Source organism: Humulus lupulus, chromosome 1 (assembly GCF_963169125.1).
Source record: "Humulus lupulus chromosome 1, drHumLupu1.1, whole genome shotgun sequence".
Lineage (NCBI taxonomy): Eukaryota > Viridiplantae > Streptophyta > Magnoliopsida > Rosales > Cannabaceae > Humulus > Humulus lupulus.
In genome coordinates this window covers 139,853,572-139,925,660 of record NC_084793.1, presented here as the reverse complement: position 1 = coordinate 139,925,660, position 72,089 = coordinate 139,853,572, and the positions used below count along the sequence as shown (strand labels likewise).

The 72,089-nt window shown below is 40.0% G+C and overlaps 1 protein-coding gene and 1 long non-coding RNA gene across 11 annotated transcripts; one reads left to right on the top strand and one right to left on the bottom strand.

Moving 5' to 3' along the window:
• Positions 1 to 15,833: 15,833 nt before the first annotated feature.
• Positions 15,834 to 17,691, top strand: LOC133822662 (anthranilate phosphoribosyltransferase, chloroplastic-like). The gene is made up of 6 exons (XM_062255073.1): positions 15,834 to 16,008; positions 16,313 to 16,392; positions 16,480 to 16,563; positions 16,726 to 16,914; positions 17,392 to 17,482; positions 17,591 to 17,691. The coding sequence occupies exons 1-6, from the start codon at positions 15,834 to 15,836 to the stop codon at positions 17,674 to 17,676; spliced, it is 705 nt and encodes a 234-aa protein (XP_062111057.1). The 3' UTR covers positions 17,677 to 17,691.
• A 1,324-nt stretch (positions 17,692 to 19,015) lies between these two features.
• Positions 19,016 to 49,531, bottom strand: LOC133798368 (uncharacterized). 10 transcript variants are annotated; one of them, XR_009875841.1, is made up of 5 exons: positions 48,542 to 49,531; positions 46,381 to 48,452; positions 46,123 to 46,197; positions 21,768 to 22,474; positions 21,136 to 21,607 (listed from the first exon to the last, which is right to left on the bottom strand). It is a non-coding gene; the product is annotated as an uncharacterized LOC133798368 (long non-coding RNA). The 10 variants fall into 10 exon arrangements; XR_009875838.1 differs by lacking the exons at positions 21,136 to 21,607; positions 21,768 to 22,474 and adding exons at positions 29,489 to 41,735; positions 41,810 to 42,269 and having other exon boundaries at positions 48,542 to 49,529; XR_009875840.1 differs by lacking the exons at positions 21,136 to 21,607; positions 21,768 to 22,474 and adding exons at positions 29,489 to 41,735; positions 41,810 to 42,220 and having other exon boundaries at positions 48,542 to 49,529.
• Between the last annotated feature and the right edge of the window lie 22,558 nt (positions 49,532 to 72,089).

The following is a 72,089-nucleotide window of genomic DNA, read 5'->3' as shown; positions in this document are numbered from 1 at the left end:
GATCTCGAAAGGTCCAACAAACCGAGGGATCAGCTTGCCCTTTACTCCAAATCTCCTTACCCCTCTCAATGGTGAGACTTGTAGAAACACATGGTCCCCAACCTGGAACTCCACATTCCTACGCTTAGGATCAGCGTAGCTTTTCTGTCTACTCTGCGAAGCAAGCATTCTTGCTCGAATCTTCTCAATAGCCTCATTAGTCTTCTGAACCATATATGGCCCTAAGTACCTCCTCTCACCCATCTCATCCCAATGAATGGGTGATCTACACTTTCTCCCATATAACATTTCATAAGGAGCCACTCCAATCGTGGATTGATAACTGTTGTTATACGAGAACTCAATCAATGGTAGATACTTACTCCAAGATCCCTCGAAATTGATCACACACGCCCTAAGCATGTCCTCCAACACTTGGATCGTCCTCTCAGACTGTCGATCAGTCTGAGGATGGAAAGCTGTGCTAAACTTCAACTAGGTCCCCATAGTTCCCTGTAGTGCTCTCCAAAACTTAGAGGTAAAGATAGGATCTCGATCAGATACAATAGACTTTAGAACCCCATGGAGACGAACTATCTCCCTCATATACAACTCTGCATACTGCTCCACTGAGTACGTCGACCTCACTGTCAGAAAGTGTGCTGACTTGGTGTATTTGTCTACTATCACCCACACCGAGTCACAAAGTCCCATTTTCCTGGGTAGTCCTCCCACAAAGTCCATCGTAATGTCCTCCCACTTCCACTCTGGGATACCCAAAGGCTGAAGTAGTCCCGCTGGTCGCTGATGCTCAGCCTTTACTTGCTGACATGTCAAACATCTAGACACATACTCCACCACATCCTTCTTCATCCCGGGCCACCAGTATAGTGTCCGTAGATCCTGATACATCTTCGTGGTACCCGGATGAAGCAAGTATGGCGTAGTGTGAGACTTATCCAGTATCTCTCATCTGATCCCCTCATCTACTGGAACACAAATCTGCCCCTGATATCGAAACATACCAGTCTCAGAGACGGAATAATCCTTACCTGTCCCCGCTAAAACATGCTGCCTAACTTCCTACAACTGCGCATCCACCACTTGCCCCTCCTTAATCCTCTCTAGCAGGGTCGACTGCAAGGTAATATTCGCTAACTGGCCCACCACTAATTCTATCCTTGCTCTGGTCATTTCATCGGCTAACTCCCTTGAGATCTGGGTGGAACTATACAACTATCCTGGGCCCCTCCGGCTCAATGCATCCGCCACCACATTGGCTTTCCCCGGGTGGTAAAGGTTATCGCAGTCATAATCCTTAACCAGCTCTAACCAACGCCTCTGTCTCATGCTTAGATCCTTCTGAGTGAAGAAGTATTTCAAACTCTTATGGTCTGTGTATATCTCACACTTCTCTCCATACAAGTAATGCTGCCAAACCTTCAGTGCGAATACCACTGCCGCCAATTCCAAATCATGAGTGGGATACCGCTGCTCATACTCCTTCAGCTGTCGCGATTCATAGGCTATAACTTTCTTATTCTGCAACAACACACAACCTAAACCCATCCTCGATGCATCACAGTTGACCACAAACTTTCCTTCCTCCGAAGGAAGACTCAGCACAGGTGCAGAAATAAGTTGTCGCTTCAACTCTTGGAAACTGTTCTCACACTTCTCTGACCAAACAAACTTCTTATTCTTTCTTGTCAACTCTGTCATTGGTGAAGCAATCTTTGAGAATTCCTCCACAAACCGCCTGTAATAACCTGCCAACCCAAGGAAACTCCGCACCTCCGAGGCGTTCCTTGGCCTCAGCCAATCTCTCACTGCTTCCACCTTGGACGGATCCACCTTAATCCCTTCTGCATCAACTATATGTCCAAGGAAAGTCACCTATGGTAACCAAAACTCACACTTCTTAAACTTGGCGTACAACTGATGCTCCCTTAACCTCTGTAAAACCTGTCGAAGATGTTGCTCATGCTCTGCCTCTGAACTGGAGTATACTAGAATGTCGTCGATGAAGACAATAACAAACTGATCTAAGAAGTCCTTAAACACCCTGTTCATCAAATCCATAAAAGCTGTCGGGGCATTGGTCAAACTGAAAGACATGACCAAGAACTCATAGTGCCCATATCGCTTCCAGAAGGCCGTCTTCGGTATATCCTCATCTTTGATCCTCAGCTGGTGAGAACCAGATCATAGATCAATCTTTGACAACACCGTCTTTCCCCGCAGCTGGTCAAACAAGTCAGCAATCCTTGGTAGAGGGTACTTATTCTTGATAGTCAACTTATTCAATCCCCTGTAATCTATACACATTCTCAATGTCCCGTCCTTCTTCTTAACAAACAACACTGGAGCGCCCCATGGTGAGTAACTAGGCCTGATGAACCCCAAATCCAGAAGCTCCTGTAACTGTATCTTTAGTTCCTTCAACTCAGCGGGTGCCATTCTGAATGGTGTCCTTGATACTGGTCCTGTCCCTGGTGCTAACTCATTCTCAAACTGAACCTCCCTGCGCGGCGGCAACCCTGGTAGATCCTCAGGAAATACGTCCAAAAACTCACACACCAATTTGGTCTCTTCTAGCCCTGCCGGCATAACCCTAGTGGTATCCACTACACTGGCTAGAAAACCTATGCATCCTCCCTGCAACAAGTCCCTGGCTCTCAACGCTGAAATCATGGGTACGCGGGGTCCACATACTGCACCCACAAAAACAAAAGGATCCTCGCCCTCAGGCTCAAAAGTCACCATCTTCTTCCTACAGTCAATAGTAGTCCCATATCTGACCAACCAGTCCATCCCCAGAATCATGTCAAAATCCTCCATGTCTAACTCAATCAAATCCACCGAAAGTTCCCTACTATCAACCATTACTGGGAGTGCCCTAATCCATCTCCTAGAAATTACCAGTTCCCCTGTAGGCAATAAAGTCCCAAACCCCGCAGACCGGTATTCACTAGGTCTACACAATCTAGCAATCACTTTACTAGAAACAAAGGAATGTGTAGCACCAGAATCAATCAATACAGTAAAAGGAGAGCCAGCGCTAGAAAGCTGACCTGTCACTACCGAGGGACTAGCCTCGGCCTCTGCCTGTGTCAAAGTGAATACTCGAGCTGGAGTCAAGCTATCCACTTTCCCTGCTTCACCTTTCTTCACTGTTGGGTAGTCTTTCCTGAGATGCCCCACTGTTCCGCACACAAAACAAGCTTTGGCCCAGCATTTGCCCAAGTGACGCCTTCTACACCTCGAGCACTCTGGATAGGTTCTCCATGCCTCGGCGCCACCCTGATGGCCACCCTGACCACCCCGACCCCACCTTTCAGGACCAGCAGCGGTCGAAGTGTCAGGAGCCTTTCTCTTGAAGTCACTGGGTCCTCCTCCCCTACCTGACCCTGAGTAAGGAGGCACCACCCTGCGACCCTCGCGCCTCACCGCACTTTCCCTCCAAATCTTGTTCTCCGCTTCCTCCGCGGTAAGAGCCTTCTCAACGGCTTGGGCATAAGTTGTTCCTCCAGGTACCGTTGTAATCCTGACATCCTGGGCTATCATAGCATTAAGCCCCCTAATAAATCTATCTTGCCTAGCAGCATCAGTAGGCACAAGATATGGTGCAAACTTCGCAAGCCTGTCAAATTTTAGGGCATATTCAATAACAGTCATATTGGCCTGCATCAAACCCACGAACTCATTAACTTTTGCTGCCCTGATGGCAACATTATAGTATTTCTGACTGAACAAGTCTCTGAAGCCTTCCCAACTCAAAGCGGTAACATTCCTAGTCTGTGATGCTACTTCCCACCAGATGCGGGCATCCTCTCTCAACATATAAGTGGCACAGGCCACTCTATCATGTCCCTCTATTCTCATGAAATCCAAAATAGTAGTAATCATGGTCAACCATTGCTCAACTTTCAATGGATCAGGTCCCCCTTCAAAGATTGGAGGTTGCTGCTTCCTGAACCGCTCATATAACGGCTCCCACCTGTTCCCAACCTCCCCAGATTGTACAAACCGGTACCACTGGAGGTGGTACAATAGGGACAGCACTCCCTGATGGAGCTTGCTGTCGCAGAAGACGGATCTGTTCATCCTGGCTCTGTAACCTATCCTGCATATTTGCCATGAGTTGCTGCCAGTTCTCAGAGACTGGTGAAGGAATCTGGCCTTGATCATCACCCCCGGTCCCGGACCTTGTACCGGTTAGTCGCGTAGATTTTCTTGGACGCATAGCTATCCAAGTCAATCTGCAATCAACGACTCGACAGTCAGACCGTGATGACAGGGTAAAAGCTTTCTAAAATCCATCAAAGGAACATAGCCAATCACCATTACACTATATATAGTTAATCATTCAAATATTCATTTACATACACTGCGATGCTGATAAGCATGGCTTAATATTTCATATAGTAGTCAAGGGCCAGGCCCTATCAGCGTCTCATGCTTCCTATTAATCCAATAAATAACAACGTTCATAACTCATTCCAAGCATATAAGCACACATACACATTACCAAACCCTGAATCGAGCTTGTCTCTAGCAGCGAATGTACATGTCCAGCCGGTCTTCAGGAACCCTTAAACCTAGGACGCTCTGTGTTGGATTAGCTTATACATGATCTTTATTTATTTTCATGTATATCGAATATTAAACAAATTAATACGAGATAGCCTAAAACATGTTTCTAAAATTGAATTCAAAGAGAAACAAAGAATAGAATACTTACAGTATATGCAGCGGAATTAAAGAGTCCTTCCTGTAGTTTCTCTAACTCTTGTATCCTCTCTGTTGCAGAGTATTATTAAGAAACTGAATCGATCTTCTATTTTCTTCACAATCTTCCAATGTATCCTTAGAACTAGGGCTGGCAATTTTCGATACGACACGATGACACGACTCACAAACGACACGAAATAAATGGGTTTGGGTGACACATTTAATTTTCGTGTCATAATCGTGTTGACACGTTTAACACATTTATTAAACGTGTCATTTTCGGGTCAACACGCTTAACCCGAAAATGACATGCTTAAGACACGTTTAAGATGATATAAACATTTTAATTTATTTATATTATGTTAATCATGTCAATTTCGTGTCGTGTCATTACACGTTTAATTGTGTATTAATCGTGTCAGTTTTAGATTTGTGTCAAATGACAAATTTATTAAACGTATTATCGTGTCGTGTCGTGTGACCTGCTAAGATAATCGTGTCGTGTACGGGTTTACTCTAATTGTGTCGTGTCATAATCGCGTCGACACGATAACACGGATTGACAGGCCTACTTAGAACCACCTAGACTAGTGTGGGTAATTCTCAACACATGAGATAGATATAGAGAGAAGAAGAGAAAATAACAAAGTGGCTTAGAAAATGACTTGTGTTTAGAGAGAATCTAAAACTATCAGAAAATTTGACTTGTGACTTAACAAACTTATGTTTTGACTTCTATCTAAGCACTCCTTTTATAGACTCAATTAGGTCATTTAATTTAATTAAAAATTCAATAAAATAATAGCCATTTTGAAGCCCTAGGTCGAAATTATCATGGGCTATAGGCCCGTGAAATTTCTCATTTGATTATAAGCCCATTGGACTTAAAATCAAGGCCTGCATTATTTTCTATTGATTTAATTAATTGAATAATTATTTAAATCCTTTATCAAATTAATTATTTATAATTTGAACATTGATTTAAACTTATTTATTAATTTAGATACAAATTTATCTTAATTAATAAATCTGCCATAATTTCTCTTTTCTTCTCAAAATTACACAACTCTGTGAAACAATTCAAAATTGACCTGGTCAACTTTGATAATTCTAATTGATAATTAAATCAATTAATTGAGACTATCTAGATGAATTTATCCAAGGTACAATGGGGACCATGGGCCTATGAAATCAAGCTCCAATAAGTTATCATAAATCTAACAAATAAATTTACTAACTTATTAATTCCTCGTGACTCCATTATAGACTCGGAATTGTACTCTTGAATTCATAGAACGCTCTATAAAAAATATAGATATGCTATTAATTATCCATTGTTACAACCATAATTGTCACTCAATCCTCTATAGGCGATCTACAATGAGATAGGACTAAAATACAGTTTTACCCCTCATTGTATTTTATTCTTAAAACACTTAGTTCCTTGTAAATGATATTTCAGTAAACTAATTTAATTACTGAAATGAGATCTCTATCATTTAACACCTTGAACCAAACTAAAAGGAAACCATCGTTTCACTTCTTCATCAGAAGTTATAGATGTTCATATCTATGATTAACACTCCCACTCAATTATACTACTGAGTTCCCAAGATGTAAGTACGGGCTAGTCCGTAGGATAAGCTGGTAACGAACAAGTCAAAGAACTCAAATAATACAATCAGTTAGAATACTAACCACTCAGAATTGAGATTGAATTGACCTATGGTCAACTATATGATATGACTAGAATAGATAATAACGGCATGCTTACTTCTCTTATCAACTGTCAATACCGGTCCTGTCTGATGTAACAAATACATCCGATCTTATCTACTTTGCTAATGTTCTGGAAAGAACATAACACTGTAATGTGTAAGTAGATCATATCGTAGATTAGCAAGTCAGTGTAAATCATGTGCACTGACTAATCTTAGGACTAACTTATTTTGAACGTATAATCATATTTATATTCCACTGTGATGACGTCACTATAAATAAGATTAGCTATATGCTCGGGATTTAATAGAAGTTTATATTAAACAAATAATCATGAAAATAAAACATGTGAGCAAAGTGATTAACCAAGTCAAAAAATGATTTCTATTATTTTATAGATAATAAAATGAGATTACAAAGAATTTGGGTTTTAATTAGGGCATAAAACCCCAACACTCTGATACCAAGTTGTAACGCCCTGGATAGCAAAGACCGTTACACTGTGTACTTATAAAGAAGCAGGACTTGCTAATCAAGTCATATAGTTAAAAACGTGTCACTAATCAAGATTGTGCTAAGGTTAAAAAGGTTTTGGTCTTAAAAGTTACACTTTATATAATTAAACAGTTTTATACATGGGATCCCAAAAAGAAACAGTGTTTAAGAGTTAGTTTACATAATCTTCAAAATACAGACAACCATCAGCCATTCTAAGACAAAATATACATTTCTGGTTCTCATGTTCCTGCCTTTCCCCCAACCGTGGTGGCTGAGCTATAGGTCATGTACATTCAGCTCGCAGAGCTCTCCTAGTCAGGGTTGATCAAGCTTGCCCTTGCCTTTACCTGCACCACGAAGCACCCCTGAGCCAAGGCCCATCAAGGAAACATAATATGCATCACAAACTCAATAACAAATGAACAATTCTTTGAACAAGACCAAACACTCAATACTCATGTTAACCACATAACACGTACTCAGAATCAAAGATACACCTAGGCATTAATAACAATCAAGTTACATAATAAACAGGGCCAGCAACTTAGGCTGCACCCTCTATTTATGCCACTGACTCTGACCCGCTTAAACCGAGCTCAGTGAATATTCAGCTGTCCTCGGCTACCAGTGGCCAAGCCGCACCCTGTGTGCTAGTGTAACCCTTGGCACTCTTAGGCTGTTGGTTTACTGTTTACATGGCATAATACCATCCTTACAAGCATACATATTACGAAATCCTTAGTCCCATTACAAATACACAATCGGATGCAATTTTCTTACCTTTAATTTATGCGTTCACTGATTATGAGCGACGTTCCTCGAGTACGATCAGTTCCCGAGCCCTAGCTTTAACACCTATTCACAACCAAGGTTTTGGATTCCATTAATATTCAAATAAAGGTTTCTGGGTACAATACTAGCTTCCAGGACATCGAATTCCACCAAGCACGGTGATGAAATCGATCGCGAGCACCCTAGGCTAGATTCCCGCGCATAAAATCCCCAAGTGATCAAGAATGTACCTAAGGGCTGCGGCCCTCGAAACCTAGCCGTGGCCTGCCCCTAAAACAGTGCCCAAGGCCCTCAGTAAGCAGACACGCACCGCGGCCCTGCCCAAAGGCACCGCGGCGCTCTCCTTTGGCCGAGCCTCCCTGGCTCTCTTGCTTCGTAGGGCTGCAGCGCTCTAGAACAGAGTCGCGGCCTTACCCTTCGTGCCCAAAAACTCCACCATTTCTAACATCCTAACCCCAATCACTACCATCCCAAAGTATCCTAATTCTAAATCCATTAATCACAAAGCTTTTAACATGACTCTAACAACATAATCCAACAGAAATCCAGCCTACAAACCTACTAAAGTTCCATTTTTGATTTCTGAAACCCAGCAACTCAAACACCAAAACCATTCATGCAATACTCAAATTTAAAACTCTAAATTATGAATCAAAGCTTACCTATTTTTCTGAACCACTTCCTTGACAACCACTGAGCTAAAACCCAAGCACTTATCTTCAATTCATCCCTTAAACATCAAAATCATAAACACCTTAATATTCAGTCAAAAACTTAGAGTTCTAGCACCCAAAAACACAATTCAACTCTTACCTTAATCTTGATTGAGTGACCCTTAGTCTGAACTAAGCTAAGCCTTCATGAATTCAGCTCGAACACAGAGTTTTCCTAGCTGATTCCCTTAGGTATTCTGTAGTTTCTTGGGAGAGAAAAGAGAAGAGAAGAGGAGAGAGAGAATGGGTCAGTTTGTGTTTTATGTTCTACTGTTTTCCATTATCTTAGTCTAACCTTAGCTAGTTAAGTCAATTCCCGAGGCTCGGGGTACCAGAAACATCCCCGAGGGAAAACGGTAAATTTCCCCAATATTCCCGCCTAAGCTTTCTATCCTCAAATATACCTCCATATTTTTATTTCCATAACCCGATAGTCTAAATAACTACCCGTTACCTAAAATATCCCTTGACTTATCCAAAGTCAAATATTAAGCCCCGTTGTGACTTTTCCCGCTATCTAGCTCCCTAGGATCGCCTCAACTCGCACTGTGCTAATCTACCCACATAATAATGTGGTTCTCACAGATATAACATTTAATCACATTTACATTCATATAATCATGGATTAAATCATTAAATTCACACATAAGCCAATTATGCCCTCCTGGCACACTAATCAAGGCCCTTAAGCCTTATTAGTGATTTTGGGTCGTTACACCCCGAGCCGGGTATTTAACCCCGTTGTGACTTTTCTGCCAAATTTTCTCACTAGGATCACCTCGTGCCAGACATCTCAAATATACCCACATAATAATGTGGTCCCACTGACAAAACATACATAATTACAGAGTTACCCTCAGCGGGTCAAAATTACGAAAATGCCCTTTTTGAAGAAAAGTGGATATATTTAATACGCTTAAACATTCATAAGTAGTCATATCATAATATAACTCATAAATTCACATATATAACCACGATTACATCATACTAACACATAAACATCCAATGATGCCCTCCTGTCACAGTAATCAAGGCACTAAGCCTTGCTAGCAAATTTGGGATATTACAGGACCTCTATGTCACTGAGGCATTTTGAACGCCTTGGCATGTTACTTGGATGAAATGAGATAAGGAAGAACTAAATGATGTTTAATCTTGCCACAGACAACGACAAGCTGTTGACGGTGAGAACTCGTCAATGGTGTTTGGTCAGAAAACTCAAAGTTTAGTAAGAAAATAACTTAGAAAGAACTTAAGATGGACTTAAGGAAAAAGAAGTGCAAAAGAACAATGGAGTAAAAAATCTTATATTCCTTAATATCATGAGTATACAATGAATTTTCTAGCCTTTTTTCTGGAGGGGAGAAGAACAATTTATAGTGGAGCTCTAATGGCTCCTGATACATTGTGGTCCCAGGGGACAAGAATGTACATAGGTACATTGTCAGAGTAGTGGCAAGGGACGTAGTTATGCAGAAGGCTGTGGTGTCGACCCTAGTACATGGTCAAGGGTGCTAAGGTAGTTCCTCCACTCTTCGTACTAATTCGTACCACCACTACTTGTCAAAGTCACGCCTTTGTCTTCCTCAGGATCGTACATCCCATACCCATACGTGTGCCTCATAATTGATGCTCCTTCTCACATTTCGAAGATACATATTTTCTCCAAGTTTCCTTATATTTTGCTAAGTGTAGGAAAGCTTGCGAGTTATCATAAGTAACATACTCAGTCGTCTTTACCAGTTCTAGTTTGACTCCAAATGACGATTGGGTCCTTCTTAGCTCTCCCTCTACGTATATTTAGGAAGCTTTGGTCTCTTCATCTTCTGAGAAGTTTCAGTGACGATGCACCTCGCTGGTGGCACCTAATTCAGGAGGGGAAGTAGGGCCTCTTCAATGAGGCATGAGCTGTATGTGATGAGGCAAGCACCTCTCGTGGGTCCTCGTTCTAGTGAGAAACAGGGTCTCACGTGGACCCTTGGGCATCAGACAAGAAGTCTCACGTGCTAGGCCTCGCATAGCGAGACCCCTCATTATTTGGTGCATCGTACCTTCGGCAAAGCACTTTTAGCACACGGCTCTGCGCACAAGTGCCGAGATATTGGGTCTCGCGCAAACCCCCAGGCAGAAGACATGGCACCTCATGGGCTTGGCCTCGCATAGCAAGGCCATCGTCATTGGGTGCTTCACGTCTATGGCACAAAGGACTCTCGACATATGTCTTAATGCACTAGTCTTACGGGCAGACGGGACCTTGCTATGTGAGGCCCTCTTCTTCAAGCGCCTTGCACCTCTAGCAATTTCGGCATACAGCAAGTCGAGCCTCGCATAGTAAGGCTGTCTTCCTCAGGCACCTTGCGCCTTTAACATTCTCGGAATAAGGCTTACGGAGCCTCGCATAGAGAAGCCCTTTTTCACATAGGCATTCTTACGAGGTGATTTCATGTGGGTGTGACTCTTGTAACTTTCAACTACCACATGTGACCCTAGCCTTATATGAAGGGATCCTTGTCTGCAAGGGGGTGCTTTTATCAAGCTTTGTAGTGACGGCTCACGGGGAATGTCTTGAGTATGTACTCGTACGATCCTTGGGGAGGGCTCTTACTTTAAATATCGGGAAGCATTGCCTGTTTACACTACTTATCCAATTACTTTGTAAAAAGTTAAGTGAGAATGTATAAATGAATTCACATATGGAATAATACATTAGACGACAACAAAACATATAATATTGGACGTATACTATTTCATGTAAACATTTAAAAAAATTGTTATTGTATATTTCCAATCAAGAATTAACAACTACACATGATAAATAAAAATGGTGGAAAAATACTAAACAACAACGAATTATTTATAGGACATATAATATACTTATATATATGTTTGGGTTGAAATCTTCCCAAAGCTATAACTTTCAAAATAAAAAATAAAAAAAAGTTCTTCTTTTTAGTCAAGTATGCTGATATAGCCTTAGAACATTCATTTAGTTTACTCGATCTACTTTGTGGATGTATTCTTCAACGGAATTAGAAGCTTGAACCGAAAGGGGAGTACCTGCAAAAATATTTTCCAATACTTAAGTCAATCAATGGTTCGTTCACCAATTCCTCAATCAAGAAATGAGAAAAATGAATCCAAGGTCCTTAAAATAAGACCCTCATCTACTATTTATAGAGAAAATAATAAGGAATGAGATAGAAGGGCTTATCCTGCTTAGTCCACGTGTCAATCCTTCTAACCTCATTTCTTGCTTCTTTTCTCTTCTTCAAGGTGAGCTAAAAGTTCAACGACAGAGCATCTTATCATCCTCTACTTTCATTGCTCTTTTGCTCATCACTCATTCGTTATTTTTTGTTGGTATTAATTGATCTAAAATCTCACACCCTGATCTTCCTGACCAATCCTCAAATACACAAGGACATGTGTGGGCACGTAGGATTCAAAAGGTTGATTTATGTGACTCTCTAGAGGTACTCAACCCATGAGTTCTAGAGAGTTTTTGACAGAGAGAAGGTTTAGAATAGTTTTCAGGTTTAGAAAAAACTATTTCTATGGAGAGAGAGTATGATTATTCATTGTTATCCCCGTTTCCTCCCCGCACACGTGGCACGGTACACTAGGTCCATGGGCCATCCTGAAGGGATTCGAGGCCCAAATTGAGCCCAAGGGACGAGGAAGGAATGACTCCTGGTGGCCCAAATATCAGCAAGCCCAACATTATCTACTGGACATCCCCGCGCCGAGGAAGCCGGGACCATGACTTGAGCACCGTTCGTCTTGCCGGACTCAGTATAAGGCGTCGTCTGGGGTGCGAATAAGGAGGGTGTTTCCAAGTCTAAGAATGGACCGGGATGATAGCAGATGAACCCAAGCTCTGGTAAACAAACCAGGGTCATGGTAAATGGACCAGGACGTTGGTTAATGAACCCAGATTAGGCGTCGAGGTTGTGTATGATAGACTGTCCCCGACTCTGACACACAGAGTTTTGTATCCTCAACTAACATGCAGAAGAGGTTACATGCGGAATGTCTGCCATTATTCAGAATAGTACTGCCACTACTCTGATGGATCCTGTCCCCAAGATCTCCTTAGAAGCCCACGTGGACCAGACTGAAGCTGCGTACTATTGTCAGACGTACACCCGAGCAACTTCCTTGGCCAGGGCCTCCGCCCGAGCAGTTTCCTTGACCAGGGCCTCCCTAGCGGCTTCCCGCTGGTTTACGACCCCCTCCAACCACTACACCAAAAACTACTTTCCACAACACATAATTATAAGTCTTTTGAAAATGTATTATTATATATACCATGTAAAAAGTGGTAAAGTAATAGAAATAAAATATAAAAAAAACCAGCCTACCCCGCGATACCTTTTTTCCCATTCTCCTTCTCATCTCTTTCTCTTCTCTTCACCCTAGCCGCCACTCCCGTAACCACCATCATCCTCAGCTCCGACCACCTAACCACCATCCTCACAACCCTTTTTCTTCGAGCCAAGCTCAAAATCTCAAGCACCCGTGAACCCAACCCCTCAACCAAGTGACCCCAGGTGAAAGCCTACCTCTGCATGCCTTCGACCCAGTGCGACTTCCATTTGCAGGCCACCACCAGGCGCGATTCTGCACCCGTTCTGCTGTAGAGCCCCGAGTGTGCACCAAGCGAGGGCCTAGATTCCACAAGCCCAGGCGTGAAGAGTGAGAGAGCCACAAGAATGGAGAAATTAGAGGGCTTTCAAGGACTTCCAATTCCATCTCTACCAGGGATTCCAAATGGACAACATAAACGCAACAATTTATGGGGTTTCATTTTCTTCCCTGATTTCCTTTTCGATCAAAATTGACTGAGGAAATTAATGGGTTTTAATCCATAGAGATCATTTGTTTGATTTTGGCTTCCTTGAGTCTCGAAATGGTACTCTACTCTCACAATTAACTTCATTCTACATTTTTATAATTTAGCAAAATGTGTTATTGAAATTTGTTGAATTTAGCATCTCATGTGGTAACAGTCCAAGCTTCTATATCTTCATACATTATAATTAGCTATATTATTATTATTCATGTTGATCGACGTTGAGAACTTTGTCAAATGGTTCTTTTTTCGAATATGAAAATCTTTATTGAGACTTTCATTTGTTTTATTGAGACTATTTTCATGAATATACATTTTCATTTAGTTGATACAATTTATTTTCTCTCATGGGCATATGGTGCATGCATGTATTAAAACGACTCAAATATCATAAATTCCTGTAGTGGAAATTTGTAAAATAAAATAAAATAAAAATTCAAGTTTTATGTTCTTAATTACCAGAACATCAGTACTAATAATTCAATAAGGATATTTAATTATATTCTTCAATTCATTGTAAAATTATATTTGAACTTTTACCTGCTGCAGGGTTTGCCGATTAATATTATCGTTGGTTCTCATGTTTGGGTTGGAGATCTAGAATTAGTCTGGGTTGATAAACATTGATGGAGAGAAAGCTAAGATTCAAACTATCAATGGAAAGATGGTCCTATATTTTTTTCATACTTACAGTATAATAAAAGGCCATGTGACCTTTGTCAAAAAAAAAAGTATGATAAAAGGTAAATAATAATATTAAATTTTGATTATGTAGCCTTCAAAATATGATTTATGCACTTACAATTAGGCTCATATTTCAAAACACATTTACTTGTCTTGTGATATGAAATTTTAAATCTATGGTCACTAGTGTGTGAGCCTCTCAAAGGTAGGAATGCGATGTGAATTTTGCGTAGTGTATTAAGCTCATTCATTATTGAGAGGGTGTTTTTCTTTTAATAAATAAAAAAGGGTACGATGAGACCATTTGTTTTTGTTTCTTTTTTTTTTTTTTGCGTCTTGAAGATTGAGTACTTTGTAATGGTGTCTGTGTTGATAAAGTTTAAGCATCAAGTTTTCTAATATTCTTTTTTTTGTTCACTTTATAACTTGTAGATTGGCAATGATCTTTCTCAATTTGTGGGGCCTCTTATCTTGAATTAACTTCTACAGGTTGGTTGGTTCTCCTTTCTTTAAATCAATACTTTGCAAGAGATGTGTCCTAAATGCTTCAGGTTTTTCATTTTATTTTTAGTTCTGAGATGCTTCTTGTTATTGTTACATCTGCTTGTTCATGGTGGGAAGAATAGGGTAATCATAAGTTTTTAATTCTGATTTATAAGTCCAAAATTCCGTAAATAAATCATTGCTGCGTTGTTGTTGTTGTGATTATTTATTTTTCTGAGGGGAAGAGGTTTTGTATCACTACACCAAACACCTATTTCCATAATACATCATTATAAGACTATATAAAAAGTATTATAATAAATATTAGAAAAAGCGCTAAAGTGAACTAAGTGAAAACAAATGGCGGTCTTGAAATTTTTAAGCGGCAAATTTATAATTTTCCATTATCTAGTTTTCCTTTGGGCAGAAAAAAAAAATAAGTTAGCTCATGCTTGTTCTCTACATATTCTTCTTTCGCTATTTTTTATTCTTCTCTTCCCATGGAAGGTTTAGCAGCTTTGACTTTGGCTTAATTGAGGCTGTAAAGCTTTGTCTTTAACTAATCCTCTGATATAAATTTGACTTTATGATATTGCCATCACAATTAGAAGATGTTGTTGTGGATGAGTTAATGACAAAGTTCTTCAAAAATTATACAAACTTGTGCAAATTCTTGCCAAGAAAAAGCAACATTCGGTAAAATACATTTCCATAGGTCTTGTGATTTTGTTATCCTTTATGGTGTACTCTTATTTATGCTACATTAGAAAGAAAAAATATTAAGAAGAGAAGTCTCCCTGATAGAATTGGCTACCATTTATGGGTTAGAAGCACTTATTAGTGAGGATAATTTTGAAGTGATATCAAATAAAGGTTTGTGATGCAATGACAAATAGGCCCCATATATTTGGAGGTGAAAGATTTGTACTTGGTGTAAACTGTTGCTTTCAATTTTTCTGGACATTATTTGTTGCTGGATGATAGAATTGATTTGCTTTTTAGGTACAAATAGGTCAATGTTTATCAGAATTAATTTGATCAACCATTCAGCCTAGCCACAAGTGAAGTGGGTAAAAAATGTAGATCAGTTCAGTTCTCTGCAAAGTCAATTCCTTTCTAGTCTTACTATCTAGAGTCAAGAATTTTAAGCCCTGACAATGGTAGTTCTTATTTTAACTTGCCAACAATGAGATCAGGCTCATTTAGATGCTATGTATTGCATGTTTACTTTATAAATAAACCTTTTTTTTTTTGTAGGTGCATATTTATGATAGTTTTTTATTTAGATGCTATGTATTGCATGTTTACTTTTAAAAATAAATTCTCTTCCTCTCATATATATATAATATAATTATTTATTATAAAAGTGATAGAATATAATGGGAAGCCATCTCCATGTTTTTTGCATTATATTCAGCTTGAATTCAGAGGCTGAAGCGTCACTGGATTTTTTGCTAAATGGTGCTGATGAGGCTTTGATTAGTGCTTTTCTGGTGTTACTGAGAGCCAAAGGAGAGACTTTCGAGGAAGTAAGGTTCCTTTATTCATATCAATGTGAATTTATTTATACTAGATAACTTATTTTGTCCAGCCGGGATTTTAGACTGTTGAAAGTCTTATTACCATGCTCTTTAGATAGAAAGAACTGTTATCAATGCAATTGTTTATTTTCAAAGAATTTTTGATAGGCTGTAGGTTATCTAGTAAAGAATTTTTGGGGGTATGTTTCAAGGAAATAAGTAAAGAAATGACTTATGGATTTTAGTGGTTAAACAGATTGTGGGGCTTGCGAGGTCGATAATCAAGCATAGTTTAGAAGTATAGGGCTTACTTGATGCAGTGCACATTGTTGGAACAGGTGGTGATGGAGCAAACACAGTTAACATTTTGACTGGAGCATCAATACTTGCTACAGCTTGTGGTGCTAAAATTGCAAAGGTGGCATCAATTTTATTGATTACTTGACATGAATGTGATCCCATATTGTAAATTATTAGAGCTAAACTTGATTTTCTCCCCTTTAAGCAAGGAAATCATTCAAGTTCTTCGGCATGTGGAAGTGTCAATGTATTAGAAGAGTTAGGGATAGTTATCAACCTAGAACCTAAGGTTGGTGCTGTAAAATTTTTGTTTTAGATGAATAAGCTGGTAGATTAATAAGATGCTAAACCAATTTAAAATTTGTCAATGTCTTTGTCAGCAGTAGCTTCTCATCTTGTAAGAGTGCAACTGCACTAATTATCATAAGGTCAATTTATCTCCTGATAACAGGGAGCTTCAAGCCATGTGAAAGAAGCATGCATTGGATTTATGATGGCTCCAACATATCATCCATCAATGAAGCTTGTCTGCTCAGTCAAGAAAAAGCTGAAAGTAAAAACTGTATTTAATATATTGGGCCCTATGTTAAACCCAACAAGAGTACTGTATGCTGTTGTGGGTGTCTATGCAGAAGATTTGGTAGGTTTTTTGTCAGATTTTTATAATTTTAAACTTTACTTCTACCTGTTGTTTTGAATTGTGGTCTACATATGATGTTCATGGTGACTAGCAAATATGACTAGCATATCTAAGGCTTTTACATAAATGATGATGGAACTATTTGTAAAACAAAAAAGATAAAGTCCACATAGGAACAAACATTAATAATCAGAATGCCTTTTTCATTTGTGACTTGTGATACTCTCTATCATGTAGCTCAGTCTTCTGTAATTTTAGTGGTAAATAGTAAGGACCCATCTTGCGGCGGGGAACCTGTTTTACTAATGAAAACAAGGTGTTTATTTTATTTTATAATGTCTATCCTTTAATGCAAATAGATTGAATGGCTTATAAATTCTATATCACTATGCTTTGCATGTAATTCACATTAAACAACTCTTTGGCAAGCATAATCTTTTAATTCCTTGTTTCATGTTTCTGTGGTTCATTGAATAGGTCTTGAAGATGGCTAAAGCATTGCAGCGATTTGGCATGAAACGGGCATTAGTTGTTCACTCAGAGGGCTTGGATGAGATGAGCCCCCTTGGTAATGCGTCTAGTAGTTGGAAAGTTTTAACTTCCATAAGCTAATTTTTTTATATACAAGTTTCAGCGTACATAATCTTCAAAACCACTCATAAGTTATTTGACACAGGACCTGGGCTAATCCTTGATGTTACACCAGAAAAGATTGAGAAGTTCTCATTTTATCCATGTGAGAAACTTGTCGCTAGTTTTTAATTTTGTTTTCTTTTCCGTTCAAGGAAATATGCCATTTAGGCTACCAAGATGGAATTTCAGATGTTATATTGCCACTTCAATCTGCTAACAAATCGCTGATTATGCAGTGGACTTTAGGATTCCTCGGTGTACCCTGGATGACTTGCGAGGTGGAGGCCCAGAGTATAATGCCGAGGCACTAAAGCGTGTATTGTTAGAGGAGAAAAGTTCAATTGTAGGTGCATTTGTAAGTATCTCCTTAATTCTTTTGACAAAGCACTAGTGCCTTAAGTTTTTTTGAGAACATAATTCATGCCAAAAACATTGGATTAGATCTTAAATGCAGCAGCAGCGCTCTTGGTTAGTGGCAATGTGAACTCTTTAGCTGAAGGGATCACTCTGGCTTGCGAGAATCAACTATCAGGGAAAGCTATCAAGATGCTCGATTAGTGGATAGATGTGTCCAATGGGGTTTGAATCTTATTGTTGCCATCTCACATGTTGAACAGAGAGAAGTAGATACCTGACACTTCACGCAAACTACCCCTTGGCTGGGTTTACTTCCCAGTGCAGATGGGCAAGTATTACATTCTCAAGAAGGTGGAGATAGTCCAATTGTCAGTCTCTTTAAATCAGTCACTACTTCAATATTACCTAAGTCAGGGTGCCCAAATCCAACCTCTTTTAGCACCCTATCAAAACAAGCAAAAGCTGCATGTACAGAGCTGAACATTCAATATTTCGAAAGCTCATTGTATGTATATATCATCGATTCTCGGGTAGTTCAAATTGTCAGACATGTGGTTTGCTCTCATAAAGTTTAAGATTCGAGTTTTCTTGAACATCTACATAGCTATTCCTCAAATATTGTAGGGTTAGGCGGAGAGTAGTTTAATTATGCATCAATTATCAATACCATCTTTTGATTTTTTTTTGGGGGAAAAATCTTTTGAATTTGATGCAATGTCGAGGTGGTCTTGTAAATTATTTTTTGGATTGTAACTACTTTGAGCTTTGAAATTGCGACAAAGTGGTTCCCTGTAAGTTTGGGTTAAATTTTAACCAAATATTGTGATTATGGTTTTCTTCACTAGTGAGTTTCTTCTCATACATTTAGTTCAGTGCTCTTTTGGGGCAAGATTGTTTTAACACTCATTGCTTGCTTTCTTTGCAACATTGTTGTCATGAGACATCATCAAGTTGTGCAAATATTAGTTTAATTTGAATGTTGTCTGTGAGAAATCAAAACATTTCCTCGGAACATTTTCAACCTTCAATAATGACGATCACTTAAATTCTCTGCTTCCTAAATTGATATGCGAATCTTTCTTTTATCTTTATAGTTCATTTAAAATATTGAAGTGTCTTCCAATTGCAAATCTTTTATACAAGGTAAATATGAATACTGAAAGCGTGCTTGAATATGCCCTCTCCTTTACAAGTGCAGCATTGGATAAGTATTGTAGTAAATGGAGTGCTATTCCCAAAACAAGATTTGTTGACATTACAACTTCAAAGGATTTCTACCGAATATATAGTGGGCTTCAAATTGTAAGGAAAATTTCTAAGTGCTTATTTTTGTTTATTTATTTATTTTTATAATGGCATATTTCTTAAATTCTGAGTGTATGTGTTGCCTCATTTTAGTGCGATTTCTTTTGAGATCGCGAAGAAATTATCTTGAAAGCCAAACTACAGATGTGAAAACATATTGCTTTTTAGTATATGGCTAGTCTCAAAGTTGTTACTTTAAATTTTCTTGATCTTTTTGCAATCCTCTACATTTCAAACTTGTGGAAGGTTATATTTAGGTCTAGCTCCACAATTTGGCCAAATGCAAAGTTGAAGACACTAACAGCTTTGATACAGATCTATGAGATAATGTCAATCAATAGCCACCACATTCATTTTAGTGCTAGAAAGTATATTACAATAATGTAAATGCAAGGATACATACATATGCGTAAGCAAGTTTTGACTTAGAATATTCTTTGGGAGTCCATATTAGAATGGTGGTGATTGGGCTTCGGTAGGCCAATATTATGGTAAACTTGAATACTGTATATCTCGTATTCCTGCTAATATGTCATAATCCTTGAATTTTAGGGATATCTGGAAGAATCTGGGCAAGTCTCTTCAAACAATCATGAACTGCTGGGTGATTCAATAGCATAGGGTGGTTGCACCATGATATATTTGCTTGGGCAGCAGATACATTTTGAGCTTTTCGATTTTTCACATCAAGTCCTCAATGTCGCAGAAGTAGAGACTCTGTCATCTAAACAATCACCCAAGAATCCTCACTTTTCCCAGGTATGCAAGATTGCCTTCTATTTCTTTTAAAAAAGCCATCCATCTATTTTAAGCTTATAGTATTAAGATTTCAAAATCAATAATGAGGCTCATTCATGTATGTTAGTATTGTCTGCATCATCTGTATTTAAATTGTTGTTCTGATTTTTCTATTGAATGAGCTTTCTAAATAATTGATTTCTTACTATTAATTAATCAAGCTTTGTGTGCATACAATAGAGAAAAATAGTACTTATGAAACAATTATATCATCAATGTTGCTTAGTTTATTCTTTATAAAAGGGATTTGATTTCTGTGTTCAATTAAATTGGGTCCTTGACTTTTTTGAGTTTGGAAATACATTATAAAGTTTGATAGAAATTTTTCTTTTTCTGGAAAAGAGAAATCAGAGGAAATTTCCATTGCTTTTGTATTCGCATTTGTGATTGTCTTTGGCTTTCCATTTGTGATTGTCTTTTGTTTATTTTTTTTTTGTTACATATTGTTTTTAAGTTGCTGAAATATTGTTTATTTTAGTTTTTTAGTAGCTGAATTTAAGATAGAATGAGAGGAAATGATGATGATTATGAAAATGATGATTTTTTTTTGGACATTTGAGTTGGAATATGTTTCTTTATGTTATGTTTGAACCATTAATGAATATAGTTTATGATTTTAAGACTCGTAACAAGTAATTTCATGAATTTTATGGTTTTATTTTATCATTAAATTTTAATTTTGTATTAATCTTTTAGTTATTGATTATATTCTTTAGGTTGTGGATCGAATTGGCGAGGAGCATTGCATAATCTCTTATGTTTTATTTACCAAATTCAACAAGTCAAGTGCAAAAGAAAATCTTATTTGGAAGGCTTTGGTGTGCTAACATTTGGAAGATCATGAATTCCTACCTTTACTTTTAAATATGCAACTGTTTAAGACAATTTTGTTGACTATTGTGAGAATGTTTTATTTATGTTAATTAGGCAGTGTTGAATATCTTTAAGACTTTTGGATTATTTTTTAGATAATCTTTAATGTATTTTGACACAATTATTTGGTTATATGTGTTATGAACCATATAATTGGTACTCAAAAATATATTTGTACAATGTTAAGGGTGTCTAAAGTATATTAAATGAAGTGGGTTTGAATTAAAGAAATAAAAAATAATTATAATGTACAAGTTTATATAATAATAATTCAAGCTTATCCAAATATTAGAATAATACAAAAAAATGTGTTATTGTATCTTTTACAATAACACTAGTTTATAAGCATAAAATTATGTTATACAAACTATTTTCTATAATGCAGAAGTGTGTTATTATAGTGTATCATAACACTACTTTATAAGTACAAAAAAGTGTTATATAATCTACTTATATATAGCATAATGAAATACTTATCTAACTATTAAAATAACACAACAAAAGTGTTATCGTAGGCTATCCCATAACACATGTCTATAACTATGGAAAAGTGTTATGCAAAGTGCTCCGACCTACTATAACACTGTTTTCCTTAACACATCAAAAAGTGTTACGGTATATATTTGATAATACTTTTTCGGTCTTATTGAAAGTATTTTTTCTTGTAGTGAACTCCAGTTGGGCCGTCTCCGGCTTCATCGCCATCTCCGCCACAAAGTCAGCATTCCTGTGGGCCAGCAAGGCATCGTCGAACAAATCAAAGTTAGAAAACATACGGGTAAAAAATATGGAAAGCAAAAGTCATATGGACATATAACTTCAGCAGTGGCCTGATGACGAATGGCCTGAGAGATGAACAAGGCATCCCGATTGGCTAGGTGGCATACCATTCAGTTGGAGAGTAGACATGTTCGTCCCAACCTGAGCCAACAGATCCGCGGCAATAAGAGTCGTGTCCTGCCCTAATTTGGGACGAAACCCAGTCTCAGCCGGTCCACGATCGACAGCGGAGCACTAAAAGTAGCTGGGTGTGCGGCCAACTCCACTTTTTGTTGGACAGTTAGGCCCCAGTAGACCTCCTCCCCTCTATCCTGGCCATCTTCCCAGGCCCGGGATACCATCCTTGTCCTCTTCTCCTCGGGGACCATGTTCCCCTCCTCGCGAAGGGTCGAGTGGACAGGATGCATGGGAGCCTCCGGGATCTCCTGGGAGACGATCAAGCTCTCCCCAGAAGAGTTCTCCTCGGCCAAGGGAAGATCTTTGGTCTTAGCCTGATTCACAAACTCATCAGCAGCCAAGTCCGCAGCTCTTTTCTCAGACCCTCGACTTGCCAGGGGCTTCTGCTCCAAATCAATGACCAGGGGATTAGCAGGCGGAGATGGGATAGCTTCAATGCGTACCATCGGAAAGGTAATCACTTCTAGAGTTTTCTCGACAACCTCCGGCTTCGGCCTCGAGTCCCCAAGGACCAACTCCAGCACTTTGCTCTTGGGCAAGCCCTTGGCGGTCTTTTCCGTCGATGCTTTGGCCGCGGCCACCCAGGCCTCCATCGCTTGTTTCTTCTTCGCCACAGGGTTGGACATATTAGAATCTTCTGAAATAGACAAATAGAAAATGATCAGCAAGATATACGAGCGGGGACACAAAAAAAATCATAAATAAAAAGCTAGTCTAAGGTCCTCTAGGATGAACCCTTATCTAGAATTCAGGCTCGACTCAACTCCCCTAAGGCGAAGGAATGGATGTGGTCCCCCATGTTTTCCAGGTCCAAGAAATTATCGTATTGAAAGAACCCAGACGAGTACATGAGAGTCAATGGGTCTAAGATAATGGGGGGTGGAAGCCCCATTTCTTTGACGGCCTCGTACAAGTATCCTCGATATATTTGCTTATCCCTAACTAAGTCCTCAAAATGAGGAGCATAAGTTAAAAGCAAAGACAAATTACCTTGCCCTGATATACTAGCCCCGGGAGCTCCTATGTTCGGTTGGGCCTCGTTGTAAAAGGCATCCAGCTCCTCATATGCGGCCCTCTCTGTCTAGCGGTCTTGCTCCTTTTTCTTCTTCGCTACATCCACCTGGGTCGTAGCCTCAACGACCTCGATGTGTATGAGGGCCAGCTCTTCCCTCAAGGCGGGGTCCCTCTCACATTGCAACCCCCAGAGGCTAGGGTCCTCAATCGTCTAGTTGGCCGCTAACATCCCGACTAATCAAAGATTCTCGGTGTTTACATAACCCCCCACGTCTAGTTCCTCCGCGCTCAAAGTGGCATAGAAATTCTTCCTGTCCATGATTGACTTGGAGAGGGGAGTCTAGGCATATGGTCTTGTTATCTAGGAACGTGAGTGGAAAGCAGACAACAAAAAGAACGAAAAGGATTAAGGGGGAAGATAACTTACCCACGCTCTGGAAGTCCAGCACCAACATGGGATTCCTCTCCAAAAGGAACGCAAAGGTCATGAACTAGTAGTGTCTGACATCCGGGGGGTGCTTCCAGGAGTTGTAAAGGACAGGATAATTGCCACGAGGCTTTAGTCTATAGAAGTCGTCCCGGGTCTTATCCTTGGCGTTGAGCTGCAGCTCCAACTTGTAGAAGTATAGCACCTCTGCCAGGGTAGGCTCCGAAATGTCCTTCGCCACACAAAAGATGTGCCATCCCGCAAGAAGCTTGTTGGCCTGGGGAAGGAGCTGGAAAGGTGCGATCCCCACGAATTTCAGGAAACACACAAAATAGTCATGGAGCGGGAGAGTGGGTCCCACACTAATGTGGCCCATGCTCCAGGCCCCGAACTCACCCACACTGGTATGGGCCCTCTCCTTTCTGGCCAGACCATTATAGAAGAGCCCGGGAGTCGTTTCCACTCCTAAGTTCTTCTCCAAAGCATCCAACATTCAGTATTTCCAAAATTCGTTTTTCTCCCCATCCATCTCCCATATGTTTCCACTGGGAGGTTTGCATCCTTCCAGGACGATGGGGGCCGACTGAACATATTCCTCTAGGTGGAGAGTAATGCCAAGGCTCATGGTCAGTGATCTAGGAACAACAAAGGAAGCAAACAACCTAATAGTTAGCACCAGAATTCAAAAATATTGGTTAAGATATGGGGGCTCTCCTAAGAACTGCTTGGAGGAGTCCCCTCTGGACCAGATTTGGGATCACTAGAGATCCCTAGAATCTTGATCGGGAACTAGGAAGAAGAATTTTTTTCTCAGTTTTCCCAAGTCAGTCTATAATGCCTTGAGAAGATCTGAGACGACCTAGACCGCTTGTTCTACATACATATTACTCACAGAACCACCCTAAATAGTGACACTGACTATAATAACCCTATAACTACAAATGTAATACTACAAAATGAAAAATACAAAGAAACAGAAATAAAGTTTCAAGGAACTTATTGTAAAGTACTGGTTGTGGAGGTTGTAATGTTTCCGGTGATAAGGTCGGCAAGATCTCGGTTCAGGATGAGACAGAAATAACAAGGTTATGAGGAACAAAGTTGTACCTTGGGTTAAGGTATTATAAGAAAACAGTAGGGTCGAGAGAGTGACCTTGGAACTGGAATCAGTTATGCAAAATCTATATTCCTGGCGGTTCAGATAAATTTCGAGGACGAAATTTCTGTAAGGAGGGGATAGTTGTAATGACCCAAATTTCCTAATAAGGCTTAGGGCCTTGATTAGGAGTCCTGGATGGCCATAATTGATTTATTATTCAATTAAATGATTATATGCATGATTATGTGAATTATATTATTATATGATGATAAATGCATGCATGTGGGTCCACTTTTCATTTTAAGGGCATTTTGGTAATTTGGCCCGTTGAGGGCATATTTGTATATTTTCATGCATGTTGGTGAAATATGGATGAGGCAACATTATAATGTAGATTTGTTTGAGCTATTAGACATGAGACGATCTTTGAATGCAAGTTAAAGGTTTGGTCATAACGGGGTTATTTACCAGGCTCGGGGTGAGTCTCGGGGCAATTTGATGCTTAGTGCATTACTGGGAATTAAAGGGTAATGGGATATGGATTATTATTATTTGATAATATTGGAAATAACAGGCTTTAGAGGATGTTAATTGTGATTAGCGGGATCAGTGGGAAATGACATTTTTGTCCTTGGGTGCTGTTAAGAAAAGAAGATAGGATTGGGGGCATTTTGGTCTTTTGACCAAGGGATATATTTAACTAAGGAAGGTTGTAGAAAATTAAACCAAAAATAGAGCCTCTTCTCCTTCTTCCTCCTGATCATCCTTTTTCTCCTTTTCCTTTGAAATTTTTGAAGCTCCAATTAAGGATTCAAGCTAGGGAATCAAGCCTTGAGGGTCTAAGATTGTGTTCAGCCATTCAAGAAGGCTCAACCTTGAGCTTGAGGTAAGATTTTAGCCATGGAAACTCTGGTTTTACTCTATTTTTCAATTGTTTTTCAGTTGGAATTTGTTGATTGGATAGTTAAGAATTCAATGAAGTTTTTGGGAAAGATTGATTGGGTTTTCATGCCTAAGACTTGCAGAATGGGTTTTTGGGTTCATTTTTCAGTTTGGTTGAGGTTTGGAATCAGGTTTTGAAGGGTGGAATGTGGAGAACTTGAAGGGAACAAAAACAGGGCTAAAAACACCCTGGTTCAGGCGCTACATCGCTAAAGGATGGGCGTTACAGCGCTGTCCAGGGCATGGCAACTCTGGTTGTAGTGCCATAGCGCCTCTAGGGCATTCTTTTTGGCACTTTTGAGGTTTTCAGGCTTGGGGTTTCAATTCTTAAGGCTTGGGATCAAATTTATTAACCGTGTTAGTAGGATTTGAGGTCCTAGGAGCGAGGTTTAGATCATGAAACTTTTATTATTGATTTTATTGATGGAATTCCATATTTGGTTATGACTAGGTGACCACTAAGGAATCAAAGGATTGATCATTCTCAAGGGTCATTTTTAACTTACTTCTCGCTCGAACCAGAGGTAAGAATACTGTACCCAGTATGTGATGCATGAGATACATGTGATTAGGGCATGACATGAATATTGAATATGGAATTGATCAGAGCTTGAGTCGTTGTAAATATGCATGATCATCATTACGCTAGTGATTGTTAAGTAAGCATGCTAAATGCCCTATGTTTGGATATTTGACATATGATATATGCCTAGCTGCATTGCTTTCTTGTGTATGGCACTGACCTATGAGTCAAAAATCAGCATGAGTCGTATGGTATTGGCTTAAGAGTCAAGAACGACATTGATGTGTTCAACAAAAGCCGAAATGATTAGATCTAATCGACATAAGCATTGAATGAATCATCATGAACATTAATGCTTGACCCACCTCAATTTCGATGAAAATTAAAAGCGCTTGTCTAGTCTAAAGGCTAGTTACTTAGAGCCAAGGACAAAAGGCTCAGGTGACTGCAACGTCACATGGCTATGAGTGTTGAGCCCAAGTTCGTGACTCACTCATCAGTCACTTATCTGATTAGGGTGCGGAGCCCAAAGTGTGACTATTTAGTCACCTATCTGATTAGGGTGCGGAGCCCAAAGTGTGACTCACTAATCTGATTAGGGCTACAAGCCCCAGTATGATTACCAAAATCATAAAGTGTTATTCACTCATCTAATTAGGGTGCTGAGCCCAAGTGCGTGGCTTAATTGTCACTTATTTTAGATGGACACATTAGCCATATATTCTCATTATGACTTGAAGGTCATTTATACAAAGGGCAGGGCCCATAAGTCATCTATACTAAGGGAAGGGCCCACAATCATTATTTGGACTTATTTGCATACACGAATAGGGCTATTATTGTTAGGCATGCCTATTATAATTTAGTAACATGTTATTATTGTTCATGAGCATATTGAGTTTTCTTGCTGAGCTTCCTTGAGTTGGAGAGCTTAGGTGACGATGTGTACATATGCGGCTACCTGACCGTCATGGCCGATGGTTTAAAGAGGAACTAGAGTTAAACCCTATTTTGCTGCTTAGGCCGGCTAGTTGTAAATATCTTATTGTAGTTAACCTTTAAATTATATTTTGGGATCCCAATGTATACGGTAAACATTTTAGTGAAATGTTGTATCTTAACCAAATTTTTTAACCCTAAACCGTTAATCATACCTAGTTACACGATTATATCCAAATGACTCGAATAGCGAATTTAGCACTGTTTAAAAATGCACATAGTAACGGTCCCTTGGTAGTAGCTCGTTACATAAAGGGTGACTACATTGTTGAGGACAGTGGCAACCAAGCCCAAGGAGGCCATGTTGAAGTTGATCGCTGAAAAAACCAAGTTGAGGCTGAAGAACCTCAACTTGTTACAAAGGAGATTCACAAGAGAAATGTTGGGGTTGTGATTATTGAACCAACCACTACAGAGTCAATTTCTTAACCAACTAATTATCTTTCATGGTATGGAAAGGGAAAACAGGTCATGGTAGAGGAGCGCGAAACTCTTGAGCTATCTTTTTCGAGGGATGAAAATAGTATAGTTATATCTCAAACGTTAGTTTACTAGTGCAGATTGACCAGTACCACTCTTTTTCCCTTCTCATCTTTTTAAGCGATAATTTGATCCCGCTCCTCCCCCCCCCCCCCCCCAGTAACTTATGCGATGAAAAAGGGAAATTTAACTTATTGACTAGTAATTGTGAAGAAGAATTTTGTTGGGCATTTAACTTTTGATCAAATTCTAAGTGTAGGGAAAATAGAGAGAATACCATATACGATATAATTAGCGTGGGTAATTTAGCTAAATAACTTTATTATGTCGCTCAATGATGTTTTGTACTTTACTAACTCCTATCTTTTGCAGATATGGCAGAAAACCTTAATTTCAATGCTTCAAACATTGCCACCTTGTTTGCTCAGGAAGAAAATCTCCTAAAAGGAAAGGGCTTGTAGAGAGTAGTCAGGAAGCTGCAATAAGTAGGCTAAACTTTCCAAATAGTAGATGATCATCCAAACCATTCCTTCACCGCAAGGGCTGTCTGAGATTCCCCAAAATATCATAGGCAATCGTTCTGATTCTCCAACAATAGCAATGAACGAGCAGTTCCAGGATGTGGTAAAATTTACTACTACTTGGCTCCCCATGGTCGCTCAATGTCACGGGCTTACCTTTTTAGGCAGCAAAACGCCCGTGCGACACCTTTTCTCCTCTGAGCTAAGGCTAGCCTTCCAAATATTTGGGTAATAAAGGGCGCATTTTTTACGCGACCGTGTGCCTCTACACACTTCCATCTCTAGAACAACTCTCATGCGGGTCATGCTCTCAAACATTTATGAGTGCATCCGTGCAACAAGGCTGTCTAGCCAAGATACTCACACTGTCCATAGATTCTCACTATGGTAAGGCAAATCCCAACACTAATGCTCACCTAGACATTCACAAGCCAAGGTAGCATGTGTTGGGGCTTTATGCCCTGTGTAAAACTTATTTTCTACGTAACCTCATTTCATTATCAATAAAGAATTTAAACCAATTTTGACTTGTTAATCACATTGCTCACTTGTTTATTTACACGATTATTTATTTAATATAAACATCTATTAAATCCAGAACATATGAATAATCATAGCTGTAGTGACTTGGTCACAATGGATTATAATTGTTGTAATATGTTCTAAAGCATTAGTCCTAAGATTAAGTTAATGCACAAGATTTACACTGCCTTATTAATCTACGATATGATCTACTTACACAATCTAGTGGGATGTCCTATCCATGACATTGACGAAGTAGATAAGATCAGATGTATTTTGTTACATCAGGCTAGACCGATATTGATTATAGATAGATAAATAAAGTATCGTTATAATCCAATCTAGTCATATCATAAAGTTGATCATATGTCAATTCAATCCCAATTATAAGTGATTAATATTCCACTAATTATATTATTCGAGCCCTTATATTTGTTCATTACCAACCTACCTTACGAACTAGCCCATACTTACATATTGAGGACTTGGTAGTATGATTGAGTGGGAGTATTTATCATAGATATGAAATCTATAACTTCTATCTAAGAAGTGACATGATGATTTCCTAATAGCTTAGTTCAAGCGTTAAATGATAGAGATCACATTTCTGTATTTAAGTTTATAGAAATATCATTTATAGATCATTTATAGAGGGTTGAATGACTGTAACGTTTATAACAATAGGCAACGAATTTACATTTTTTGTAAAGTGTTCTATGAATTCAAGAGTGTAATTCCGAGTCTATAGCGGAGTCACAAGGAATTAATAAGGTAGTGAAATTATTCGTAAATAAATCACGGTAACTTATTGGAGCTTTGATTTCATGGTCCATGTTCCGACATCACCTTTGAATAAATCATCTAGAATTTCTCAATTAATTGATTTAATTATAAATTTAGAATATCAAATTGACTAGGTCAATTTTATGATATTTACATGAATTATGAATTAAACAAAAGAATAGAGTTATTGTAAAATATTAGACATATTTATTAATAATTATAATTTGTGTTAATATTAATAAATAATACTAAATCAATTTTAAATTTATAAATAGTTAATTTGAATAAGAATTTAATTATTTAATTATAAAATGTATAAATAAAAAGGTCTTGAATTTGAGTCCATTTAGCCTAAAATTTAAGGCACTTATCGTGAGCCCAACCCATATGGTGTGGGCCAGCCATGATATGGCTATATTTACATTTTATTTTTTAATTAATTTAATTAAGAATATGGATATGTCTATAAATAGAGTGTTATAGCTAGGGGTTTCATAAGGGACAGTTGACAAAGAACAAGTTTGGGTTAGTGCTCAATCATAGAAAAATTTAGAACTACACTCTCCTAGCCACTCTATTTTCTTCTCTTCTAGATCTCTATCTCATGTATTGAGAACCAGCCCACACTAGTTCTAGGTTGATCAAAGACTTGGTGAGGAAGATTGTGTTTGTAACGTCCCAAATTACCTAATAAGGCTTAGGGACTTGATTAGGGGCAAGGATGGAAATTTATGGAAATTATATATTTATACGATATATATGCATGTAATTATGTGATTATGTGAGTTATATGATAATATGACTAGATATGCATGTTTAGATGTGTTAAATATGCATGTGGGCCCATTTCTTATTAGAAGGGTAATTTTTGTAATTTAGCCTGTTATGGGTATATTTGGCATATATGTGATATATGTGTGAGACCACATTATTATGTGGATATATTTGAGTTACACGGCACGAGACGATCCTAGGGAGCAAGTTAGCGGGAAAGTCACTACGGGACCTAATACCCGACTCGGGATGAGTCAAATGGTATTTCGGGTATCTAGTACATTACCAGATTATCGGGTAACAGGAATGAATATTTGAGGATATATTCGGTATTAGTGAGATTAGGAGGAAATTCAAGGAGTTTTTACCATTTTGCCCTCGGGGACATTTTTGGTACCCCGAGCCTCACAATTTGCTTAAGGTTACTTAGAGTCTAAGTAGCCCACACAAAACACAAAAATAGAGGAAACAATTTGAACACTTGTCTCTCTCTCTCTCTCTCTATGTATATATATATATATATGTGTGTGCTCTGTCTCTCCCTCTCTCTCGTTTACACATAATTTCTTAAAATTCCTTGGGAATTCTTACTGTTTAAGGAGAATCAAGGCTAGTTTACGCTTGGGATTGCTTGGCGAAAGACTCACCATCGATTGGGGCAACAAAGGTAATGATTTCTAACCCTAAATCTCTGTGTTTACTGGTTTTTAGTTGAATTTTTGGAGTTTAGAAAACTCAGCTCTGATTTTGGGATTTGAAGGGATTTTGGCCAAAATTTTACTTGGGTTTTGATGGGAGCTATTGAATTGAATGAGGGCTTTACTTTTGAGTTTTAGCTATGTTAGGATAGGTTTTTTTAGGGATTGGGCTTGAGGTAAATGGAGAAAACATAGGGTTATCATGTCGAGCCGCGACCCTGTTCTTGGGGCGCCAGGACTCTCTTGAGTGTTGGGAGAAGGAGGTGTCTTCGGGCCATTTGAGCAGCCATGTCTACTAGGGAGTGCCGCAGTGCATGTTGAAGCAGGGGAGAGATTGGGCTCTCTAACTTGGGGCGAGCAGTGGCTCCTTTGTTTTGAGTTACGGTGCTTAAGGGTATTGAGCCCCGGGAGAGTTTTTGAGTGTGCGAACTCAAATCTAAGGGCTCAGGATCGATCCTACTACCCGGTTTAGTAGAATTCGATGTCCCAGAGGCTAGGACTCAATACAGAATCATTTATTCGCTCGTTTTGATGAGATTCCCTATTTGTTGTATCTAGGTTATCGCTAGGGTTTCAAAACCAGGATCGTACTTAAGGGTCGTTCTTAATACACTTTGCACTCGGACCTAAGGTAAGAAAACTGCATCCAATATGTGATTTATATTATTAGGGCTTGGCCCCATTGTTGATTGTAATGATGAATAGGGCTCAGCCCTTGAGAATGAATGTGAATTAGGATATGCTTGAATGCTTTGTACGTGGTTAACTATTTAATGAATGATTGTCTGGTATGCATAGGTAGGGCTCGACCCCGTTAAGGAACATTGTTATTACTGTGTTTGTGTTTAATTAGTTAAGATACCATGATTTATATGTATGTATACTTGTATTGTTTGAAGTATGCTTATCTGTATCTATATCTGATTGTCTATTTATCTGAATGTTTGATTAAAGCCTTGACTTATTATTAGTCAAGGGCAGCAATAGCGCGTTGTGCGCTGGTCGAGAGGCTTAGGCCCATTCAGGAACGTACTATTATGTTGGCCGACCCTATGGTCATTGGAAAACAAAGTGCTTGGGCAGTTCTATGGCTAGTTACTCAGAGCTAAGGGAAAGGGCCCCAGGTGACTCTATGGTCACATAGCTAGGGCACAAGGCCCCTGGTTAACTCTATGGTCAACAATTCAGGGTAGCAGGCCCCAGAATGATCAAAACATCATTTATTTGTAATCGTATGCATGCATTAGTTGGTTATTAATGCTGGACATGCTAGATATGTATTTGGAATATGTATTTACTTTCAATGCACATGTTTAAGTTTCTTGCTGAGCCTTGGCTCACAGGTGCTATGTGGTGCAGGTAAGGGAAAAGGAAAGCTAGACCAGCCATGGGTTGGAGAGCTTCGATGGCGGCGTGTACATATACGGTTGCTTGTCCACCACGGCCGAGGATATCTCATAGGAACTAGGATTGTATCTCTTATTTTGCCGCTTAGGCCAGCTGGTTGTAACTTTTGATTTGTATATACCCTTTTAAACATCTATTTGTAATGTTTTGGAATCCAATGTATGCATAAAACTTTCAAATGAAAAGTTAACGTTTCTTTTGACCAAAATTGTTAACCCTAACCCTTGACGTTAACCTTAGTTACACATTTATAACCAAAATGACTTGATTAGCAAGTCCGACACTATTTAAAGTACACATGTTAACAATCATGGATTAGGAGGACGTTACAATCTCGTATCAAGGATGCCAAGGTTTAAGGGTTCCTGAAGACTGGTCGGGCATGTACACTCGCCACTATAGACAAACTCGACTCAGGGTTCGGTAACTATTTATGTGATTATGTGTTTAACTACTTAAATAGGATATAAATGCCTTATCTGCATGTCTGTTTAGGGAGCATGAGATATTCTTATATGACCTGGCCCTTGACTGTCACATGAATGATAAAGAACATGTTGATTAGCATTGTTATACATGTATAAATGCTTGAATATGGTTGTTTGCATCATTAATTGCTTATGAATGCCAGAAATGATTATTAGCATTGGTATTTGCTGATGAATATCAGGAAGTGCTTATTAGCACAATGATTGAGTATATTATGTGTTGGAATGCTTATTAGCATTACATCTATTTGTTTGTTCGGGCTTGTACTGTCAGGCGGCAAGAGGTATAGTTATTACTTACCTAACGGTCGATTTGATCACTACAGAGTTGAATAGTTATCAGTATGCTTCCTCGAAGGTCAGAGAGGTTGGATGGCTAGGAGACACAGGCCAGAGAAGAGAATGACCAAGGCCAGGCCACGCCGCTAGCTCACAAAAACTGGCAACAAGTGTTTGCTGATATGCAATCCAAGTAACAGAGGCAAGAATATGAGATTCGCCTCTTGAGACAGCAACAGGTTCCAACAGGGAACCTATAGCCCGCAGTAATAACAGTGTCACAGCCGGAGGTGCGAAACGGTAGTATATCCCTAGGTAGGGGAGATAGATGGGAACCCATGTATGAAAGGTTTAGGAAACAACACCCTCCAGTTTTTTAGGGTAGATCAGACCCATTGAAGGCTAAGCAATGGATGACTAAGATAACCACCATCATGGATTTCATGAGGGTAGGTGGTAATGAGAGAATGTCATGCGCCACTTACATGTTTCGGGAGGATGCCCGAATATGGTGGGAGATGGTATCCTAGACTAGAGCAGCGAATACTATGGAATGGGAAGAATTCGGAACTCTATTCAACGAGAAATACTACAATGACGCAGTTAAAGTAGCGAAGGTTGAAGAGTTCACTGAGTTACTTCAGTGAAACATGACAGTGACAGATTATGCCTTGATGTTCACGATGTTCATAGTACTACTATGCCAGGGGTGACTACCTACGCATAGGATGTGGAGAAGGCACTTACAGCTGAGAGATCTAAGAATAAGATCTGGCGTGAGAATACAACTAGAAGGGATTTTAAGAGGCATGCACCTCCATTTGCAGGCTTTGGTATGGGCGGAGGCCCTAGGGAGCAAAACAGAAAGACTCCAGATACAGTTTTAGCTCCAGAGCCAGCATAGGAGGCAACGGGGCATACAGATAGGCCGCCAGGGTGGCAATGAGACCTTAAAGGCATTCCAAGAGTGTACTTGATGGAGGAGGCGCCATATTGGGGAACGTCGAGTGAAGGCCTACTTTGTCTTCGAGAGTGTGGGACACTTGAAGAAGGATTGTCCGAAATCCAGAAAGGAAGAGCCCAAGAAGGTGGACAGCCTGACGTCAGCTTGGGTGTTCACCTTGACCCAGGCAAAGGTTGAGGCTAGTCCCTTGGTTGTTATAGAACAACTTTCTAGTAGTGGGACCCTCTATACTGTTTCGATTGATTCGGGTGCTACACACTCATTTGTTGCTAGTAGGATTATAGATTAACTATGCAGACCATGTGACTTTTATCCTGTGGGGTTTGGTACTATGCTACCTACTGGGGAGTTAGTAATTTCTAGGAGATGGGTTAGATCACTACTAGTGACAATGGATGGCAGGGAGTTGTCAGTTGACTTGGTAGAGTTGGTTATGACTGATTTTTATATAATTATGGGTATGGACTTGCTAGAGAAGTATGGGGCAACGATAGATTGTAAGAAGAAGATGGTAACCTTTGAACTTGAGGGTGAGGACCCCTTTGTATTCGTTGGAACTATGCATGGACCTCATATACCTATGATATATGTACTTAGAGCTAGAGACCTATTGTAGGGGGGATGCATGGGGTTCTTAGCTAGTGTGGTGGACGCCACTCAGGTCGTGCTAGTGGGACAACCTGGGCAGCAGACGATGGCCGTGCAGGATCGAGGAGAGGAATCCCAGGAAGTCAGAGATAATCCTAGGATGGAAGAACCTCAGCCAGTCACTTGCAGGGGAGCCACCCCGAGTGATGATATTGATTCCCGAATGGGTGAAGACAGATCCGAGCTCCAGGATATTGAAGACCTCGAAGAAGTAAACATTGATCCCAAAGATGCTTCGAGGGTCGCTAAGCTCGGGAAAAATCTTGACCCTGAAAGAAAGGCAGAGCTGGTAACTTTTTTAAAAGAAAATCTAGATGTTTTCGCTTGGTCCCATGAAGACATGATAGGAATCAGCCCAAGTGTCATCATGCATACGCTAAATTTGGACAAAAGCATGCCTGCGAAATCCCAGAAACAGAGGCGACTAGGTACGACCCAAGCTGAGGCACTGGAGGAAGAAGTAGCTACGCTTTTGAAGTGCGGCTATATTCACGAGGCTAAATATCCTACCTAGGTCGCCAATCCTGTCCTGGTCCCAAAGCCAAATGGAAAATGTCAGACCTGCATCGATTTCTCCGATCTAAAAAAAGCTTGTCCCAAGGATTACTTCCCTTTGCCGAGGATTGACCAGTTGGTGGATGCCACTGCAAGGCATGAGCTCATGTCCTTCATGGATGCGTACTCTAGATATAACCAGATCACCATGAACCCCACGAACCAAGAACATACTAGCTTCATGAATCCAACCGTGTACTGCTATAAAGTCATGCCCTTCGGGCTGAAAAATGCTGGGGCGACCTACCAGAGGTTGGTCAACAGAATGTTCGCTGGTTAGATCAGAAAAAACATTAAAGTATATGTTGATGATATGCTAGTCAAGTCAAAGACTGCCGATAACCATGTCTCCGATCTGACGAAATGTTTTGGAATTCTAAGGAAGTATAATATGAGGCTAAACCCCCAGAAATGTACTTTCGGAGTGGCGTCATGAAAATTCCTAGGATTCATAGTCAACACCAGTGGGATCGCTGCTAGAGATGCCTTCGCCCAGGTCGCATAAAGATGTCCAGAGTCTTACAGGAAGGGTGGCGGCCCTCAATCGGTTTATTTCTAAATCCACCGATAAGTGTTTGCCATTCTACAACCTGCTTCGGGGGAACAAAAAGTTCGAGTGGACTAAGGAGTGCGAGCAGGCTTTCATCAACCTGAAGACACATTTGGCCGAGCAACCAGTGTTATCTAAACCAACGACAGTTGAGCACCTTTTCCTCTATTTAGCCGTGACTGAAAATGCGGCCAGTGCCGTGTTGGTCCGGGAGGTGAACCGAGTTCAAAAGGTAGTATATTATATAAGCAAGAGACTTCTTGGAGTAGAATCTCGATATCCTCTAATGGAAAAGATGGCGTTCTGCCTTATTATGGCTTCCCGGAAGCTTAGGCCATATTTCCAATCCCATTCAATCCACGTCATGACCGATCAGCCTTTAAGGCAGGTGCTACAGAAACCTGAGACATCGGGACGTTTGTTGAAATGGGCGGTCGAGCTTAGCCAGTTCAAGATACTGTATATACCCTGAACTATGATAAAAAGCCAAGCCTTGGATAATTTCATGGCTGAATGCAATAGATTCCAGAAAGAGCCCTTGAGAGAACCAGTGCGGGAATTATGGAGAATCTTCATAGATGGGTCATCTAATGAGAACGTGTCTGGAGCTAGGATAATCCTAATATCCCCAGAAGACATCGTTTCCACTCCGCGCTGCGGTTCTAGTTCGTGGCATCCAACAATGAAGCTGAATACGAAGCCCTATTGGCCGGGCTTAGAGTGGCGAAGGAGCTGAAGGCCAGGGCCGTCCACTTCTACAGCGATTCCCAGCTCACGGTAAACCAAGTGTCTGGGGAATATCAAGCCCGAGGTACCCAAATGGCAACTTACCTGACCAAGGTCAAGAAGGAGCTATCAGAGTTTGAGTATAGCCTAGTCAAGCAGATCCATCGCGAGCAGAACGCCAATGTCGACGCTCTGGCTAGACTCACTACCTCCAAAGAAGCCGAGACTCTGAGCATAGTATCAGTGGAATACTTAGAAAGTCCAAGCATGGCAGAAAGCACGATGGAGATTGAGATGATCAATATCAGACCGACCTGGATGACTCCCATAATAGAGTATCTTACGACAGGAAAATTGCCTGGCGAGCGGAAAGACGCGAGGAGAGTACTCTATCAAGCTCCAAGGTACACAATCATAGACGGGACGCTGTACCGACGTGGCCACTCCTTATCTCTACTACGGTGTGTTTTGCTAGAGGAAGCCAAAACTATTTTGCATGAGGTACATGAACGCTTTTGTGGGGATCATGCAGGGGGCAAAACCTGGCCTTGAAAACATTACGGCAGTGGTATCTTTGGCCCACGTTACCAAAAGACTCCATCTTCTATGTCCAAAAGTGTGATAAGTGCCAGCAGTTTGCCACCATCGCCCGAGCTCCTCCAGTCGAGCTAAAATTGATATCATCCCCCTAGCCATTCGCGGTATGGGGAATCGATTTAATTGGAGCCCTGCCCATGGGGAAGGGAGGAGTTCGCTATGCAGTAGTGGCCATCGATTATTTTACAAAATGGGCAGAGGTGGAGCCCCTGGCTATAATCACTGCAAAAAGAGTCATCGACTTCATGGTCAAGAACATTGTTTACCGATTTAAATTGCCAAGAAAGATTGTGTCAGACAATGGGACACAGTTCGATAGCAATCTCTTCACTGAGTTTTGTGAAAGGCACGCGTAATCAAAAGATTCTCCTCGGTGGCCTACCCGCAGGCCAATGGGCAGGTCGAGGCTGTAAATAAAACCCTCAAAGCAAACCTTAAGAGGAGATTGGACGAGGCCAAGGGAGGATGGCCCGACAAGCTCCCGCAGATGCAGTGGGCTTACCGGACCTCCCACTGAACTTCCACAGGGCATACCCCTTTCTCCTTAACTTTCGGAAGTGAGGCCGTCCTCCCTGTCGAAACAAAGGTAGCCACACATAGGCTCCAGACCTTTAGCCCAAAGTGGAACGAAGAACTACTCAGTGCATCCCTTGACCTAATTGATGAAAAATGAGAAGATTCATAGCTACAGCTCCCACATTATCAGCAAAAATCACACGTTATTTTAATTCAAATGTCAAAAAGCATGTCTTTTGTTGGTAGTCCAAAGGGTATTTTTGTAACGACCCAAAATCACTAATAAGGTTTAAGGGCCTTGATTAGTGTGCCAGGAGGGCATTAATGGAATAATTGTGATTAAATGAGTAATTATATGTTTATTAAAGTTTATATGATAATTGATGGTATTATGTGGTAATGTGATATGAAATAAATATGTGATATATGTGAGAACCACATTATTATGTGGACAGGTTCGCTGAGCACAACTCAAGACGATTCTAGGGTCAGATAGCGGGAAAAGTCACAACGGGGCTTAAGATATGACTTTGGATAAGTCGGGGGTACTTTTTAGATAGCGGGTAGCGATTTGCATTATCGAGTCATGGAAATAAATATATAGAGATATTTTTGAGGTTAGGATGTCTAGGCGGGAATATTGGGGGATTTTACCATTTTGGCCTCGGGGATGTTTTCGGCACCCCGAGCCTCGGGATTAACTTAACAGGTAAGTTAGACATAAGGAAGCTTTTAGAAGAAAAACACAAACCGACTAAACACCCTTGTCTCAGCTCTCTCTCACGCTCAAGGGAAAACAAAGGAAAGAAAACACAGAAAACAGGGGAACAAGCTGGAATTTCTAAGATTGGTGGTGGGGACTAGGAGATTTAGCTCAAGAGTAAATCAAGAACTAAAATAGGGATTAAGGTAAGCATCTGATCTTCTTTTATGTGGCTGAATTCTGAGTTGTAGCTGGGTTTAGGTGAAGTGTTGAAACAAATATGGTTTTGATGTTCTAAGGCAGAATTAAGAAGGAAATTTGGGAACTTAGCTTGGCTATGGCTTGGTGAAGTGATTCAACAGCAAAGGTAAACTTCAACTCATGGTTTAGAGGTCTTAAATTGGGTTTGAATGGCTGGTTTAAGTAGTTTTAACTCTTGAAGTTTCAGAAATTGAAAAGAGAAGATTAGTGTGTGGTAGGCTGTGTTTTCTGTGGAATTATGTTGTTTAGATCATGCTAAACGAGTTGGGATTAATTGGTTAGGAGTTGGGGAACTTTGGGGTGGTTTTAGGTGAGGTTTCAGACTTAGAAATGGTGTAAATTCTGGGTTCGAAGGGGAGGGTCGCGGCTCTGTTCTAGAGCACTGCGGCCCTAGCATGCAAAAGAGCCAAGAAGGCTCGGCCAAGGGAGAGCGCTGCGGCGCCCAAGGCAAGGGTCGCGGTGCGTGTGTGGTTCAGCGTGGGTGTTGGCTCTATTTTGGGGAAGGGCCACGGCTAGGCTTCAGGGGCCGCAGCCCTCGGTTGCACACATAAGTTTTTGAGGGTTTTAGGCACGGGAAGGTGGTCTAGTGTGCTCGGGTTTGGTTTCACCACCGTGCTTGGTGGAATTTGGAATCTCGGGAGTAAACCTATATTGGAGTATTAATGGAACCCTATACTTTGGTTGTGACTAGGTGATAAAGACTTAGGCTCGGGAACGGATCGTGCTTGAGAGGTGTTGCTCGTAATTCAATAACTGCGTAGACTAAAGGTAAGAAAACTGCACCTGGTTGAATATATGTGACAGGACTAAGGGCTCCCTATTGTAAATGCTTGAAAAGATGGTATTATTCCATGCAAGCCATTTGGTGAAACAATGGCCTAAGGTTTCCAAGGGTTACACTAGCGCACAGGGCGCGGCTCGACCACTGGTAGCTGAGGACAACTTATTATGCACTGAGCTCGGTTTAAGCGGGCCGGAGTCAGTGGGTTAAACAGAGGGTGCGGCCTAAGTCGTCAGCCCTGAATATTATGTGATATGAGTATTATATGTGGTAGAATGTATCTTGAATTGGATTGTATATGCTGAATACCTGTTGAGGATTATCTGATGGGAATACATGCATATTGAACTATTTGTCTGTTATTATTGTTTAAGTTGTTTATGATGTTTTCTTGCTGGGCCTTGGCTCACGGGTGCTACGTGGTGCAGGTAAAGGCAAGGGAAAATTAGATCAGCCCTGATTGGAGAGCTCAGCGAGCAGAATGTGCATAGCCAGGTGCTCGACCGCCACGGTTGAGATCTAAGCAAGGACATGGAACCTAAGGACTGTCTGTTTTGCCTTAGTATGGCTAGAGGATATTCATGTATTTTCAGGAGTCTGTAAACTTGTTCTAACTTTGTTTTCATATGGGATCCCATGTTTACTACAGTTTAAATATATGAAGTGAGTCTTTTGAGACCAAAACCTTTTTAACCTTAGCTTTTACATGTTTAGTGACACGTTTTCAAATTAATGACTTGGTTAGCAAGTCCTGTAGCTTTATAAGTACACAGTGTAACGATCTTGGCTATCCAGGGCATTACAACTTTTAGCAGGCAAGGACCCCCAAGATGGTGCCTTAGGCTCGAGCTAGGAAGGGCCCTATCAGATCGTGGAAATCATACATGAAGGTACTTTTAAATTGGCCCGACTTAGTGGAGAAACGGTACCACAGACCTGGAATGCTATGCATTTGAAAAAGTATTATCAGTGATCAAGCCACCTGTCTATGTAAGGCTCGAATATAAAAGCCATTTAATTATAGAAATATATAAAAAAAAAACGTTTATGGTATATTTGTGTCTTTGTACGATTTCATCTGCATGTTAGTTCAAAGTAACCCAGAAAGTCCACTTCCTGATTACTTGGGGGTAGACAACCTGAGGACCAGGTCCCGAAACTTAGAAGTTGGTTAAATTGATTAACCAATGTTTTTCTAAAAAATGCGAGGTGTCAATAAAACTAATGCGAACTAAGTTTTTAATTAAATATCCTGGACACGACCAGGTTTCGAAACTTAGAAGTTGGTTAAATTGATTAGCCAGTGTTTTTCTAAAAAACGCGAGGTGTCAATAAAACTAACGTGAACTGAGTTTTTAATTAAATATCCTAGACACGACCAGGTTCCGAAACTTAGAAGTTGGTTAATTGATTAACCAGTGTTTTTCTAAAAAAAATGCAAGGTGACAATAAAACTAACGCGAACTAAGTTTTTAATTAAATATCATGGACACGACCAAGTTCCGAAACTTAGAAGTTGCTTAAATTGATTAACCAGTGTTTTTCTAAAAAATGCGATGTGTCAATAAAACTAATGCGAAGTAAGTTTTTAATTAAATATCCTAGGCACGACCAGGTTCCGAAACTTAGAAGTTGGTTAAATTGATTAACCAGTGTTTTTCTAAAAAATGCGATGTGTCAATAAAACTAATGCGAACTAAGTTTTTAATTAAATATCCTCGGCACAACCAAGTTCCGAAACTTAGAAGTTGGTTAAATTGATTAACAATGTTTTTTCTAAAGAAAAAGCGAAGCATCGATAAAACTAACACGAAATAGGGCTTTATTTAAAAAAAAAAACCCGGATACAACCGGGTCCAGGGCCTGATACTTAACAGGTAAGATATAAATCGTCTTTTTGGTTACGACCAGGAATATCGATCTCGATCTAAGGGTCATTTCCTAAGGCTTTAAACGTGCACATCATAAGGCATGAGAAAGAGATCAAGGAATAAATAAAACTTAGATAAACTGAAAATAATATATATAAATTGTCTGGAGGAGAATAACCTCGTGATTAACATTTACAAAAGAAAAATATACAACATAAAAAAAGGGCAAATAAAAACTAAGACCCTCCAGGCTGCTCCGAGGACGTCACCTCCTCGATCTCCTACTCGCCAGCAATAGAGGCCTCCCTGGTCTCAGACTGCAGCTCTTGTTTTAGCCAAGCGTTGAACTTCTCGAGGTAGTGCCCCCACACTTTGGAGGCCATGAAGGAGAAGTTGCCCTCCTGATTAAAGGCCCAACAGTGGTACAGCATGCTCTCCATGGAGGATGTCGATCCCTTCTTCTCCTCCTGAATAGCCGCCTCGACCTCCAACTGTTTGGCCTTGGCCCCCTCGAGCTTGGCCTGAAGGGCTGCCGAGGTAGCCTATGCTACCTGCTCGCCCTCTTGTGCCATGGTTAAGGCAGCCTTTGCCGTCTGTTCACCTGCTTGGGCCGCCGCCAAGGTAGCCTTGGCACCTTGTTCACTTTGTTGAGAGGCAGCGAGAGCAGTTTGGGCCGTAGTCAGGGCGGCCTGAGCAATTTGGAGCTCGGCCTTGAGTTCATAATTCCTAGCCCTGGCCCGAGATATGCTGCGATGTTGAGCCAGGACTGCCTGCAAAAAGCAAAGAAACAGTTAGGCACATACCAGGGAAAAATAATAAAAGTCAAGTCAGGAAGAATGCTTACTGCAAAGTTCATCCCCAAGGCAGATTCCATGACGTTCTCCGGGCTCCTCTCCTCAATCGCCCTCAGGTCGTTGGGCTTGGCCTTATAAAAGTGTTCCACCGCGTAGTTCGCCGTCTCATAGACGGCACCCCGAAAAGTGTATGGAATTAGCTCCAGATCCTGGGTGTTGACGGGGATGTGAATAGTGGCGGTAGGGACTACCGATGCTGCCTGGTCCCGAGCAGGAGCTGGGGGAAAGCGAGGATGGAGTGTTGCCGGACCCCTCTTCTCCGGGGCCGAAGGGAGCAGAGCTCTCAAGCCCGAATCTTTCCCCTTGGCTGGGGATTTGGAAGCGGTCGCGGCCAAGGGAGGCGTTTTCTTTGCCGTAGGCCAAAGTTTCTAATCTAGGGGACCCTTGCTAAATCTCCCTTCCTGGAACATCAAGCGGATGTCAAGTTTCCCTCGCTGTGCCATCTCCTCACTTGAAAAAGAATGGGAAATGCATTAAGTGGGCATATACATTCATCAATTTACAAAGAAAATACGTACAAAGTAAGAAAAAATCCTACCCTCCAAGCTAGAGGAGGAGTCTACTTCCACGACCTCCGGTCTTGGAACTGCTATAGGAGAAGGAGAGTCTAAGTCAACCACTTCTTGGATTAGGGGAGGTTCCGGGTCAAGCTCTACCTCAGGACTGGATTCCTCTACGTATTGTCTAAGTCTTGGAGCAACTATACCCTCGAGAAGGGAAGGTCACGGCCTAAGGTTGGTCCCATACTCCTCAAAGAAGGTCGACCTAAAGGACAAGGTGTTGTCTACTACTACAGTGCCCCTAGGATGGCCCATGTAATGACGTAGTACTAATTGATCTATGCACTGAAGTAAGGTTGTATTATAGGTAGGGTCTCTAGGGTGGCAATGTATGAGCTGGTTGGGGTTGAACCTAACTATCCTAAGGTCGGCGGCAGCCCTATCTAGGTCCCTAAAGAGGTATGGGTTACCTTGGCCAGAAGGGCTGGCTGCTGCCCCTGATGGAGCTCATTCCACATCAGGTTACCGAGCGATCTTAGGAGCTTGCCACTTTCGCACAAGTGGCACCTCAGGCTCTTCTTCCTGCTCATCACCGTCGTCGACCGCAGTGCCTCACTTGGGTTGGCGCCAGCTCACGAGCTACTGTGTAAGTAGCCCCCATCTTCCTCAAGGTTAGAGTCTGGCCTACAGAGATTAACTTACACACCAACATCGTCTCATCAGACACGAGCTGGCAGTAGTCCTTCTCACTGGGCGAAAGCCCCACCAGGGTATCATATTGACCACCAAGGGTCACTGATTTGCCCATCCTCACAAAAATGGCTGCAGGATGATGCTCTAATCAGTCTACATGCGAAAAATCCAAGAATAAAAAATAATAATTTTGCGAGTTGAGAATAGAAAGGAAACTTATGAAGATGGTTGAAGTAATGTTATTCGCAATTGCAAAACTCATTCGACATAAAGAACTGATCTTTGAAGTCATTGGGATGGCTGGGCAGTTCGATGATTGCAGGTAAATTCAGGAAGTGAGCCAGATAGTAGAACCCGTCGCCTCGTCCCCGTTGATCCGAGCTGGCCTTGTGGCAGAAGAAATAAAAGATATCCGCAGGGATGGGGACCTCCTACATCTGCTTCAGGAAGAGATACCTCAGCCCGGCCAGTAGACGATAGGAGTTCGGGGGAAGTTGAAATGGTGCCAACCTCACATAATTGAGGAAGTTCGCGAAGTACTGGTCGAGGGGGAGAAAGGCCCCGGCCTTTAAGTGCTCATCACTCCAGGCCGCGAAATCATCCTGGAGTGGTGCACAGCTCCGCTCCCCCTCGTAGGGAGTTCAGGCGATAAGAGCCCCCGTCCCATCCTCGATGTTATGGGACAGTAGGATCTTGTTGACCCTTCCTGGGTTGTTATCTTGGAGAGAATCCTTTCGGCCTCGAAAAAGGCGTCAGGAGTGAACGCGACCTCCTTCTCCACCATGGGGCCAAACTCAAGCAGGGGGGAATCAGGGACGGCCTCCTTTCCCTTGTGAGATTGCTGGGACGAAGATCCAGCTACGATCGTCTTGGATGCGCCTTTCTTGGGTGCCATCAGCTCACCTATCGAATAAAAAGGATGAAGTTTTTAGTGGGCGACGTAGAATTTTTTGAACAGGAGAAACAACAAAGGCCAGGGGTCCTAACACGCGAACTGGTGCAATATCAGCCCGTGTGATGCCGCGCGTTGCCTATACCACGCGCCTAGGTTTCCAATAGACCCCTGATATTCAGGGATCCGTGTGTCAGCAGAGTTAGGCCTTTACTTGCCTTGGGGAAAGGGTTTTAAAGAAAAACCACCTAAGAAACGTGACCCCTAATCTACCCAATTTTATACCCTAAAAACCTCTCGTCTTCCATATCCCGAATGGGTATTTCCTAAACTTACCCAGATTTCACCCAAAAATTACCTAGTTATGAACATCACAATCCTAGACATGTTTTAGGATCTACTCAATATGCCTAAAATTGAAACCTATGCACCAAAAGTTATTTAGGAACAACCTACTGTTGGTGACTATAAAGTGCAGATTCACATGACAAAGAAAAAGGAAGAAAATTGAAACACACGAAAAGTAGGAAACTTACACTATGTTCTCCAAACGAAAGTTGCAAGCAGCATAGAAGAAGGAGTCCTAGGGAAATCCTTGATGACTGGGCTTCCAAGGGTTTTTTGTGGCGAGATTATGGGGATTTCTGGGATTTTAATTAGAAGAAGAAAAAGAGATTTTGAATCTCGGAAGAGAGAAAATGAAGAAATTTTTTGAATGAAAGATGATGAGTACTGAAAATTGCCAGCCCTATTTATATGTAAAAGGCATAAGGAAATGAGGACCATCCGATCAATCTAATGCGAGATATGAGGGTCATGATTCGAAAGATGAAACAACAGCAAAAAAGTGGCCAGGCCATTTAATATAATCCTCGAAACCCGAACAGATGCCAATCACGGCATTCCACGTGTCCAGTATTCAAATGATGGGCAGGGCCTGGATAATCGCAATGGAAGTTTAAAAGTCCCTACGGTGAAAGTCATAAGTGACGTCATAGAACACGAGCAGGGACTTGGGGGCAATTGTACGCCCTAAAAATCAACACGTATCTTTTTAGGCAGCTCGGGTACAGCTGGCTAGCAAAAGGCTATAATCGATGCTCCACGTGTTCACTTTTCATCCAGGGGAATTTAGCACGATTCCCTAGACAAATAGCTCGAGCTGATGAGTTCAAAGCAACATATTGCCTAGAACCATTTGTGGATTATAGCATCAAAAGGCACGAGCTGAAGTTACGCTAGCTTGTCGTACGCCAGAGGTCTGATGTACCCTAGGATCTTTATAATGTTGACCACGCAATATAAACATGTGTAAACAGACATCACGTGTCTGTTTACTCCCAAATTCCCAGATACGCAACATAAACGTGCATGATCAGACATCACATGCCTGATTTAGACCATGCGATACATGATCCATTTTACCTAATTATTAGACCACACTTCAATATAAAATGTAAATGTTAATCATTAGTGTCACAAAGATGATGTGAGGGATCAAGCACTACTACAAAAACGGGATTTCCCGACAGTTTTTAACTGTCGCTATTGAGCAACGACGACAGTCGACTAACTGTCGTATTTGCTTATGCCGACATAAGGTAGCTACGCCGACAGTTATTAGGTGTCGCAGTTACTAGCATCAGAAACAGAGAAATATGAGGAGGCCATTCAGGTTTATGCTACTGAGCAAACTAAGAATGAGGAATTGATTAAGAAGCTTGAAGTTGCGGAGAAGAAAGCATATCAGTTTGAAGATTCATTGCAAAGGTTTGAAAGCTTGAAGTAGTCAAAATATATAACTACTTGAGCTCTATTTGAATATAAATGAAAGTGAAAGTTAATCTTTCATAATCTAAATCATTTATACTATTTTTTATGATTGAAATCGAACAGCACTTTCCCTATATTTGTAACCTATCCATCTGTCAATATTAATTCAATCAATTCAAACAACAAACAATTTTTCTTCCTTATATCTCCCCCAGCACGCAATTATATATATTAAAGAACCTACTTCACTAAGACATGCAAGTTCTTAACCTTCCATTATCACCGCAGCACACAATTATAATCCCAGAAACTACTTCACTATGGATGAATATTTAAGATATTCAAACACCTCTAACATACACTTGTATTATTTTAAAAAGAATATACCTTTGAAATGTTTAAACAATTAGAATTCAAATTAATAAGTTTAACCATTAAAACATACCTGAGATGATCTATTTGAACTTTAGATTGTTTTCAGAAGCAAAAATCTGAGCTCAAGAGTTTTATCCCAAAGAGCCTTTCAAAAACATGAAATAAAACAAATAAACGAGTAATAAGTTTATGCTTAAATCTCTGTCAACATTTACTTTCTAAAATAATAATACTAAATCAGCAGCATAGTGATTCTGTTTGACTGTATATGAATAATTGAATAAGCTTTATATGAGATAGGACTGTTGTGAAAGAACAATATACACACCATGCACTTAAACCATATCAACTAAGATGGGGGAGACATGGACAAAATGTGCTAGGAGAAGTGAACAAGTTTTGATAGCATTGCTTCTTGCGTTTCTTTCTGCTTAATTTTGTCCTCCTCTCCTCTATCTATAGTTTTTCGTCTTCATTGTCAAGGAAGCAAAACCAAGCATAGCTTTATTATATATGTATATATTATTACCATTATTATTGTTTTGTTGCTATTATATAAATATATCATCTTACTTAGCTTGGTAGCTTATAGAGTAAAAGAAGGTTCGCAGAATAATTACTTGGAAATATTCTCACATATATTGATTTACTGGTCTTTTTTTTTTTATTTGGAATGCCAAATAATTGCACCATTCATGCAAGTTGAAATTTAAGAGCCAATGTAATGTTCCTCGTAATTGTTCTAAAGCAATAGGTGTATAGTTTACATGAAGTAGCCAAAGAGACCAACTCTCTCAGTCACATATTGCAAGCACAGAAATTATTACTCACGAAGATTAATCAACATTGATTGAGATGCATTTACAGCAATGTGAAGCAATCTCTTCAAGTAATGGGAAATTATGCTGATGATGAAAGAAAGTAATGGGAATTATGCTGATGATGATGGTTCTGCTAAAATTCAAGTAAGCAATCTCTTCCACATATACATATATGCACTTTTACAACTTTTCTTATCATAGAAGATCTCACTTGCAAAATATTCAGGAATCCAACCCAGTGGAGCAATAAGATGGAAATTTACAAAGCTTGATTGATTTTACAAAGAAAATGGAAATATTCAACAATTGAGTCTAAGAAATTCTAAACATAAAGCCAAAAACAATGTTACAAAACAACTGAGATCCTTCAAGATGGTAGTAAACTTAAAGAAAAGTTGCATTGCTAAATATAATTGAGTGTAAGCAATTCTAAACAAATCCATCAGATAACTTAAGCATCTAAAATCAACCAAAACATGTATTATTGAAAGAAAAAATGATATTGCAATAACAATTATAGAAAAGACATTGTATATCCAAAATAGAACATGCTTCCAGTAGTGAGAAACATGGAAAGTTGTGATCAAAATCAGCAACTGAGATAAATTGATTAATTCACAAACATGGGATATTAGTCAGACAAATAAAAAATGAGCATCAACAGTACATAACACAACTCTCTAATGATCCATAAAGCATATCAATATGTAATTATAAATCATCTTGATAACTATAAAGTAGATAAATGAGTTTGATAATCTTTACCAAGTGCCTTCGTCCATGTATCACAACCAAACTATCAAGCAATTATTCAAATTACATACCAATTATTCACACAGTAATTTTATCAAACATTACATATGCCAACTACAACAATAATATCATATTACCACAGATTGAACCCTAAACATGGTTTCCAACGAAACATCAAAAGCATATTCAATTTCATATTCAATTACATATGCCACCATTGTGTGTCTAACCACCTTAATATGAACATGAAATGAACAATGTTTCAGAGACAATGTCATACATTTTTTCATTGCTCGATGAAACTAGTTTCAAACCAGTGCCCAGGTAAAGAGGTTAGAATAAGGTCCTTTTTTGTCAACCAAATTTCCAGTTGTTAAAAAATGAAGTATGCTAAACAATCACAAGGAACTTCCAGAGCCCATAAAAGTAACCTGAACCAAGACCACATAACAGCCGAGTGCTACTAGAGACTGGAACAAAATGAAAAATATTTTATTTTGGGTACAACGTTACTGCAGCCTTGTTCATATTTAAAGACGGCATGCATTTGTTAACTACTCGACTACCTCATAAAGATGATACTTACCGCGAGGTACAGGCCTTGTGTTCAATCAGCAAGAAGACTAAAAAAAGTATGATCTAACGAGGTATATTGATTAGTTTCGTGTCATTTGCTGCAACATTTGCGAACCAGTTGGTTGTGAAATCAACTGCTCTGAACTAAGGGAAGGTGGTTAGCGCCAACTGGGTTACCAATCCCTTGTCTGATATCTTTCAGATTGATTGTATTTGTTTCGGACTGTGAGGATTCCATATATGTTCGTATCTGAAAACAAAATTGGTAACTTGTGTCAACAAACTTTAAATTCCATAGAAATATTTATTGAGCAAACATAACAGACTATGCTCACTTACCATATCCATATGTTTATTGTGAAGATCACTTACTGACTGCATGTACACAATCAAGATATCCACATAAGAATTCTAAGGGGTTGTTTGTAATTGAGAATAGTCAAGAATTAAATAACAACTAGGTACAAAATATACACAAAATATATTCTCTACATTATATAATTATTTTTCTCAAGCTAGCCATTAAATTATAATTTAAACAAGATAAATAAATTAACTTTAGCCATCACCTAAATTATTCTAAAAAAGAAGTGATTCAGCAAAGATAACCCAAAATGTCAAAATAACACACCATAATTACAATACTTACTGGTCTGTTTTGGAACTTCTGCTCTTCAAAAGCATATTCAATTTCATAATTTCACATAACAAATCATTATTGATTCACTGTAGAGTTTGAAAATGATTATATATGATTTCAATAGACCAAATGAACAAAGTACAACAATTCTTACATGTAAAATGTAAAAACGTACATTCTATTTATTCTATATACAAAACTATACCTATATTATACTCAAAGAGAATGGGGAATAAGAGGCACCTGAATCCATGAGAGTGAGAGAGAGAAAAAGACTTTGTGAGTGACTATACACTACCAATCAACCCTTAAGATAATCAGCCCTTAAAAAAATTGAAGATGCTGAAACCCAAAATACAAAGTAAAAAAATTGAAGACGCAGCGTCTTCAAGAGATTGAGGAAGATATACAGGGACAAGGTCGAGGAAAAGTGAGAGGCGAGAGGCGAAGTGGGAGAATCGTTTCATCAGAAAGGCGTCGGCGTCGGCGTCGGAGTCGTTTGGAGGGCGGATCGGTGAGAGAGTGAGTCGCAGAGAAAGGGCTGGTCGAGAGAGAGAGATTAATATTAGAGGACAGGTTATATTAAGAGGAAATATGAAGAGAGGGAAAAAGAAAGAGAAGAGAGGGAAATATTAACAAGCCTAATTTTTTAACAAGGCAATTCCGACAGTTGTCTCCAATGACGACAGTTCTGAGCTGTTGGTATTGCCTCGTTAAATAAATTCAGACTCTATGATACATCAATAGCTACATCTTTTAATTGTCGATATTACTGTAATAGGTTTTTATAAAAATTATTTATATATATATTAATAAAAAAATCATAACTAATAAATTTATATATTATTTTTTTTTACAATATTTTTCTAATTAATAAAATATCTGTTTTTTAACTAATATAAATTTTATAAATATGTTAAGAATAATGTAATTAATTTTATAAATATGTTAAATAATAATAAATTTAAATTTTGATATAAAAATTATTATAAATACAAAAGTTAATAATATAGAAAATTTAGAAACAAAAAAAATATAATTTTAAAAGTTTTTAGATACATAATTTTTATAAATATATATATATATATTTACATAATTTAGTTTATTTTTAAAATTATACTATTCATTAATTTTTTTTGTAATATTTTTCCAATTAATAAAACAACTATTTTTTAACTAATACAAATTTTATAAATATGTTAAAGAATAATAAATTTAAATTTTGATATAAAAATTATTATAAATATAAAAGTTAATAATATGAAAAATTTAGAAACAAACAAAAACTAGTTTTAAAAGTTTTAATAAATACATAATTTTTATAAATATATATATATTTACATAATTTAGTTTATTTTTAAAATTATAATGTACAAATTTTATAGATATGTTAAAGAACAATATAGTTAATTTTATAAATATGTTAAAGAATAATAAATTTAAATTTTGATATAAAAATTATTATAAATACAAAAGTTAATAATATGAAAAAATTAGAAACAAAAAAAATATAGTTTTAAATTTTTTTAAGAAATACATAATTTTTATAAATATATATTTACATAATTTAGTTTATTTTTAAAATTATTCTATTCATTAATTTTTTTACAATATTTTTTTAATTAATAAAACAACTCTTTTTTAACTAATACAAATTTTATAAATATGTTAAAGAACAATATAGTTAATTTTATAAATATGTTAAAGAATAATAAATTTAAATTTTGATATAAAATATATTATAAATACAAAAGTTAATAATATGAAAAATTTAGAAACAAAAAACATATAGTTTTAAAAGATTTTAATAAATACATAATTTTTATAAGTGTATATATTTACATAATTTAGTTTATTTTTAAAATTATACTATTTATTAATTATAATTTAGATTTTTTATTTGAATTTTGGCAACATATTATGATTGTCGGCGTTTGACTTTTATTAACTGTTGGTGTTGGGGTCAATAGCGACAACGTTTAACTGTCGGCATTGGTCTTGAATTAACTGTCGGCATTGGGGTCAATAGCGACACCTTTTAATTGTCGGCATTGGTCTCGAATTAATTGTCGGCGTTGGGGTCAATAGCGACAGTCAAAAGCAACAGTGACAGTTATTAGCTGTCGACGTTGGTCTCTATGCCTACAGTTTTTAACTGTCGGCGTAGAGTCTCGCTAAGCAATTACGACAGTCAACAGAGTTGACTGTCGTGGTTGGGTGTCGGGATAGCCCAGTTTTGTAGTAGTGAAGTGATCACGGGATGACCCCAACACCTACCCAGGGATCATTCTCCTATAAATACCAAGACCTTGGATAGAAAATGGGTTGGGTTTTCTTTGTGTAATGCAAATATTCTGTCAAAATAGAGAAAGACATACAGTAATAATATTGACTCATGGAGGAACCACGTAAAAAGGAACGAGTGATCTTACTATATCATTATAAGTATCATGAAGAGTGATTATTCTCCTTACGGTTTACCCTTAAGCACTAGTTTATTCCAGCTAATCTTCCAAAAATGGTGCCCTAATGTAAGGGCCAGCGACAATGGCTCAAGCCATAAGGGGTTCAGCCAGGGTGGTTCAGTCATGGGCGCATGGGACAAGGCTCAGAGTTGCAAGGGCACGCACACACGCAGGCATGTGCAAGAGGGCGCGTTGGCAGGAAGAAGGTGCAATGGCGCCTGGCACATGGGCGCACAGGCAAGATATAGGGGCAATGGCGCCTAGTGCATGGGCGTGCAGGCTAGGGCTCGGGTCGCTGGCTTGTGGCTGGTGGCTCAGGTCCCTTTTTACTTGTTCTCCTCTTATGTGATCAGAATTTTGACAATATCATTTCTAAAAAAAATTACAAAATATCCTATGCCCCATATGGCTTACACAAGATCTAAGAAAAATTAAAAAATTCAAATTCTGAACCAAATAGCACCATATAATTAACAATCCATCTTTCAAGAAACATATTCATCCATTCAATATGCATATTAACATACATATAAAATATGCAAGAAACCCACACAACATTTAATATATATATATATATAAATGTACACTACTCTAATACTAATTATTGGTATTAAATGAGAAAAAAATGCGCAACGGGATAGATCTTTAAAAAAATTATTACCATCCAAGATCATACATATATAGATATATTAAATTTCATATAAATAGAAAAGAGACTACCTCTAGTAGCCTATCAAGTATCATTGAATCTCTTCGTATATATCAACGATCTTCCTATCGATTTTGAAAACTCACACCTTAGCCTTCCAAGCCAATCCTCAACATATAAAGACGTGTGTGGGCACGTAGGATTCAAAGGTTGATTTAGAACTCTCTAGATGTACATGACACATGAGATCTAGAGAGGTTTGAGAAGAGAGAGGCTGTTGAAATTAGAATTTTAGGTTTAGGAAATTTTATCGTTCTCTTTTCTTAGAGAAAGTCTAACAGTCAAAATTAATAACTTCCTTAAACAAATTAATATGAAATTTAAAAATCAAATCCCAGGGATAGAAATATCCCAGAGTTAGGCACCACTCATTGTGCAGTACAGTGAGTGGCATGAACCACTTTGTGGCTCTCTCTAATTTTCTCATTTGTTTGTTTAATTAATATATAAGATAATATATTTATCCCAAAATAAATATCAGTTAATTCAAAATTAACATTATCTTAAAATATCAATTTTAAATAAATAAATGTCTTATAATAAGATAATAATTATACTCTCTCTATATTAATCCAAACATGATTAATACTTATTTTAACATAAAAAAATTTAGAATAAAAACTATATAGTTAAATAATTAATGAACTCATAACTAATCAATTTCCCATAACTATCACATAATTATTTCCTTGCCCCAAAAAATTAATTCATTTGCAATCTAGTCATTCTCTCTACAAATCTTCCTTATGACAACATTACCCTTGAAAGTGCAGGACAGAGGTGACCTAGGGACCATGGACCAATAATACAAAGTTCCAATAAACCAAATTATTAATTAAATTCTTTAATCTAACAATCTTATTTATTAATTTCATGATTACTCCAATATAAATATGAAATTTTACTCTAAGTATTTATAGAATTATATTTACGGAATTTTCTCTTGTAGTCCATTGATATAATCAATAAATGTATTTTTGTCATCCATTTATTGGTTCGTTAATTATAGTTGGTCAAAATTATCGTTTTACCCTTCCAATTACCTCTTTATCCTTATAGTGTCCCAGAATTTTTACTTAGTTTGATAATAGTAGTTAGTATTAGTTTGTAGTATGTTAGTTTTCGTGGATTTTGGTTCAAGTCGGGACTTAATTGGAAACTCATAGCAACAGTTATGGATTTTATAAGTTTAACCTATAGTATAGATATATTAATTGTAACATAAGGTTTGATTTATGTTGTTGGTCTTAGAAATATTATTTATTATAACCTAAGGTTTAGATAGAATTATTAAGAAGGTCACACTTGCATAATCATGATTATTAAGAATTTATGTATTTTTTATGAATAGTTTAAATAAAAGAAAGATCTAGAAGCTCTAGAACCTTCGAGTAGCTGTTAGGATCATGATTTGACCCAGTCAAATTTGTTTAATCAATTCAAAATATGCTAAAAAAGTGCAAATACATGTTTGATATATCAACGGATGCTGATATATCGTAGCTATAGGAGCCGATATATCGCCTACGAGAGATACGGAAAACACGTCAACTTCGCATGAACGGGACTCGGGATATAGGCCTAGGCGATATATCGCCCATGGTAGGCGATATATTTCCCCTGGGAGTTAATTTTTGAATCTTGAGGATTTTAAATTTGAAAACAGCCTTAACCACTTGGACCTGCCCTTTAACGATTTTGACCGAGTTCTGGGCATCTGTTGAACGAAAATTCAAATATTTTTCATTTTATATTTATTTAATTATTCAAATTAAAAGGGGTGAGTTCACTCCTTGAACTCTATAAATAGGACCTAGTACTCAGTCATTTCACTCATCATTCAAGCATTGCTCAGAGCCTCCAAGCTGCTAAGGTTACTATAGAGAGAAAAACTTGGGTTTTGGGTTAAAAAGCTTTTCCAACTAAGCTTTTCTAAACAATTGGGAAGTAAGATATAGAGTTATTTCGGTATCGAGGTATAGATCAAGTCATAGTTCATACAAGGTATTCTTATCCTTAAGCTCAGTTTTTCATAGTTCTTTAGTTTTCTTTTATTTTCTTTCAGATCCTAACTCTTGTTTATGATTCTTGGTTAGGTGTTTAAGTTTCTTGAAACTTAAGGTTTTCGATAAGTTTCTTCTTTGATGGTTTAGTTCTCTTTTTCTTCTCATTTCTTTAGAAAACACATGATTCTTACTATTGGTTTTACGAGTGTTCCGAAATCCCGTTCTTGTCTCCATATCCCGGTTTTTGGTAAGGAAAATAGGTTATATTATATGTGTTTATATGTTTATGTTATGATATGTTTTATGCTATGATATATATATATGTATAAATATATTTTGTAGTCACTTGGGCATATGACTTCCTTAGATAGCAAGCCCCAAGAATTTATGTTGTAGTCGCTTGGGCATATGACTTCCTTAGATAGCAAGCGCCAAGAATTTTTATCATTTTCATGGTTTAGAGTCATGATTTACCCTACCCCGATTAGTAGACAGAGGACCTAGATGGGTTATCATATACTATAGTTGTGATCTAACCTACCTCGATTAGTAGACAGAGGACCTAGATGGTTTTATCACATACCATGTTAATGAGTTAATGGCCATTAATATTGTAGTCCTATATGATATACGTTTTTATATTCATTTGTCTTATAGTATATGTATATGATATAGTCTTATGTTTATGATTTATGATTTATGATATATGTTTTTAGTAGATTTTTCTTGCTGAGCATTAGGCTCATTCCTTTCTTTTTAGAATGATGCAGGAAAATGAATATGGAAGGCGCGAAGGATTCGTGGCAGCTTGGCATGTGTGTTGAGGATGAATGGATTGAATGGACTGTGTGAAGATCGAGGATGACATTGTTTAAAGTCTTTAAAATTATGTTTTGGTGTATTTCCGCATTTAGTATTTAAACAATTAAAGTTTATGTTTTATGTTTTATAACAATAGGATCCCATATCACATTTTATATTTTTACCTTATTTTGTATTTGGTACAATATTTTGGGTTTTAAATAAAGTTATGTTATTTCTTATGTATGTATTCAAATTAGTAGCTATGTCATAGTAGTTTTTAATGGTCTGATGTCTTAGAAATAGTCTGGGCAGTACAATCCTTAAGTAACATTAATTCACTAGCAAATAATTAATCTATAATCAAATTTTATATTTGAGCTCAATAACTATTCAGTTCTAGAATTAACTTTTAAGGAAACCAATATTATATACGTTACGAAAGTATGGATTTCATTATTGTAAGCCATTCGTGATATTAATTATCCAAAATAAAACTCACTAGCTTCATTATATTGAGAGACCTTAACGAGTGAATTAAAAGATTCAATAACCATACACAGGAGTTCATGACTACTCGGGATTTAGACTGATCTACAAATGATCATCTATTATGATACGAATTAAATCTTTATGGCAAACAGTAAGTTTATAAGATAGTTAATTTATATCGGTCCTGTCATATATAATCTCTATTATATACAGTACCTATACCAAGATGTCTATCTGCGTCAGTAATCTGAATCTAGATCACTTGCATCATGTATGCTTAGTAAACCATACTAGCAATCATTCGATAAAGACTCTTTACTTTAATATGTCACAAACTATTTAATTCGTTGTTGTGAATATGTAATAATTTTCCCCTCAATCACCACGCGCTAAGCCGCTAAGTTGGACCTCAAGAAAGAAAGTTCTCTCTGACAGAAGTCTAAGTGAGGCCCTTCCTGAAAGCCGCTCGCATGAACTCTCGAGCCTCATACGCACCCGCTGAGGCACCAAGGGCCTCGCATATCAAGGCCCATTCCCAAGTGCACACATGCCCTTCCTCAAAGCTGCTCGCATGAACTCCCGAGCCTTATATGCACCCGTCGAGGCACCAAGGGCCTCGCATAGAGAGGCCCATTCCAAAGCCGCGTGAATGCCCAAGCGCGTACATGCCCTTCCTCAAAGCCGCTCGCATGAACTCACGAGCCTCGTATGTACCTACTGAGGCAGAATGGGCCTCACATAGCGAGGCCCATTCCCAAGCGCACACATGCCCTTCCTCAAAGCTTCTCGCATGAACTCCCGAGCCTCATACGAACATACCAAGGCACCAAGGCCCTCGCATAGCGAGGCCCATTCCCAAGAGCACACATGCCCTTCCTCAAAGTCGCTTGCATGAACTCTCGAGCCTCATACGCACCCACCGAGGCACCAAGGGCCTCGCACAGCGAGGCCCATTCCCAAGCTACGTGAATACCCAAGCGAATACATGCCCTTCGTCAAGGATGCTCGCATGAATTCTCGAGACTCGTACGCACCTGCCGAGGCACCAAGGGCCTCACATAGCGAGGCCCATTCCCAAGTCGCGTGAATGCCCAAGCGCACACATGCCCTTCCTCAAAGCTACCCACGTGAACCTTAGAGACTCAAGGGCCTTGCATAGAGAGGCCCACCTCCCAAGCCTAGCACATCTCCAAGTCACACGCATCTCCAAGCCTCACACATGCCCATCTCTAGGCCCTACACCATGCCCCAAAGTATGCCATTGCGAATAGGAGTCTTGCAATGCAAGGCCCGAAACCTTTTTACACAATGAGAAGACGCATGTTATCTCCATTAAGGGATCCATAAGTTATTCAACACTTAGCAAAATATAAAGAAGTTTGGAGAAAAGACTTACTTTGGAAAGGTAAGAGGGACCACCGGGCATGAAGTACATGTATGAGCACGAGGTGTACAACCCTGAGAAGGAAAGAGGCATGACCCTGACATCCGTGTTCGACAAGTAGTGGTGGTACGAACTTGCACAAAGAGTGGAGGCACTACCTGAGCACCCCCGACCATGTTCCAGAGCCGACACCACAATGTCCTACAGCACAACCACGAAAACGTACCTGCATACGTTCTTGTCCCCATGGACCACCATGTATCAAGGGTCATTAGAGCCCACCTATAAATAGACTTCCACCCCTCAAAGTAAGGGGTTGGAAAATTCTTTGTATGCTGGGACCATTAAGGAATATACGATTTCTACTCCATTGTAGTTATTCATGTTCCTCCTTCCAGTTCCTTCTATCTTCTTTCTACACAAATATTGCAACACACTTTGAGTTTTCTAATTCTATAATCGTTGACGAGTTCCCATCGTCAACAATTTGGCATCGTCTGTGGGAAGAACAAGTATCAAGTCATTGTTCTTCCATCAATTCCGATAAGAAGAAATGCCAAGGCATTCTAGACGCCTACGGGGATCACAAGACGTGGAGATCCACCTGAACAGAGACCAACTAAGGGCCTCCAGGAGAAACCCTCTACCACTTGAGGATGAAGGTGCACTAGAGGAATATCCAGTCCCTGAGGAGGAAAGTAGGCATCACCCCCGACTGTCCCACCTAAAGCAGAACCTTTAGAACCTTCAGCTGCCCCCATGGGTGGCCCGGGTATGCATCCTCCTCCTCAACCATCGACTGCTCCATGCTCTGGCCACCAGAATCTAGGCCCCTTTACACACAGGCCAGACAATAGTCCCCGAGTTCACTTTGTGAGTTCCAGCTGAAGAACTCGCTTCTATTAGGATGAGATTTGCGAGTTACACAATAAGAATCGAAGGCTTGAAACCACACTAGAGAACATGAAAGAGGTTTTAAATGACCTTCTACAAAGGAAGTCGAGCATGCCCCTTCCCAGGCATAAGGAGAAGGAGTGTGAGAGAGGACAAACCACCGTCCCCGTAGACGACGGAAGAAACCAACTTTCCACTAGCAACATTCTCCGGACAACGCACCAGGATGGTCCAAGGCCAGCAAAATACCCACGAGAGCAAAGACAGAAGGATGACGCTGGTCATAGAAACGATGTTGAAGTCACCTCTAAGGGGGCGCCCTCTGACCTAAGAGAGGAGCTCAATAGGAGAAAGGCGGATGAGCAGACCACACCTCCTATGGCTCCCCTAGAACCCAAAAGGAAAGGAAAGGTCGACCCATCTGACTTGAGAGCCTCCTTGACTAAAAGGAGACCAGTCTTAGACACCGAGATGAGGAGCCTACGGAGCAAGATAATCACCGCATCTGGGGGGCACGTTGTCGATGATGAGTTTGATTACAAATTTCCCTTCACCATAGAAATCCAAGCCGTGTGGCTCTTCGCCAACTTCAAAGAGCCTTACATGACCCCTTACGGGGGCAATATAGATCCAAAATACCATCTTGACACGTTTAATGACCTAATGAAGATAAGCGAAATTACTAGAAGATCCAGATGCCACTGCTTAGCTATCACGTTAAAGGGACATGCGTACAAGTGGTTCGTGAGACTCCAGCCAGGGTCCATCAGGTGTTAGCAATAATTTTCTGATGAATTTCTCCAGCAACATCACGCTGTGCGTGATTACGCCTTGCCAGGCACTAGCCTCACTAATGTAAAGCAAGGAGAAAAAGAGAGCCTGAAGAGCTATATCCATAGGTTCAATATGGAGGCATCCAAAGTAGGGAGCCTAACCCGTGGGGAGTTAAAAATGGCCATCACAGCTGGAGTGCACCTGGGTAGTAAGTTGTGGGATAACATGCTGAAGAGGGAGGTCACTGACTTAGACGATTTCTATGAACGGGAACAAAAGTACATTCATGTTGAAGACGGCCATGAGGACCTAAAGGCATCACTTGTCAAGCCCTCGGCCCCTGAAGGTTCGAATGACGCAAAAAGGAAAAGAGTGTATGAAAGACCAAGAGATGACCAGCAGAGGAAGCACAATAACGGAGGTAACTCTAGGCAAACATCTTGCACCTTCTACACTGACTTAACACATACTAGGGAACATATCTTCGTTGCGAACGAGCATCAAGTCCCCTTCAGAAGACCCCCACCAATGAAGACAGTTAAAGAGAGACCCCGGAAAGTACTGTCAGTATCATAAAGACATTGGCCACACCACAGCGGAATGCACTCATTTAAAGTTGGAAATTGAAGAACTCATACACAGGGGCACTTAGGTAAATACGTCTGAAAAGAAAATCAAAGACCAGATGACAGATCACCCTCGCCACGAGCACGAGATGTAGTCCCAAAGGTGCAAGGAGAGGTGAGCACAAGCTTCAGAGGTCCAGGATTTGGAGGAGAGTCCAAGAAGGGGTGAGACAGGTATACTATAGAAGCTAGATGAATTCCACCCTCGTGCATCATGAGTCTGGATCAACGACTCCCGATGAGTTTTAAGGGTGAAAATGATTCAATCACTTTCATGGTGGAGGATGTACGAGAGGTGCACTTCCCCCACAATGATCCTTTGGTATTGACCGTCCTACTAGCCAATATGAGGGTACCTTGGGTCCTTGTAGACAATGGAAGTTACGTGGACATCTTATATGGCCCCGCCTTGGAGAAGATGCGTTTGGGCACCAGAAACTTGAAACCCTGCCATTCCTCCTTATACGGTTTCACGGGGGACTTGATACAACCCCTAGGAGTGATCGAATTGGCCCTCACCATGGGAGAGCAACCCAGACAAACTACTGTCATGATGAACTTTGTTGCAGTAGATTGTGCTTCAACTTTCAACGCGGTATTAGGGAGACCCTGCCTAAGAGAATTAAAAGCGGTGACCTCGATATATCACCTGTCTATTAAATTTCCAAATCATGGGGGGATAGCGAGCATAAAAGGAGAACAAAAGGAAGCAAGAGAGTGTTATAATATCTATCTTCGTACAACAGCCAAGCCACGAGAACCCATGACAATGGTGATACATGGAGGCACAAACCCACATTCACACTTGGGGATGGATGACACGGTCACACCCCGAGTATGGGATGTAGGACATCTCAATTAATATTACCAGTAAGAATTTCACATCTACTACAAGATTATACGTGCCTTGTTTGTTCGACTTATGATAATTTCAGAAGTTAAAAGTCAAAGAGGTTTCCTAGATAACCCGATAATAGTTGCAATGTTGACATACGTTCCTTTGTAGTATACTTGCTATCAATGAAAATGTTTCCTAACTCGAATATTACATTCTTTCTATATGCTTATGCCTATATGAAAATATGCGCACATTGTCAAAATCTATGTGAGGAGCGAAACAGTCAAAGTGCTCAATGGAATAAATCCCACCAAAAACTTAAGGGGCAAGATAGCAGACATATATATGTTGCACAGAGAAGAAAAAAACCTTATAGGGCATCTCTTGGATCCATAAGGACTAGCTACCCTTATGGATACCAAGGGAGCCAAAAGGTTCCATAAGGATAACCTCGGAATAGGCTAATACCTCCACAAGGGGTGAGGCCTTAAAGAGGATATCCACCAGTAAGCCTAGAGCAGCCACCGAGCCGTCCAGCCAAAAAAGTGTCCGACAAGAGACGCTTGCAAGAAGAAGTCAAAAGATTTCACGAAGGCAAAGTCCTAATAAAGGCTCATACCTCCACGAGCGGTAAGGCCTCAAGGAGATTATCCACTAATAAGCCTAGAGTGGCCACCAAGCCGTCTTGCCAAAAAGGGTCCTAAAGGAGACCCTTGTAAATAATGACGAGAAGGATGCTTCTTGCACAAAATAACAAGTGCACGCAAAGAATATAAAAGGATACCGAGAACCCAAGGGGTTAATGTGTCCTTACAAGTATAGTCAAGGTGCACCAAAAAGACTATCATCATCAGTCCAAGGAAGAAATAAGGAATTCATCAAAAAAATAAGAGGGACTTATCAAAGTCCCTTACACTTGAAAGTCAAAAGAGAATGAGAAGGAAAGAAAGACCAATGCATCCTCATAGTCGATATAAAAAATAAGCAAGGACATAGAAATCAAGAGTCCCACATACCATTAAAAAACTTATGAGGAGTTCCATAAAAAAATAGCATGGAGGGTTACACGACAACAATATATATGTATATAAATAAGCCTTGAAGAGGGGTCTATAGGTTTCCACTCTGACCTTTCCACTCAGCAATTTTCCAAATTGCATACTCTCCAAATGGAGACAAGTCAACGTCGGGATTGGTCTTCCACACGGCGTGCAACATGCACTCAATTATGTCATTCTCGGCATTTACAAGTTCAACCTCAAGTGCGATAATCTTCTCTTTTAGAGTGTGGATAGTATCTTCAAGTCTAGTATTGGAGTGAGAGGTCGAAGCAACCTTGGCCAGTGCAGCATCCCTCTGGCAAACCACTTTAGCAAGCTAGTCCTCCAAATCGTGGACCCGTGTGGACGAACTATCCTTCTCTGCCTCGGCCATGGAGAGGTTCTTCATTTCCCCCTCAAGCTCGAGTTGTAGCCGTTGTGTGGATGAGGAGCTTGAGTCGACAAATCGGTGGCCCGGGATGGAAGCCTAAGTAAGGACAAAGAAACAAAAGAAAACATCAATGGTCAGGTGATATCAAAACGAAAAGACATACATTTAGTGTTTTGACAAGTACCTACATAGAGGCTCGTATATAAGCCTCACCCACCTCGACATCTGTAATGTCAAGCTTAGACCCCCACTTGCCTTCAGAAATGTTTCCCATGTAACGGTTCATGGCCTCTCCATACTGGCTGGCGAAAGGATGGTCTCCGAAAGCGGAAATATAAGCTTGACGGGGGGAGGCATGATTACCCACCGAGGAATTTTTAGGCAATGATGGAGACCGAGAAGGTCTAGATCCATTTGAAGAGGCACGAGGGGAAAAGGGGTGCGGAGTCACCTCTTTAGGAAGAGAGGCACCCGAAGACGCCTACCCCAAACGCCCCTCCCCCCCCCCCCCCCCCCAAAGGGTGGAAGGGCATCACCAAAAGAAGGTATGATAAAATTCCTCTTCGGGAGAGAAGGGGCGGGACTAGGGGTGTTGAAAACAAACTCGCCACCAAGCACTGACGGCAGAACCCGAGAAGTAACACCGTCAGCATGTCTGTCGTCAGCAACATCCTTAGCCCAGCCAGCCAAGGACCGTAAACATGAATAATTCTCGGACTCAACCTCGACCTCATCGCCCGTGTCCATCTGGTCACCTGATGAGTTGTCGTAATCCTTATCATCTTCATCATCATAACTATCTTCATTATTTCTTACTACCCTCGGGATGGTAGATTTGGATGAGATGGAGCATAAGGAAACAACTTGATCTTGAGACAAGAGCTTGTACAAATAAAGATTTCCCTCCGTAAAAAGGCCATAGGCCTACTTGCGCGAGGCCCGCACACCCAGGATCTACGCCTCGCGATCGCGAGCTTTCGAACTCAAGGTAGGGTCAACAACCCCTTCAAGGCCTGTGATGATGAAAAAGAAATGACAATAGTTAGGTAAATCAGAAAATGGGGGTAAAGAAAAATTTCTTATATACGCACTCGAGGTGGGAATAAGCTTATTTGAAGTGTAGAAATGCGTATGTTAAGTAGATACGATGTTGGTGAAGAAAAAATCGCTCTTCCATGAGCCCTTATTGGAAATGGAACCCTCCATGAGGGGATACCCTGTAAGAGCCACAACTTTCTGGAGCTAATAGAAGTTGGGGGTTGTTGGGTTTTCCCTAAGGGTGTAAAGATGGTGGACCTTACTCATGGAAGGCCCCCTAGAGTGCACTTGTTTATATAATACATATAAACAACTAAGCACGACCCAAGAGCTGGGAGATAATTGGAGGGGTAACAGCTCAAAATAGTTGAGTGCCTTAACAAAAAAGGGGTGAAGCGACAAGACTCCACCAGACTTGATTATTGAGTCACTGAAAGCAATGAGCCCCTCAGGTGGATCAAATGCACGGTCCTCGCGAGATGGAATGATGAAGTCTATGTTTGGCGACAGTTGGTGGGCCTTCAGCATGTTGCCAAGCTCAACTCGGGTAATAGTGGACCTGAAGCCCGCATCCTCATAATTTTCAAAAATCCCCTTCAGCATGTTTGATACCGAGCAGATACAACGGGCAATTTGTGAGCAACTGACTTCATCAACCCCCTAAAAGGCCATCTACGTGTCTTACGTCTACCCGCATACTGCTTGACCCTATGACATACTAACCAATGGCCCTACCCTCGTGTAAGAGATAAGAGAGACATGCATATCATTGGGGAGGAAGGAATAATAGGGTGTGTGTGTGCAGGTCCTTAGAAGTGCGAAGATGAACCTTTGGATGTGCAAAAATGAATCCACGGGAATGCAAGGGGTGGATCTTGGGGGGTACAAAGACAACCTCTTAAGTGAAAACACCCTATGCTCCTTGCAATGCAAACATGGGACAAGGAATAATAAGTTAAAAAACATAGAGATGAATTTAAAGAGGCGAAAATTACCTCAAGATGGCTTCTATGGAGGATAGAACTTTGGAGCCTTTGGAAATAGCCTCAATGGGATACCACTAGGCTAGACAAGTTTTGGGTGTGAAAAATGAATCCAAGCATGGAGGTATGTATAAGGAGAGTCAAGATTTCAAAGCCCTTAGATCAAGTCTAGGGTGAATGGTGGAGATCAAGAGCCTTAGCAACGTTGGGATCTGTGCTTAGAAATGGTTGGCCATTATTCAATATTAAGGACACACTTGGATCACCACCAAAGAAAGTTGGTTTTTGTGTTTCTTTAGGCACTACAAAGAAACACACCACCCAAATACACTTTGTGTTTCTTCATACACCATAAGATAACACACCAATGTTGAGCCTCCCAAACTACCTTGAATATAGTAAGGCTCCAATGCCATTCATATCATACAAAAGAAGAGGAAAGAGTCTACAAGGACACTTAAAAGTATATTTATAGACTCGGGGGAAAGTGTGAATACGAAATAATTTTCTCCTCAATCACCACGTACCAAGCCGCTAAGTTGGACCTCAAGAAAGAAAGGTCTCTCTGAAAGAAGTCTAAGAAGGGCATCCGCGAGTGACTAAGTGTCGCAAGGCCTTTCCTCAAAGCCACTCGCCTGAACTCCTGAGCCTTGTACGCTGTAACGTCCTCCTAATCTAGGACCGTTACTGTAACGCCCTGGATAGCCAGGACCGTTACACTGTGTGTTTAAAAAGTGCTAGACTCCCTAACCAAGTCAATTAATCAAAAGCGTGTTATTGAAGCTATAAAGGCACTAGGGTTAAAATGTTTTGGTCTCAAAAGCCACATTTTCATTAAGAAACATTTCCTGTTACACGGGATCCCAAAAATATTAAGTTTTAAGATCGTTTACAAAAGACATAGGGTTTTAATACAACCTCAATCTGTATTAAGGCAAAACAGACAGTTAGGCAATCCCTGTCCTGATCCACTCCTCGACCATGGTGATCGAATAGTTGGCTATATACATTCAACCCCGCAGCTCTCCATCTCAGGATTGGTCCAGCTTTCCTTTGCCTTTACCTGCACCATGAAGCACCCGTGAGCCAAGGCCCAGCAAGAAAACACAACAACAGAGCATAAGCAATCAACAGACAAATCAATATCTCATATTGCATCACATATTCTCAACCATATAATCATTCAGTATAACCAAGTGTTCAACATACTAAACATATCAACTCATATCATATATCAGTTCACAGATGATAACTAGGGCTAGCGCCCTCAGGCCACTCCCTCTGTTATCCCACTGACTCCAACCCGCTTAAACCGAGCTCAGTGAATATTAAGCTGTCCTCGGCTACCATTGGCCAAGCCGCACCCTGTGCGCAAATATTATGTACGACACTCTTAGGCCGCTTCCACATGTCCCATGGCATAATACCATCATTGACACGATACAAATATCGGGAGCACTTAGTCCCATCACAAACATACAACCGGGTGCAGTTTTCTTACTTTTCGATTCGCTAGCTTTGATCCCTCGACTCCTTGAGCACGATCCCCCTCGAACCCTAGCGTTCACCTAAACACAACCATAGGCCAAAGTCATCATCAATCCTAAAGTCCAAAACCTAGCCTCGGGGCCAAACCCGAGCCCCCAGAAAGTCCTAGTTCTACCAAACAAGGTGGTGGAATCAAACCCCAAACCCTTGGTCAAAAACCCTTGCAAACAACCCTAAAATCCCCTTCAAAAGATAGGGTAGCGCTACAGCGCTCATGGGAGGGTGCTACAGCGCTACAAACAGAAGCAAAATCCCCTCAACATGCATGGCCTAGCGCTACAGCGCCCAAAGGCTAGCGCTGTAGCGTTAGTCATAGACAGACAAACACCAGTTTTCCCTTCCTGCAATTTCCTCGAACCAAACTCAACCAAAACCTCTCCAAACCTTTGCCAACCTCAAAAACAACCTTATAAACATACTCCACTCATCCCAAGCACCCCAAAAACTCAAAACCCAATCACATGCATCTCTAATCCCAAAATTCACCATAGCTGTCCCTAAGCTCAGAAACTCAGCAAAACTAGTCAAAACATCAGAGTTAGAGGCTTGGAATTCATACCTTTAATGGAGTTTCGATTTCAAGACAACCTCTACACCTCCTTAGCTTGCTCTCCCTCAACTCCTGGCCCGAATTCCCATCAAACTCAGCTTATGCACCATAGTTCAAAAACCAAAACCAGAAACTAAAGAAACTATAGAACCTTACCTCAAGTGTTAGAGGGTTCCTGCTAAACCTCTGCCAATTCTCCAAGCCTAGCTTAGGATTCTTGATACTCAGCCTAACCCAGCTCCCCTTCCTGAACTTTGCTCCAAAATTCTCAGGAAACTGATGGAAAATGCATAAACCGACCTTAGGAACTCTCTGTTTTCTCCCTTTCCTTTTTCTTTCTTTTCCTTCTTTTCTTTCCAGACTTTTACTACTTTCTACAATCCCCACTAATATAAAGCCTCATCATATCTATCCCTTGCAAGCCAAATGACCTTAATGCCCTCCCTATTAAGTCTAAATCCTTTAATCCACTTAGGGGCATTTTGGTCATTTTACCCAATTCCCGCTAACTCCTCGAGTGTCTCTAATATTTCCTGCTTAATTCCCGATACCTAACTAGTCTCCAATTATATTCCTTGATATTAAAATAGATCCCAATATACTCACCAAATTCACATTTATACCCCTAGACTCACCGGGAGCTGAGTATAAATCCCCGCTATGACTTTTTCGCTACTTTGCTCACTAGGATTGTCTCGAGTCACAGATCACAGATATATCCACATAATAATGTGGTCTCGACAGTTATCACATATATCAATACAGTTACGCCCACAATGGCCAAAATTACGATTATGCCCTTCTAACCTAATCAGGGCCTACATGAATACTAATACACATACTCATGCATCTCAAATATTTAGATAGTCATATAACACGCTTAAATCATAATCATGCATCTTAATCATTAAAGTCACACATAATTCCCATTATGCCCTCCAGGCACACTAATCAAGGCCCTTAAGCCTTATTGGCAAATTTGGGTCGTTACAGTTACACTGTGTACTTACAATTTTGTCAGACTTTCTAACCAAGTCATTTGGTTTAAAATGTGTAACTAAGGTTAATGTCAAGGGTTAGGGTTAAAAAATTAAGTCAAAAGAACCATTGAGATTTTTATGTAAAAAGTTTCGTGCAAACATGGGATCCCAAAATATTACAACCAACTTTTAAAAAGGTGAATATTCATCAAAATTTCATTCAACTAGCCTAAGCGGCAAAAACATGGCTACAACCCTAGTTCCTCTGAGATAACCCTGGTCGTGGTGGTCAAGCAGCCGCAAATGTACATGCAACCACCGAAGTTGTCCAACTAATGGCTGGTCAAGTTTTCCCTTCCACTTACCTGTACCACAAAGCACCCGTGAGCCAAGGCTCAGCAAGAACACTCAACATGTGCATTAACAGAAAATATAAACTTCTAGATACATGTCTAGCTTGCCCAGCAATAATAATAGCCAACATAAACAGTCATTCAGTTACAAACAAGTGGTCATTAGACCAATTTGGGGCCGCTGCCCTAAGCAATTGACCATAGAGTCAATCCTGGGGCCCTATTCCCAAGCAATGTGACCATAGAGTAGCCTGGGCCTTTTCCCGTAGCCTTCAGTAACTAGCCGTACAGCTACTCCAGCATACCTGGCGCCTTAATATTCTTTCGACCATAATGTCGGCCAAAGTAATAACATGTTACTGATTCAGACCTAAGCCTTTCGACCAACGCGTAGCGGGCTATTGTCGTCCTTGACTAATATGTCAGGCCCTGATCCTGGATTATAAACCTCAACACAGAACAGATATGGATAGGCATATCCCAATAGAAAGCGCACAGAAGCATGTTAACCACATAACACCATTGATTAATCACTCTCACAATGCTAATCATGCATATTTAATGGGCCTCATGCCCTAATCACACAATTCACACAAAAGTCATAAAACACTTAAGCATATATCAACCAACATATGAAGCAAAATCTTAAATATAAATGTCCTCGGCGCCCAAGCCCTAGTCACGATAATTGATAACAGTCGGACCAAGCCCTAATCACAAATAACACGTATTGGGTGCAGTTTTCTTACCTCAGGTCCAAGTAAGCGTAAATAAGAACGACCCTCGAGCATGATTCTGATTCCGAGCCCCTAGCGATAGCCTAGTCACAACCATAAAATAGGATTTCATCAATAACGAGTGAATAAAGGCTTCCAGACCGAGTCCTAGCCTCTGGGGCCTCAATTTCCACTAAACCGGGTAGTGGAATCGATCCCGAGCCCTAAGGAAAAGGTTCCCTTTTGAAAAAAAATCCCCAAGGCCAAAATGCCCAGGCAAGCCGCGACTTGGCCTCTCGAACCCAGAAATTCATCATTTTTCAGCTACCAAATCCACTCCAAACTAACCTAAAATTCCCCCAAAGCTATACTTCAATTACCTCAATAGTTCTAACATGTTCTTAGCAACAAAACCATAAAAATTCAGTCCTAAAACTCATTAAATCACCAATTCAATTCATAAGCTTGATGGTTCAAGAACACCTCAAGAACACACTAAAACAGCCATGGAAACACATAATTTCAATGGTAAAAGCATGGTCTAGAGCTTACCTCCACTGGTGATAAACCCCACAAGCTGCAGTAAAACAAATTCCCAAAGTTTAGACTTCGATTCTCCAAGTTTCAGCTAGAAATTTGCTTAATTCTTCAAAGTTTTGCTTGAGAAAGTTTTTGCGATGAAGAGAGTGAATGGAGAGAGAAAGGGTCGGTTTAGTGGCAGCTTCTAAGTGTTTCCTTTTGTTTTCTTAGGCTTAAATGAATTAAGTTAATCCCGAGGCTCGGGGTACCAAAAACATCCCTCAGGGCAAAATGGTCAAATTCCCCAATATCCCCACCTAAACTCACTAACTTTAAATATATCTCCAATTATTCGTTTCCATTACCAAATAACCCAATTAAATGCCTAATACCCAGAATACCCCTTGACTCGCCCCGAGTCGGGTATTGGGTCCTATTGTGACTTTCCCGCTAACTTGCTCCCTAGGATCGCCTCGTGCTAAGTAACCCAAATAAACCCACATAATAATGTGGTCTTACACATTTATCACAAAAATATACGATTATTCCCGCAACAGGCCCAATTATCAAAATTTCCCTTCTAATAAGAAACGTGCCCACGTGCATATTTAATATCTCTAAACATGCACAACTAGTCATATTACCACATAATCCACATAATTACAATTAAATATAGCAAATAAGCACATAATTCCATATATTTCCATCCTGCCCCCCTAATGAAGGCCCTAAGCCTTACTAGGTAATTTTGGGACGTTACAACTATCCCCTCCTTATGGAAATTTCGTCCTCAAAATTTTACTTGAATAGCTCGAGATACTGAGCTCACATATCTGCCTCCAGCTCCCAGGTCGCCTCCTCGACCTTGCTGTTCCTCCATAATACCTTAACTAATGGTATAGTCTTGTTCCTTAGGACCTTGTCCTCCCTGTCTAGAATCTAAACCAATTGCTCTTCATAGGATAAGTCTGCCTCTAGTTCCAGATCCTCATAACTCAGTACATCAGTTCAATTAGACACATACTTCCTCAACATGGAAATATGGAATACATTGTGCACACTAGACAATTCAAGGGGTAAGGCCAACCTGTAGGCTACCTGCCCGATCCTCTCCAGGATCTCAAACGGTCCAACGAACCTAGGGCTTAGCTTGCCCTTCTTCCCGAATGTCTTCACCCCTCTCAGAGGTGAAACCCTAAGGAAGACATAGTCTCCCATCTATAACTCTACATTCCTCCACCTTGGGTCTGAATAGCTCTTCTGTCTGCTCTGAGATGCGAGCATCCAAGCTCTAATCTTCTCGATAGCCTCGGTGGTCCTCTGAACTACATCAGGACCTAAATATTCCTCTCACCCATCTCATCCCAGTGAATAGGTGATCTGCACTTCCTACCATATAGCATCTCATAAGGTGCCATCCCAATGGTAGACTGGTAGTTGTTGTTATAGGAAAATTCTATCAGAGGCAAATATTTACTCCAGGACCCTCCAAAGTCAAACACACATGCTCTCGGCATGTCCTCCAATATTAGATAGTCCTCTCAGACTGACCATCAGTCTGAGAATGATAAGTGGTGCTAAACTTCAGTTATGTACCCATTTCCCTCAGCAAACTTCCCCAAAACATGGAAGTAAAGATAGGATCTTTATCAGACACAATATACCTCAGAGTCAAATGAAGGTGAACCATGTCTCTCACGTAGAGATCTGCATACTATTCAACTTTGTAATTCGTCCTCACTGGTAGAAAATGAGCTGATTTCGTATATCGATCCACGATGACCAAAATAGAATCCTGCTGGCCCACTGTCCTGGACAATCCTACCATGAAATCCATCGTGATATCCTCCCACTTCCACTCTGGGATATCTAGAGGCTGTAACAGCCCTGCCGACCTCTGGTCCTCAGCCTTGACCTGATGACAGGTCAGGCACCTTGCCACATATTCAGTCACATCTCTTTTCATCCCAAGCCACCAATATAAAGCTTTCAGATCTTGGTACATCCTCGTGTTGCCTGGATGTAGAGAATAAGGGGTAGTATGAGATTTATCCAGAATCTCTCGCCTAATCCCGGTGTCCTTCAGAATACAAATCCGATCCTTGTATCTCAATAAGACCATAATTGACACCGAATAGTCCTTAGCTACTCCAACTAGGACGTCCACTCTAACCTGCCCCAAATGTGGATCATCTAACTACTTCTCCTTAATTCCCTCCAAGAGGGTAAACTGTAAACTGATATTGGCTAATCAGCCCACTACTAACTAAATCCCTGCTCTAGTCATGTCATCAGCTAATCTTCTCAATATCTGTCTCGCACTATATAGCTATCGCGGACCCTTCCATCTTAAGGCATCTGCTAGCACGTTGGCTTTCCCAGGGTGATAGAGGATCTCACAATCATAATAATTTACCAGCTCTAACCAACGTCTCTGCCTTATATTCAGATCCTTTTGGGTGAAGAATTATTTTAAACTCGTGTGGTCAGTATCTCACACTTCTCACCATAAAAGTGTTGCCGCCACACCTTTAGTGCAAAAACTACTACTGCAAGCTCTAAGTCGTGTGTGGGGTATCTCTGTTCATATTCCTTCAACTGACGTGATACGTAGGCAATCACCTTCCCTGTATGCATAAGTACACAACTCAGACCCGGCCTAGAAGTGTCACAATAAACTACAAACTTATCTTGATCTGTAGGAAGGCTCAAAATCAGAGCGGTGAACAAACTCTTCTTGAGCTTCCGGAAGTTGTCTTCGCACTTGTCTGACCAAAAAAACTTCTGATTCTTGCGGGTTAACTCTATCAGTGATGACACAACCTTGGAGAACCCTTCCACAAAGCGTCTATAATACCCTGCCAATCCCAAGAAACTCCTAATCTCTGAAGCATTCTTCGGTCTTTGCTAATCCCTGAACGCCTCAATCTTCGCTTGATCCACCTTAATTCCATCCTTATTGACTATGTGACCCAAGAAAGTCACCTGTGGTAACCAAAACTCACATTTCTTGAACTTTGCATACATGTGTTCTCTCAACCTCTGAAGTACCAATCTGAGATGTTGCTCGTGCCTTGTCTCTGTTCAAGAGTATATCAATATATCGTCAATAAAGACGATCACAAACTGGTCTAGGTAGTCCTTGAACACTTTATTCATCAAATCCATAAATGTTTCCGGGGCATGTACCTGGTGCGAAAATCTATCTTCGGTATATCCTCCTCTTTGATCCTCAGCTGGGGATAACCATATCGAAGATCTATCTTAGAGAACACCATTCTACCCTACAACTGATCAAACAAATCATCAATCCTTGGCAGAGGATATCTGTTCTTGATAGTCAACTTGGCCAGTTCTCTGTAATTGATACATATCCTCAAATAATCGTACTTTTTCTTCATAAAGAGGACCGGTGCGCCCCATGGTGAGAAAGTGGGCCTGATAAAACCCAAGCCTAGTAACTCCTGTAGTTGAACCTTCAGTTCCTTCAGCTTAGCTAGAGCCATCCTATAAGGTGCCCTAGACATTGGCTCTGTCCCTGGTGCTAATTTAATTTAAACTCAATCTCCCTATGTGGAGGTAACCCTGGCAGATCCTCTGGAAACACATCCAAAAACTCACAGACTAATCAGGTATGTTCTGGTCCCACTGCCATGACCTGAGTGGTATTCCCCATGCTAGCTAAGAAACCTATGCATCCCTCCTACAATAGGTCCCTAGCTCTAAGTACTAATATAATAGGTATATGGGGTCCATGCAGAGTGCCAACGAAAACAAAAGGGTCCTCACCCTCTAGCTCAAAGGTTACCATCTCGTTCTTGCAATCTATCATTACCCCATACTTCTCCAACCAATCCATACCCTGAATTATGTCAAAATTAGTCATCTTCAGCTCTACCAAGTCAACTAATAACTCTCTTCCATCCACTATAACTGGTACTGATCTAATCCATCTCCTAGAAACCACTAACTCCTCAGTAGGCAACATTGTACCGAATCCCACACGATAAAAGTCACATGGTCTACACAATTCATCTATAACCCTACTACCAACAAAAGAGTGTGTAGCACTCAAATCAATAAGAATAGTATAGAAGGTTCCAGCACTAGAAAGTGGACCTTTAATTATCGAAGAACTAG

What these genes read in the sequence shown, in the direction of transcription:
- LOC133822662 (XM_062255073.1), top strand. Translation starts at nt 15,834, where the DNA reads ATGGGAAGCCATCTCCATGTTTTTTGCATTATATTCAGCTTGAATTCA. An exon ending in GTTCCTTTATTCATATCAAT is followed by an intron (nt 16,009 to 16,312) that starts GTGAATTTATTT and finishes TTGTTGGAACAG; the next exon opens with GTGGTGATGGAGCAAACACA. An exon ending in GTGGTGCTAAAATTGCAAAG is followed by an intron (nt 16,393 to 16,479) that starts GTGGCATCAATT and finishes CTCCCCTTTAAG; the next exon opens with CAAGGAAATCATTCAAGTTC.